The sequence below is a fragment of the Centrocercus urophasianus genome, unplaced genomic scaffold, assembly GCF_019232065.1.
Source record: "Centrocercus urophasianus isolate 14NV4802_14NV808 unplaced genomic scaffold, USGS_Curo_1.0 seq_11, whole genome shotgun sequence".
NCBI lineage: Eukaryota > Metazoa > Chordata > Aves > Galliformes > Phasianidae > Centrocercus > Centrocercus urophasianus.
The window spans coordinates 23455312-23521953 of NW_024884253.1; the positions used below are offsets into that span (position 1 = coordinate 23455312).

The following is a 66642-nucleotide window of genomic DNA, read 5'->3' on the forward strand; positions in this document are numbered from 1 at the left end:
GAACAGTAATGCAAACTTCTCAGGAGAGTGACACTACCAGAAGACTGTTTCACTTTGCTAAAGTGACCAAGGAGCTTCACAATTCTGGCACAAACACGTTTTAAAGATTGTTTGATAGCAACATGATTCAAAGCAAGTCACTGATCCAAATTTTAAATAGCAGGGACCCGCAGTCATTTCCACTCCAATGTTTCCAAACCTGCTCCCACACCACAGCATTTTGTGTTTCAGATGAGCTACATGAAGTGTTTGAATTTTTTTATTTTTTTGTGCAGAATGCTTTGTCATTGCTATTTTTCCTTAATGTAAAACAAAAATAACCTAAAATTGGAAGGGCAGATGTTCATTTGTGTAGATAAACACTGAAAAGGCTCTATTCTTTTTTCTTACAAACAGAAAACAAACAGCAAGCACACTTTGTGCTTGCTATCAAAAGCATTTAAAGTTATAGCGACATCCAGGAAAGATTCAGAGATGTCTGACTGCTTGGACAGAAACAGTGCACTTGTATTAGTAGAAGAAGCCACATAATGAATATTTTCTATGAACCCTTCTTTAGCCAGCTAGGCCTAGTTTGATGTCAGAACAATTAAAAACATAAATCAAATATATCCAGGCATGATAGCTCCTATAACGAACACAAAAGACAAACAGGGTGATACAAGAACAAAGGTATGAACTGGTAATTTATTATACTTTAGGCTTAGAACATACATTTGGCCTGGTCCTGGTGAAATAAATAAAATAGATGCAATAATATGCAACAAACAGTCAATGTTTTTTGTGGAGCAATTGAAAATAACTTTCACATACATTCCATTCGTGTTTGTTACTACACAGAGAAGGCTCTTTCAGAGTCATAGCAGACAACTGTAGAACTGCAAAAGGAAACAGAGCTTCCAGACTAATTATATTTACAAAATACCACTGGCATATTTTATCAACATCTGTTTATTATTATAGAGAAGAGTCAACAGTTTTGTTGAGAAAGAGAAAAAATTCTAAATAAAACCTCATATTCATTAAGGATAAAATGTACTAGATAATGTGCTAGTTAAATATACACATCCATTAGAGACACAGCAGGACACAATCTTTACTTTGCGGGATACTTACTCTTACTTACATTACTTTACCACAGATAATGTGGTACACTACAACCAGAGCAGTTCACGAATCCAAAATGCAATACAACCTTGGTTTATTTGTTCTAATACTGAAACAGTTGCCTCAGGGATTAAATTGATTAATTGCACAGAACATGTCTGGAACATGCCATAGGACATGTCCTTGGTCAGAGCTTCCCACACATACAAACATACTCTTGCAAACAAATCTACAGCAATTTTGAATATTTTGCCTTAGTTAGAGATATGCTTTAAAACTTGTTGCACACCTTTCAAGATGCTTACTTCCATACATTTGTTCTAATCACCAACTTCTACAGTTCTCAAAGCTTTTAAATTCTAGTCCTACCACTTTCACTAGTCTGGATGATGCCTGCTCCTTTCTACAACTTTTTTTTTTGCATCAAACTCCTTCCCAGACTCACCTAATGGTAACCAAAAGCCTTCTGGCTATTCTCCCTCCTAATGATGTCATTCTGAAACCTATCTGAGACGAACCATTGTGGCAAAGCCATTAACAAATTCCTCCGAAGACTGAAAGATGATAAAGAACATCCATTTTCCTGAGACTGTGGTTTAATCAGTAGCCCGGAGTGGCTCATCTCCAGCGCTTGGTACAAGTGCATGCAGCTGCCCATTCATATCAGCCATGGCTGTGAGAATAAGACAATAGCTGCCAGTTGGGCCTTTGCAAGAGACTAAATAGGTTGTACCATCTGTAACTGGAAAATCTGACATTATCTTCATAATTAAATGCTTTTTTTGTTTTGGTTTGGTTTGGTTTTTTTTTGCATTTTTCTTCATCCTTCCCTGTAAGTATATGTAATCTGATTTCTTTTTTCCTAATTTACCAAGTTTTTACAAGTTTTTCTATTAGTAGGTTTTTTCAAGCATTCATGCTTTAGGAAGCTGATTTTCAGCAAACTCCCTAACAGTGAAGCAATTTGAAGAAGGTTCTGCAACATTCCTATTTCTTCTAAAGTAGCAAAACCCGTGATTACTTTGCTACTATCTAATAATGTCTGCTTAGAATTATCATGCAAAAGATCACCTTCATTTTCTCCAAAAATGTACAGAAGGAGAAGTTAACTGCTAGCATGGAGGTTTGGATCTATGAGTTCTTATCCTAAATATCCACAAGACTGATGCCACCAGCAGACCCCGCGTGGTTAATTTCTTCCAAGTGTTCTATTTTCCAGAGATCGTTTAGGCTTCTCATGTTATGATCTTACTGGTTTTTACAATCTGACTTTGTCCATCTTCCAAAGCAGCCCAGTGCTGCATTATGAAATACTATTCAGTGTGCATATGACACTGTCACAGCTAAGTAGTCTACCACTGGCTGAGAGTTTTTGACATTATATCATCAGAATTCTCATATCCTGATATATCCCAGAATAACATACTGGCTCCTTTTGAGATATTCAGCCACATTTCTCTCTGAAAAGAAAAAAAAGGCCATTAAAGACGCTCATGTCATTTTCTTTATGCTATTAATTCTTTGACACACAACTTACTGCGTCTGTATTCTCCAAGCAAGTACTACTTTCTGAGTATTGGGAAACTTCTGAAGAAAACCAGGCTGCAAAAAGATCCCAGGAAGCTGTCAGACCTGCTCTTTTAAGCTCCATGTCTCGTATTTGTCCCTCTTAGTAAGTACTAGGTTTTTTGGAAGGATCTGTCCTATTTGCAACATAGCTTCTTGATTGAGACTCCTCTTTATTTTTCCCCGGCCATGCAGAGACTTGTCTTACAGCTAGATTTCTCAGTTGCTATCTTGTTTAATAATATAAAAGCAAACAACCTGAAGCCTTCCTAATCTCTTCACAACTTTCTTCAGGACTTGGTACATCAGGCTGAGTAGAAATTTTGCTACAGACTCGCAGCAAAACTTGTTTGCTTGTCTCTGAAAATGTTTCATTACGCAGTAGCTTACTGGGCCTTGCAGTTTATACGTTTTTCAGTCATTTGATGTTACAGGGAACAGGTTTGTCATCAATGAGACATCTGCCCTGAGTAAGCTCTGCACTGAGATACTGCATTATTTATCAGGACAGGGTTGATCATTCTCCTATAGTGACATTGGAAGCTTTACAGCTCTATTTTCTACTCCATTTATACTTTAATCTCATATTGCACTGGGTGGAGGCACAGAAATCTTACCAACATATTGCTTTCCATGCTGTGTTACAACCAGCAGGTTGCCTTCTTCAGTTACTCACTGACCTTACTGCTTTTGCCACAGAGGACAAAGCCCTCTTGTTCCAGGTCATGTGTCTCATGTTCCACTGAGATACCAGTCCCATGCTCTGATGCTTCCATCCTGTGGGCCCACAGGATTTTCAGGAATATTGCAGTGTCAAGCTGGTACTACATGTACACAACAAGAAGATTTGGGTTAAAAAAAAATAAAAATGTTGAAAATAACCTTGTGATTAACAAAAAGTGATATTCCACACACTGCTAATGACTTACTGATCACTTGGGGGAACGATCTTTTAATACTTTAAAAATTATTTATTGAGCAAATGCACAATTTTATTGAGTGTTAACGAAATACAGGAACTTCAAGTTAGTTAACATGATTTAAGATGTAGAGAATTGTAGTACAACTAGTACACAGTAACTGCCTGAGTGCATTAACAGAAATGAGCAGAACAGGACATGTAAATCCCCTTGAAGTGTGATTACTGGTTGTAGGATATGGGAGGATATTTTCTATGGCTTGGCATGTTTTATTCCACTCTCACTTGTTGTTTCCTTAGTTTTTAATTGTGTTTCACTTTGACAAAGTCACATCTGAAGGAAACATACCTTATCCTGATGCAATCACAGATCTAAAATAAATCACCACCAAAAAAACCAAGACATTTGAGACAGCCATATTAAAATTCAGAATTTCAAGGAAACATAAAATTTTATTTCTGGGAAAATCATGTAATTAATTATAACTGTCAATGCAGAATACTATTTCCAGAGAAGCTCTACGAGTTTTTGATGGGTTTATAAAATGCTGCTTATCCAATCTACCTCTTTTGTATTAAAAACTGAAGGTCCAGCAAAACATTTTCCATTTCAAATGTAAAAGTGTGCTGGGAAAATACGTATCTGTAGGTGTGGACACAGGAGCGGCTGTTTTTCTCCTCTACTCAAAATCATTTCCACAAGGAGAAGGGCAAAAATTAATAATAATGCCAGTCTAGCTGAAATTGTGAGTTATGTTCTAGATTGCCAGATCTGCTGATGGGCAGAAATGACAGAGGAGGCTGTGACCAAAGGCTGTGTGGTGCCTAAAGCCGAGTACGTCCTTCATGTGTCAGCTTCAAAATCAATGTCATCTGACCCTACTGTCAGATGGCTTAGAGACACTTGAAAAACTTTCTGCTATAGCTAATTTTCTCAAAACATGAGGTTTCTGTTGTATATTTTCTCTAATTTGTTGCAATGAAGGACACAATGTTAATAAAACAAGATGAATTATTCAAGTGGGTGTTATCTGGTAAACCAGTGAGTACTTCATGTACTCTCCTGAACTGAAAACACTGTTTTTTTAAAGGTAGTTTCTGTTTAAAATCCTTTGAGGAAAAAAAAAAAGAAAAAGAAAAAGAAAAAAAAGCTAAAAGCAGCTTCACGTTCTTAATTCTGGTCTAAAGATGCATGACAAGCACTGTTAAGTAAATGTGAAGAGCAGTGCGTTTCATTGGATGTGTTTTGTACTTGCTAAAAAGAGATTTTATATCAAGATTTTCTATCTCCTCAAAACACAGGAAATTAAACTAGCACAGAAGGAAGCACATTTCATTGTGAGGTTGGTCAACACCCAGGGAGGTTGCTCAGAGATGCTGTCAAGTCTCTGCCCTTGGAGACCTTCAAAAATTTGCCTGTGCTGTCAATTTTTTGAGACATCAGCTGGATGTGGTCCCGGGCTACAGGTAACCTTGCTCTGAGCAGGGAATGGGCATGGGGAACTCCCAACATCCTACTGACCTCAAATACTCTGTGATTAGAGGACTGAGAAATATACGACTTCTCCCAACCATGCACACCTGTGAAACATTTACAATAACAAAAATACAGTTTAGCTACCATTAAATATATGAAGCATTCATATGTAGATGGACATTAGCCAAACGGTGCCTACAAAGTTTGTAATATAATTAGATTTCTGTTCTGCTAATACCCACATGTACATTTGCATAGAATTATAGAAAGGCTTGGGTTAGAAGGGACCTTAAAGCCCATCCAGTTCCAATCCACCGCTGCTTTGCAGGGCTGCCACCCACCAGCTCAGGCTGCCCAGGGCCCTATCCAACCTAATCCCAAATGCCTCCAGGGATGGGACATCTGCAGCTTCTTTGGGTAACCTGTGCCAGTGCTTCACTGCCTTCTGCATAAATGATTTCTGCTTAACATCTAACCTAAGTCTCCCCTCTTAGTTTAAAGCCATTTCCCCAGGTCCTATCGCTATCTTCTTATGCAAAAAGTAGGACTCCCTCCTGTTTACAAGTTCCCTTTAAGGCTGCAACGAGGTCTCCCCTCAGCCTTTCCTCCAGGCTGAAGTAGCACAGGTGAAACCTGACTTTACCACAGAAGGAAATACAGGACAGGACACGGGGCTGTAAGATCACTGCGACAGCTGCTGGCATGGCAGCACTGGGTCAATTCAGCAACAGGAAAGCACTTCCTTCTCTAAACACAACTGCTGTGGCTCTTGACTCAAAAACTGAGCACGAAGATGGGAAACTTCTCTCAAGTTTCCCGCAGAACCACAACAGCGGTTCCCGCGATATAACAAAAGGCCTAACGGGTTCAAGCGCCAGGCCCAGGGCATCGGGAACGCACCGCGTTCCGCACCTCAACGTTTCCTCGCGGCGGCCACATGTGTGCCCGCGCCGGCGGAGGAGGTGGCGCGGCCTGCCGGGAGGGCGGGGACATCCTCGGCAGGGGAGGGGCTGCGGGCGGCTGTATGGCCGCGGTGGGGAGCGGGCCTCGTCTTTCTCTGGGGGCTCGCTGGAGGACGATTCTTCCCGTCCCCCGCGGGGCGCTGAACGCGCCCTTCTTCCCCCACCGTTGGGCGAAGGGTTCCGCCCGCTCCCTCGGCGGGCGGCCGTGGCGGCGCATCCCCCTGCGGGGCGGGCAGGAGGAAGCTCGCCCTCCTCCTCGCTCTCCTCCCGCTCCTCCCTCCCGGTGCTGGCGGCGGCTCCTCCTTCCGCGTGTGACCCGCGGCCGCCTGCGAGCGGGGAGGAGGCGCGGCGCGGCCCCAGTGTGGCGACGGCGGGAGGAGGAGGAGCGGGAGCCGCGGAGAGACGTCCCCCAGCAGCCCCGCCGCCGGGCCCCGCCGGCGCCCCGAGCCCGACGGAGCCCCCCATGCCCGTGTGGTGCTGCCGCTGCTCCTTGGCCGGTCCCGTTAGGTGAGGGGCGGCGCGGCGCCGGGGCCGCGGCCTCCGCGGGAGACGTGTGGAGCGAGGGGCGGGATGGAGGGGCGCCCCAGCCGCGCGGTCACCTTGGGCAGCGCCGAGCCGGGCAGCGCCTAGCCGGGCAGCCCCGCCGCCGCGCGGGGCCGTGCGCCGTTCCTCCTCCGTCGGCGCTCACGGTGCCGCTCCGGGCACCGCGCGACCCCGCCGGGAGATAAGAGCAGCCCGCCGGCGGGATGTGCGCTTGGCACCGGGTATCACCCGTGTGTGCGTGACGAGATCTCCGTCAGCCGCGCGCTGCGGTCAGCCTGCTGCTACGCACAGCGTTGCAGGGGCTTTGGGAACTGCTCCGTAAGAAAGGCTCCTCCGTTAGTAACTTGAGGGAAATAACGGCAGCTGTTGCGAACGGTTTGTTCTCTTCCCGGGGAAGATAGCGTTTACGTATGGTATGTGTTTTCCTGCTCTTTTCCCACGCTTTCTTTAGAAATGTAACTAACTGCGAATAACTGAAAATCAAGAGCGAAGCGCCAGCGCCGGGTCTGGCAGCCTCGCGTCGCTGCGGATCCCCGGCTGGGGGCTGAGCGCAGGCCCTGGGCCGGGCTGCTGGTACCGGTCCCCGCCATGCAGAGCTGGATGCGAAACCTGGTGCTTGTTGCTGGGCCGTTGCTCGCGGCTCAGGGGCGGCCACCTCCGCCATCCTAATTCAGGACCTTCCCGAGCTTTGCTGCGCTGTTCCTAAGAAGCAAGGATGCGCGTCTGATGCGGTGCTGCTTCTGCTTCGTGCACGTGATAGCTGAGGAGCTGATTGCGTGTGCAGGCAGATCTGCACAGTTCTGTGCTGCGCAAGAGAGGTTTTCAGCCGGTTTCAGCCTTCCATCCTGCGAGGAGGGTGTGTGGAACCCCCTTGCTCTCTGCCAGTCCACCTGCAAAGCACAGAGCACTGCTGCCGTAGTGAGCTCGGAGTGCAGGCTGGCAGGTAGCGGAGCCTAGCTGTACCTGCCTAAAAAAGCAGTGTGGTGGTTAAATATCCTCTCTATTCACTTCAGCTTGCAGTTTGTGCTTTAATGCACACCTATTGTGACAAGCCAGCGCACAGCTGTAATTCAGTGAAGTCATTGATTTCCAACTTTTTTTTTCCTGTAATACAGGAAATGCACATGTGAAGTTCTCACTTCCAGAAGTAAATACAATTTCAGAATGGCTTCCCCCTTTTTAACCAAGAAGTGACTGTCACGGGGCTGGGTGACAGTGCTGTCACTGCTGTGCAGCTCAGTCTTCAGCTTTCTGTCAGGCTTTGGGAGCATCCAGCAGACCCCTCAGGCCAAGGGAGCTGATAGGTTGGGACGTTTTTAATTGAGGAGTTGAGCATTTTAAAGATTTAATAAAAGCAGATTTTTAATTTGCCATTGCCTTTTAAGCTAAGCTGATGAAATGTTTGCTTCTTCAGTGACCTGGAAAACTTGAGTAGGTGCTCATAAATAATTAAGAGGCAAGCAGTTTAAAACATGTCTTTAGCATAGATGTATATGTAGAGCATGAAGAACTGTGAGAGGAAGCTAGCTTGGTGTTGCAGAGGGAAAGCTGACAAATTAAGGAGATGACAAGTGGTGGGAGCAGTCTGTAATGCAGCAGCTAACCTATTGGTGCACAGTAATTACTTGCATTAAGTTTGTTGTTTGATTCCTTTTGTAAAAGACTTTCTTAATGTGGTTAAAACCACCATAGGATGCACCTAGGGTTACTAGAAATTGCAGTCTCTCAATTTTTCGCACCGCTGCTGACTTTTAGGTTCGCATCTGCCTGATCAAGAAAGTGTTGGTGTAAAGTCTTGTGTGCTGTTTGGCAGGTAGGAAAGTATGTAAGGGGCTGCTGATACATCTTAGCTTCTCACTCATTTTTTGGTTGGTCTCAGTGTTGTTTGTGGGCTAGGTGGGGGGTGTCTCCACTTCTGATGGGGGTAATAAAAAGTGAGCTTTTCTGTGTGGTGGATCAAAATAATGCTCGTTGGTTATACGTTGGCTTTGTATAAACTGAATTGGAAATCTGTGTCTCTGTGGAGCCATCTGTCCCTTTTTATTATCTTGCTATAGACTTCCTAGGAGAAAATGGACTTGGATTTACTGTTAGAAAACTGTTCTGGAGAGTAAAATTCTGTAGACTGGATGAAACATATCTATTTTAGTCTATTTTTTGTTAATTTTGTAGCTCTTCAAATAAAGCATTAGAAGCAACTTTATTTTGACAAGATTGTTTTGACTCCAGTGCAACTGTTATATTTTCAGTTTTCTTCCATCTGTCCTTCTCAATTAGGAATTACAACAGCTCTGAAACTGAAGGACAGCTTCTGAATTCCTTTGGCCAGTATTTTGGTGACAGCCTTGGGAAGAAGATAAAAAGAATGCCTTTATTAGAAGAAACTGTTCTGCCTGGAGACTCTCTTCTTACTCTGCCTGTGGTAATAATAGGTGAGTTTTTTGACTCAAAATTCTCCACTGCTACCATTCCCTTTATAGGCTTGCTGTGTGAAGTCATTTATCGCTAAATGAATAATGCTTAACATCCTTACGGTGAAGGTGCTTATTACAAAAAGAGTTATTATGATTAACAACAGTGCCATCAGATTATATTGAAGTTCTTGCAACCAGAGTACATTTGAATTGAAATGATGATCTGGCAAATGGACCTGCATTACTTGGCAGCAGATAGATGAGTCTTAGCAGCACTGCTTGGATTCAAGCATTGATCTCAAAGGGCTTGATTAACATGGTGCTGTGTCTTCATCAGTTTGCATGGAGGTTGTTGATGCTGTGGCACTAAAAATTTGTGGAGTCATGCAGGATGGTGAAAAGCATAATGTAAAGTGTGTGCTGTGTGTATTGGCTAGATGTTAACCTGGTTTATTAATTGCGTTTCTCCGTTGTATCTGTCACTAATATCTGAATGTTGTCCCATCTTTTACTAAATCAATCCATGCCAGTTCAGCCAGTTGAGAACAATGCGTTGTAGTCTTGATGAAACAGTTAAAGGATTGTAATTGTAAAATCTTGCTGAATGACAAGATGGCAGAGGGAACAGACTCCCAAGGTACACAGCATAAATTGGTTTGTATTGGGCCAAGGCTCTTGAGCAACAGCTATTCACTAGCTGCTTACTGCTGTGAGTTGATGAAGGGTTAAAGAAAAGATCTGAAATAGAAGAGGCTTTCAGAAACCTCCAAAGTCCAAAGCTGTTAGGACTATAGCAAATCAACACCTTTAATTGTACATGTAAACAGGCAGAGAAATTCCAAAGAATGATATTTCAACATACATTCATGTTAAATCTCCACAACTCAGAAAGATCAGTGTTTGTACAGTGCACATTCTCAAAGCTTTCTTCACAATGGCTTAAAATAGTGCTCATGGAATGTATTTTATATGAATGTGACAGACGTGAATCACTTGCTAAATTCTGCATCACAGTTGAAGAGCAACAGCTTCCTGGCATTTCATCAACCTTCGTTTAAGTTTACCATATGGTTAATGACTCAGTTTTCACTGTTTATCTTTGCAAATATGTGTTATGCAAATACCTGTGCTCAATACTTACTTTGTCTACAGTGCCTTCCTCTGTGCTGATAGCAAACACAGCTGCTTTGAATATTTCTACTTGGGAGGGGGAAAAGTTACCCGAAAGTTATTTCACACATGCATCTGAAAAATGTCTCAAGTTTATCTTCCTCAGCTGCATGTTATCTCTAATTTTAAGGTTTGCTGCCTTAAAAGATATCTACGTTGATCCATAATGTTACGGAACACCACTGTTTTTCCCTCATACATGTGTATGCACAAACTGAATCTCTACTGGCTTAATCTTGTGTGCTATTCCTGTGTAAATGGAGTTTGACATCTTTAAGTTTCCTAGTGCTGTCTTTTCATTGCACTGTTCTAACAATGGGGAGGAAAAATATGGCATAGTTCATTAGTGACTTCATAATGGAGTAGCAACTTCTGTTGCCTTCTCTCTTTAGCTTCACCATTCCATTTCTCCCCTGTATGATGCCCAATTTAAGATCAGATTCTTAGGTTTGTGCTGTGCAGTGTACTCTAATACTTCAGGGTGTACAAAACTACTCTGATAATATTAAGTAACTGCTGTGTTGTTCTTGTTTTGTTCGAGAGAGTAGGAAGAAACTGTTAAATTCTATTTGAATGAGGTAAAATTGGTAAATTTTGTGGTAGAGAACATCTAGAGAATGTTCTGTGCTAAGCTTTATCATGTGCACTGGTTTTGATCTTAACATGTAAACACAGTGTGGTCCTATTTTCATCCAAATAACAGGGCTTTGCAGGGATCTTTGAAGTTGGTTATCCACTTCATATTTAGGTACAGAAAGGTGAACTTCATCTAGAAGATGTCTGTGGTGGGAACTCTCCCCCTTTCTCTCATTCTTTCCAGTGCTTTATGGTTTTACAATGCACAGGCATTTTAACACTTTTTTTGATGTCCATATACTCACACAAAAGCTGCATTAAGAGCCCTTGAGGCACTCTGCAGCCTGGGTTATTTACTCAGGTTCTAGACCTGGGAGTGAACAGGAAAGATGAGGTCTGAGCAAACTTGTTGGGAAATATGGGGCCAAAAAATCCAGCAAGTGGGAAGAGGAGACATGCACTGCAGGAGTGAGATTGGAAATACAAGATACAAATAGGTGTGTGAAGATAATGAGGAATAAGAAGCAAAGCATGAACTCTTGAGATCAGGAGTTAATACAAGGATCTAGCATCTTAATGATGAGTGCTACATAGAACCATGAATAAATTGGTAACTTCAGCATCAGATCTAAAGTGTGTAGTAAATGCCACGTGTGCCCCTCTGGATGAAAATAAAGACACAATACAGAGTAATGTCTCAGTGGGAGAACACTGCTCACTACTTTTCGTTCAGTTAATGAGGAAAACCTATCGAAATAACTGCACCTAGTCACCTGTTTACAGTCTGTAGAAAAGCACATACTTTTCTGATATTAACTTTCCCTGGATTTTTATGTTTGACTTCACAACATTAGCACTACTTCTATACTCGTATGCTATTGTGATCTCCTACTTAATTTAATGCTAATCAAACAAATACTTTCCTTACAGTAAGGTCTTGGCCCCATCCATTTTGCACCTTTTATAAAATAAGTTCATCTATTAATTACAATAATTTCTGTAAATTATAGAAAGCCATAAAACAAAAAGATGCTTGAGTTGATATTGTTGCAATAAAGCATAATGCTGAATGTGGTTTGATGCAAGTTTTTTGTACAGTGCTACGTATGTACTATGTGTGTCAGCATCTACTTTGTTGTGCTGTGTGTGTGATATTTCATTGTCTTGGATCATTTCAGCTTTCTGCTCATCTTTTTTCTTTTATAAGACCTAAAGAGCATATACCCCAGCTTGTTTCTATTCTGTGTTTCACAGTACTTAGTACAAGTGTGAATGCAAAAATGCAAGATGGAAATATTCGGGTATTTCTGTGATTGACAAGTAGAGCAGATCTTATCCATCAGATCATTTGCATGAGAACAGTGAACTTGACGTGCTGAAATATGAAATCCCTTTGTGTACACTTTGTTTCATAGTGCTAATTGTCACACATTTTTTCTTACCCGATAAAAACTGTGCTTGGCTTATCTGGAAGAAGTTCTAGGGTAGGTGTTATTTTACTGTGATAATTATAAGCTGCTTTGAATTGGGATGGTAATGCATTATGCCACTTCACTGTAACTTTATTGCTGCTTATTTAATTACTTAGTAGAAGTAACCTAAAGTTTCTAAAGCAGTTTTCTCTTTCTTTAATAGGAAATGGACCTTCAGGAATTTGTCTTTCATATCTACTGTCTGGATACAGGCCGTATTTGTCTCCTGAAGCTGTACATCCAAACCCCATTCTCCACACAAAATTAGAGGAAGCCCGGCATCTTTCCATTGTTGATCAGGTAAGCCTGTTTTGCAGTCTTGTCCAGCTCTTTTCCTACAAACTACATTATGAAACAGTTGTCTTTAGTGAGCCTATTTGAAATGCTTTTGTAACTTACGTAAGTAGTGTGTAGATGAAAAAAGGGCTTAATGTTCTTATCCTGCAAAGAATGAGACCACAGTACAGCTCAAGTAGCTGTGTGGCCTCAGCCAACTAGCTTTACCACTTGACCTATGCTCTTCTTACCTGCAAACTGAAGGGCAGCGCATACCTTCTTCAGTGTCTCATTAGCAAATTATATACTTGGCTCTTCCAGATGAAAAATGGTACGTTCTGAGAACTGCTTATCTTAAATATAAATTAATTATCTTAAATATAAATAAATAAATAGCAGATTGCAGAAAAATATGTAGAAGTAGCCTGCTTAGCTAATCATGTTTCCAGTGCAGTGATAACATGCTTCTGTTGATTTAAATGATCTGAGGCTCATGATCCAAGGCTACTATGTTTGTGAAGGTGGTTTGTTTTGTGGCTCTAGAGATCTTTTTGTTTGTGGTATTTTTGGGTTTTACAATCTGCCTTTTGTAATGATATTATCGCTTGCCAGAAGCGTCAAAAGCACCACTATGTCAGTGAGGAGCTGATGCAGGCCTTCCAGCTCTCATGTCCTAGAATGTTTGGGTGCAGCTGTGTGGTGGTTTAAGGCTGAACGCCACATGCTGATAATGTACTTCAGATACGTGTTGAAGTTACATGACTGGAAACACTAGTGATTCTCTGTTAAAAGCAGTGCAGTATCAGTAAGTATAAATGTTACCAGGTTGCTCTGTTCTCTTTGCCCCAATTTTTAAAACACCACCTAGCCCTGCATTAGTAGTATGTAATTTTCAAATGAGGCACATGTACTATATTCAGAGTTACAGGAGTAAATCATAGCAGTTATTTCTAAACTGTTTTGATTGTGTTTATCTATAAAATACTTAAAATGCAACTTCCACTGACTGTATTTTCTGCGTATCAAATTCAATGTCTGTACATCAAAACAGTATGATAAACAGTAAAAGTTAGGTAAATATATAAAACTTAACTTTCTTGCTTCAGGATCTAGAGTACCTGTCTGAAGGCCTGGAGGGACGCTCTTCAAACCCAGTTGCAGTGCTCTTTGATACACTCCTTCATCCTGAAGCTGACTTTGGGTATGACTACCCATCCGTTTTGCACTGGAAGCTGGAACAGCATAATTATATTCCCCATGTAGTGCTTGGTAAAGGACCACCTGGTGGGGCTTGGCATGTGAGTAAACATTTCATATCATGATAATTTTGTGGGTTGGGGCTTTTCTTCGAATGGCTGTTTTAAATGTCAATGATGGCAATTGCAGTTTCCATTATCAAAGGTCAAGTATGTTAAAGATTGGCAGAGGGATAAGTTATTCTTTAATTTTGGGGATTGTGGCCATAACTGCTGTCTTGTTTTTATTATTATTTTAAATTATAACAAAGGTTATTCTCTAACTTTTCTCATGTTGTTTTCAGGTGCAATTATACAAAATCTTAAATCTTTAAGATTTTGGCTGCATCCTTTGCTTTAATCTTTTTTTCTTGTTTCAAATAACAATATTTTTAAGTAACCTTTATTTTCCCCTTTGCTTGTACTCTCTTTCTACTTTTTTAGATCACGTAGTTGCTCATTAAAACATCTAACTGTAGGGCAAAAATATTTCATCAGATGTATTATGCTCTATTTTTATGTCAGTCTGAAGGAATAGAGTGAGAAGAACTTTGCTGTTTCACATAAAAATATCTATTAGGAATGTATCTGGTCATCTTGGTTTTTTTTTTCCTCCACCCTAGGCCATGGAAGGCTCTATGCTAACAATCAGTTTTGGAGACTGGATGGAACTGCCTGGACTCACTTTCAAGGAGTGGGCAGCTAGCAAGCGCAGGTAAAGATGCTGCCTAAAGTACTGGGAAATAAGTTGTAAGAATGCAGGTAACTGTTTAAAGAACTGGAAAATATTTGAGCTTCATTCTTTACAGGAAAACTTCTTTTGTTTATTAAATTGCCTAATGGCATTGGAAATGATTTATGTACTCTGGTGGAAGAAAATTGACAGCAGTTGGCCAGAACGATGGCTTTCAGTGCATCAAAATATGTATGTGTACTAACAGTGATGTGTTTGAACATTTCTCAAATAAGTGCTGTTGCTGTAAGCTGATTCAGTCATTCAAAACCTACCAAAGTATACCAGAAGTTCCTCTTTCAATGTGGATGTTAACTTGAGTAACTTAAGTTGCTGTGGATACTCACTTGCAATTCAGGAAGTCTGTACCTCTCAATATTTACTTCACAGACAAAGCTGAAATGTTACAGTCTATGAACTGTACTTTTAAGAGAATAATTCATTGCTTCCCAAAGTTACTTTCTTGTACTAAGTTCCTTGGAAGGCAAGTTAAAGAAAAAACACTGTCTTGTACAATCTGTTGGCTTTTACTTTGAAGCTGCGATTAGTTCCCAAAGATCTGTGTCAACAGATGCGCTCTGCTTAAGCCTGTTCTACAACAAATTTTCCTAACTTTGTTCTAGCAAAATGAAAGGAAGTTGTTTTGACACATAGGGCAAAAAAGCAGAAGGATTTCTTGGGCGTATGTCTTTAAGAGCAGTGTTACTCATTTCAGGACAACACTTAAAATGAAGAAACTGTACCTTTGTTCTGTAATAGCTTTCTTAGATAATAAGGAGATAAGATTACTGTCATTAACTGAAATCCCATAAGCTACTTATTATCTGGAGCTAATTTGTTTATATTATAATTTTCAACAATACTATAAAAAGAAATGCTGAACTGTTTCACTACAGTTAAACAGGCATAATTAGAAATATCAGTGATAATTAATGCTTACAGTCATATGAAATAGTGTTGTTATACCAGATGTCACACTGACATTCATCCTATCCATTAAATACCTCATTAGGATTTTCAGAGTAGTAACCTAAACTGAAAGCACGTATACTATCTTTTTAACCATTGAGAATAAGCAACCCAGTCTCATGTAAACATGAGCTTCTCAGCTTAGTTCAGTGGATAACCTGTTATTTGCTGCTGTTTCTTTTGGCTTTTCCTGGAGCTTTTTTCTAAAGAAGCAAACAGATTCATTCAATTTCTCAGACAGCTTAAATTTTTTGTAAATAGGTCAAACATAAGGTAGTATCAGGATTCCAGTGCAAGAATGCTTTTTCTTGGACATCTGGTCATTGTAATCCTGTTCAAATGTGTATTAAGGTTCAGTGTGATACTTTATTCATTCAGGTAGGATTTAATTCTCTGTTACAGAGCTACTTAATTTGAAACTTACTGAGCTTATCTGTACTCACAGGAGAGTGATTCGTTTGAGTTAAGCCCTTTTCTTCATTACACTTTACAATATACCAAACCTACAGTTTCAAATTTGGCTCTTAGCAATTATGATATTTATTTACTTTATTTTAGTGGTCATTGAGTGCTGTTTTAGCTGGTGTTCTACTGTAGATGGTCATGATGTTCAAGTGAGTTGTAAAACACTTCCATATAGACCTAAGTAATACTGCAGTTTTCTTTTTGATTTGTTCATCACCTTAGCACTTATTATAATTAAATATTTACATTGTTTTTAAAAAGAGATAGCTTGTCTCTTATGTCAGGAATCTAGAGAGCAAATAAAGCAAATTGAGTGAGTTTAAATATACTGAACTCCATATCAGTTACACTGGGCAGATTCAGTGCTCTTAAATCTGACTGTTGTGTTGTAGATCATAGTTGGATGTTAAAATATTGATAAGGTGTTTATATAAGGTGTTTTCAAGCTATGGCAGGGGAGATTCAGGCTGGACATGAGGAAGTATTACTTTTCAGAAAGGGTGGTCAGGCACTGGAATGGACTGCCCGGGGAGGTGGTGGAGTCACCGAGCCTGGGGGTGTTCAAGGAAAGGCTGGATGTTGTGTTGAGGGACATGGTTTAGTGGGAGCTATTGGGAATAGGTGAACGGTTGGACTGGGTGATCTTCTAGGTCTTTTCCAACCTTGGTGATTCTATGATTCTATGATTCTGTATTAACTGGAAACATTCAATTTTGTTTCAGAAATATAAAGAGTGACCGAGTAATGCCAGAGGAAATAGCTTGTTACTATAAACACTACGTTAAAGTCATGGGCCTCCAAAAAAACTTCAGGGACAATGTTTACATAACATCAGTATCCAGACTTTACCGAGGAGATGATGAAGATAGAAGTCAGCTGAATGAAAATATTCCGACGCAGCATTTGGAAATGGAAGATGGACAGAAACCACTGATTAAGCGAAACTGGGAAGTCAGAGGTTATCAGCGAGCAACAGATGGTTCTCATGTGCCCTTCTGCCTCTTTGCTGAGAACGTGGCTCTTGCCACGGGAACCTTTGACTCTCCTGGCCGACTGCACATTGAAGGTGAAGATTTTCCTTTTGTCCTTCATTCCATGTCTGACTTCGGAGCTGCTGTAAGCAAAGGAAAGCTACGTGGGAAAGCAGACCCTGTGTTAATTGTGGGTGCTGGACTTACTGCAGCTGATGCAGTACTGTGTGCCTACAATAACAACATCCCAGTAATTCATGTGTTTCGTAGAAGAGTTACTGATTCGAGTCTGATTTTCAAACAATTGCCTAAAAAGCTTTACCCTGAGTACCATAAGGTCTATCATATGATGTGCACTCAGTCACATACTGGGGACTCTCATCTGCATTCTGCTTACACTAGTTTCCCTGAACACAATGTACTTTCCTTTAAGCCTGAAATGAAATGTGTTCTTCAGAGTGCCTCTGGACTGAAGAAAATCTTGAAGTTTTCTGTAGCCTTAGTTCTGATAGGTTCTCACCCAAATCTCTTCTTTTTAAAGGACCAAGGACATAGCATAGGACATCACTTAAATCAGCCCATCACGTGCAAAGGGAATCCTATTGAGATAGATCCATATACATACGAATGCACTAAAGAAGCAAACCTCTTTGCTTTAGGTCCCCTGGTGGGAGACAACTTTGTACGGTTTCTGAAAGGAGGTGCATTGGGCATTGCACGATGCTTGGCAATAAGACAAAAGAAGAAACATGAATTGATGGGAAGTGAGGATGGAGGAGGTGATGGGGTACCATAAATAAGGCATTAGAAACTTTTCACGTATGGAACTAGACTTAGTCTAACAAAGCACTCACTGACAGCAAAAGTTGTTAGCAGTCATATTTCTGTATACAAGTAACCTGTGCTTGTATTGTTTGATAAAGGATGCTGATACCATAATACTTCCTTTTCAAAATGCAAAGATTTGATCTGCTGTTACAACTGATCTCTATCTACTGGAATTAATTCCAGAGAAACAGAAAATGAGACTAACTCTTACTGACCTACCTGTCATCTCTTGCTCAGCTGAAAGAGCAGACTTCCTCTGGGAAAAGCAATGCCTGCCAGTGTGGGTTCATCTTTCAGTGTCAAACTTGACAAAATATTCCTATCCTGAAATTAACTTCAAAAAGCAGAAGGCTGTTAGTAGAAAGTGATGCTTGGTCCCAGAGCAAATTTGGAGCCTTTTGAAGTGGGAATTTTATTTATTTGCCATAGTAATACTTGGAATGAGCACTTACAAAATGGTCTTTACTATACGAAGGATATTCCATAAGCAGAGAGAGTCCCAAGAGAGTCCCAAGTGACCCAATTTGGTAATTGGAATAAAAGAATAGGCATTCGTGTTTAATCTTCAGTGCATGATTTGACAATCCATTAATATTTTTTTCATGCAATGCCTAGATTTTGGTGAGTAGAGACAGACGTGACGTGAGATGTTCCCCTGCGGTGATATGTACGTTCTGAGAGAACTCACCAACATAAACAATAAAGTACTGATGTAAGTGCTCTTATTACAGTGTCAGTATAATGAATATTTAGTGTACCTGTGCAAAAGACTACATGAGAAAGCTTTTCAGCTTTTTGCCTCCTAGCTCAGGAAGGCTGGGATCACTTGAGTGATGAAGGTGGGTGATAGGTGGTAGTATTTCCCATTTGGCCAAATACTGGTTATTTGCAGCCTGCATATTTTTAAAATGTCATGGGAAAGGATTATATCTTACAGCCAGCGTAACAACAGCAACAAAAAACAAACAATGACCATACTTTGTATGAAGGCTTACAGTTTGCTGTAAGATATTTAACGTGTAACTACCTCTGAAGTTTTACATTTATCCTCCGTAACATAAGGTCTAGATTTCATTTGTTGGATTTTTGTTTGAACGTGCTCTAGAATTATTGACTATAGTAAGCAGCAGCTCACTGTTATTCCAGAACTCACAAATTAAGTGCTTCAGTTCATTACCAAACACTTAAAAACAGGTTAATTCGCAGAATAACCTGGCTAGACTCTTAGTTTTTCATTAGCCCTTTTCTGTGTTAAAGAATGTCATGTTCATGTAAGGTATTGTATTTGCGTGATTGAAATCTTCATATCGGAACTTAAGTAGATTTTAAAACTGAAATGAGGTTTAGACTTGGTCTGATCAGTGCTTGCTGGTATCCCAGCTCACTTTCCCAAGTTATAGATACCTATAGTGACAAATGCCTGTTTTCTGTGCCAACTGAATTACTGAGTTCTGTGCCTATCGTCAGCCTTTATGTACCTGAGGAAGGTAATCAGGCTTGGATCACAGAAGTTAAAGTCAAAAAGGCTGAAGTATGTGAGGATTAAAGTGAGTTTTTTTTTTTTCAATGGAAATCCAAAATTATTTATGAAGTGATGCTACTACTGACAAATCTTAGAGATAATTGCTTAAGTATAAGGAGGGCAGACTTCGTATTTGCTTTATTGCCTACATGATTGAATTCAGCTGTATGTTTTCAGTGGTGGAGGTATTTTTAATAGTGACATTTGGACTGGTTTTAATTATTCTAGGTTTATTTTGTTGATAATTGAATTGAGATTCTATAATTAGCCTTCATTAGTGAGAACTGTATATATACATCTATCCTAAATCTGTGCTACCCAATAATTTAACTATGAATTAGCATTGAAGTGCTAGATTTTAGGCTGCAGGTAATAGAACTGGATATTTTAGAACTGCTTAATACTTGCTTACAAAATCTTATTGCAATTAACATATTGAGAATATTTCTACACTGTGATTAAATTCCTTCAGTTTTGTGTAAGTGGCCAAGCAGAGCATATTGCAGCACATCAGAGTACTTGCCTTCATTACGTGAAACAAAATGCTGTCAAAACACAGGAAACAATATACTTGGCCAGAAGGATAAAAGCTCTTGAGTGGCCGAATCTCCATCCTCAGCTGCTGCATCTGCTAATGGGCTGTGTTTGTAGTGAGGGAAATATGGTCAGAGATATTTGTTCTGTTCTTTGTACAGGTGTATTTCACAACAGCATTTACAACATCTTGAGCCTTAGCTGCTTTTCTGTTTTCCTTAGTATTTCTAAGATGAAAATTCATGAGATGCTTTAGTTGGGCAGAGGAGTTTATTTGGTGGTAACTCTTGTTAGCCTGTCAGTATAAAAAGAATAATAATAATAATAATAATAATAATAGCCTTTAACTGAAGGTGTTCCAAAAAGGCACCCTGTTTTTTTTGTTTGTTTGTTTGTTTTCTTTTTCTAGAAATTGCCAGTTCTGAAGTTTCAGCCAGACATTTGGGTTTCTGACTTTGACTGCTTGGTGAGGTTTCTGTTTCTCTCCTAGGTACGCTGTGAGAAAAAGATATGCAGAAGTTAATGCAGTTAGGATAGCTTTTCCGTAGGACAGCTTTCCCTAAAGAATTGGATCACGCTGCATTTGTTGTGGATTAGATGGGAGCACTGAATAGGTACCTTTGGGGGAAACATGTTGTCTCTCAGTTCTCAAATATATACACATTCAATATATGTATTTAAATTTCCTTTCTTCATAATAGTTCCCAAAGGGAAACTTTGCTTCCTTCAGCATTTCTTTCAGTGAGGAAGGCAAGTTTTCAAATACTGTACATTAAAAAAAGGTTGCTTATTACTGAAGCTTTATTACTAATATGCAGAAAGATCATAACTGTTAGCTGAAGAAATTTTATTTAGATTTATAGAACTTCTAAAGGTGCAATAACCATGCTAAGTGTTTTCTAATAGGCTGGTGGGAAAATGTCTTTTGTAGTTGTTCTTGGTTCTTTAATGCTGAACACATCTCCAAAACTATTGCTAAGATTAATTAGTTTCCAACTGTGTTGAACTGGGACTAAGATGTGTCATAGTAGGTTTCCTAGTATGTGATTATTTAATGATAGGCAGTTCTGAATGAAGGTACCTAGATGGATGGTAACAAATGGCATGGTTTCTGTTGGCTTCCAGTGGCTGATGGATGAACTTCTGCTTAATTTGCCAGGATTGGCTTCATTTTACCCTGGCAAGTGCAGAAATCCACAGTAACGTCGGGCTGCTCTATCTCAAGAGGAAGCACTGCCTGGAGCTAGCAGCCTTGGTTTTCTGCTGAACATATGGACAGAGTGTTGGGCCCAGATGCATAGGTTGCAAACAGGGCTTATATGCTGAGTAAAGGACACCAGAGAGCATCCCATAGCTATGGGTCCCTGGTCCCCAATGCTGCGGGGGTTGTTGGGAGGTGTCATGTTGTCCTTGTGGCCTCTTGTGTAGGCACTCTTCAATTAATTTCTTTGTGATGGTTGCCTAATGAAAAATAACAGTCTGGTAGAAGGAGATGGCTGTAGCTTTTCTCTTGCAACATTTAAACTGGGAAAAAGATGATAGACAGAAAAATGGAGCACTTGGTTTAATTTCCTACAGCATTGAACAGACCTAGACTTTGAGGCAGGCCTGTTTTGCACAGGCAGTTGGAGAGAGAAGGAATTTACCTTGTTTTTAGGTAACTTGCTCTTGAGAGACAAAGAAAGGGTGTGAAATCTTTCAGCTCCCAATGATTTCATGCTAATTAACAAGTAATGACCAGTAAGTAACAATAGAAGAAAGCAGTAAAGAATCTGAGCAACGTAAACTTAAAAGCCTATAGGTGCAAAAAGAGCCCACATGGTGTTAGAGCGTAGTGGGCTCCCATCCTCTGTAAGGTTTATGCTGTTACATTTTCACTTGGCTAATATTTTAGAACCATTTGGCTCTGATTTTCTGTTACCAAGTGTGGATTATTTGGTGAGGGTTAGAGCCAGATGGGAGCATGGTAGCCACACTGGCGGAAGAACTTTCTGGATATTCATTTTCCTTGCACAACCTGGAAGAGAATGCATGAATGCATGCTTTGTTTGAGGTTACCACAATGCCTGGTCTGTTGAGCAGAAACAAAGGAATCTGAAATGCCATTGACAAAGGAAGGCTTTGGTGACACCGGGTGACAAAGTTAGACACTGCTTTACAAACGGCTCTTTCTGCAAGACAGTACTGTCTTTGGGGGGGAATATGGTACACTTCTAAGATGTCTGAGCTAATCCTCAAAGCCTGAATTGCACTAGGAAATGTGAAATCACACATTCGGTGTAAGGAACAAGGATTGGGTTGAAGTAGTGATTGCAGTAAGGCTAAGCACTCTTCCAGGGATGGTTTTGTCAATGCAGATTGAAATGTTTCAGGCTTAGTGCCCTGATATCCTGTTGCACCTGTCTGCATGCTAGTGACTTTATAGCAATGATAATTTCTTACTTAAAGGGCATATTAAGCCCAACTCTTACTGGAAATTCATTAAATTTACATTTTCCTCCCCCATCTCTTCATGATGAGATCAGTGGCAATGTGCATGTATACAACCATACTGCCTGTGGTGGATGCTTCAACCAACTAAAATTTAGCATAGTTCCTGGATGCCCCTGTGGACTTGCATCTATTTAAAAAAACAGTACAGAATCCTGGCATTTTTTTTTTTTTTAAACTTGATATATAAATTAGAATGTTGTCCACAATTCCAGAGGAAAGGAAGTGAAAGGTTTGTAGACTTTCAAGGGGGTGACCTGAGCAAAAGGAAGAGTTTCATGTTCAATGGTAGGACCAGCTGTATGAATGCTGAGGTGCTCCTTTTCAAAATCCTGTGGCCTCACATCTGTTTGGCAAAATTTTGGAAAGTCATTGCTCTGGTATTGCCCATTTCTGTTAGATCTGATGCTCTGGTTGCGGATTTCCTGTTCTAAATGAGCTGAAGATTTATATTCACTCACCCACGCTTCCTGCTCTCATGCAAGGCAGCTGGAGCTTGAGGTACCAAGTAAACATTACAGTGCGTCAGGCTTCACTATTTCTGCTTTTGCTGAAGTACGTTTAGGTCATATCCTTTTTTAGAAGTTCAGTGTAAACATAACACATAGATGGTATCTGCTGTCAGCTGAAGTAGATTCTCCTTTGAGTTGTGAGTAAAACCTCAGTTTTGATGAGATGATTAACTTTCCCAAGGCTTGCATACAAACCTTGTTTCATCTTCAGGTGTGAAAACTGATGGCAGATGAGGGTTCTCCACTTCCTTTGGCCTTTCAAGTCAAATTATATGTGGTGAGGCAAAATTGTACGGTGTTCAGGAGGAGGAAATTGTACTGATCTGGTGCTGCAACTAATGCTTGAGAAAGAGAGATTCTGAGGGTCAGAGATGAGGTGGAATGGTGCAAACAGTGTTAAAGCAAATGGTGGGGCATGCTGCTGGCTGGGGAGATATAGAAATGGTAGGGATATTGGAATGTAGTCATGGTGGTCATCAAAACTTGTTAAGAGGAGGTGTGAGGGGTATAACAGTAAGGAAGATGATACATGTGTGTTGCTGTTTGGTTTAGGAATGAAGATACTAGTATGAGCAGAGTGCAGTCAGAGGAGGCCAATTTGTGATTCAAATACTGGGTATGGCCAAATGTGACTGGGGATTCCACACATTGAATGAAGCAAGAGAAGGGCAAGGTGTATGGGGGGGAAGTAAGGGGGAGAAGATGAATTTTCTGTACAAAAGAACTGATGTTAGGAGAGCTGGTTGCGGTGGAGGTAGGCCTCAGAGCTGCCTTTGACTGGTATGCCAGCTATGAGCTGAAGCTTGGTGTGAAATGTGATTTGATTCCTCTGACTGAGGAATGGTGGTCAGCAGACGAATGTGAAATTGATGGGAAACACATTTTCAGACCACAGGAATTAGTGCAGTGCCGCAGGAGAAGCCTGCCCTGCCCTCACCCCCTGCTGCATCAGCCCTGAGAGATGGAAAGTAAGGGCAGGAGTGAGATGTGGGTTGTCACTGGTGGAAAGAAATGGAACACGAATCTCAACAGTCTGAGGGGAAAAAGTCCCGGTAGCTTTGCCCAGGGCAGTGGCTTCCCAAACAGACATGGGAAAGGCAGGAAGTCAGTGGAAACGGAGAGTGAGGATGATGTTCCTGCACAGATGCAGCACCTGGGCTCTGCTCCAGGGGTGTGTGAGTTAATTCAGCCTGTGTGGAACCATGCTCAGTGAAGCTGCTGGATGCAAGACTGTACTCTAAAAGCCTTGCTAATAAAAAGTATATTTAGTCTGTACACTGTGTGCATCTCCTTCCTGTGAGCAATGTGAACAAAGATGGTTCTAAAAAAAGCAGACCCACAGCCCCTCAGTGTTCGTTACTCAGAAAAATGAAAGTGCTGTAGATAAAGCTGCTGCTTTTTTATCAAAAAAATACAGCTATAAGCAGAGTTTGGTCAAGTGTGCTATGCTTTTAGGTTGTGATTTGGATTAGAGAAAGCTCAAAGGTCCAAGTTAGGTTAGTAAATGTTTTTTTTAGTTGCAGATGCTAAGTTAACCCCATACAAGTTCACTAAGAGGAAAAAAAAAAAAAAGTTCATCTGAATCTTGAAACCAAAGGGCAGAAACCATCTGTAAAACCAAAGCATACAGCAGCAGTTGTTCTGAACTACACAATGCTCAGTAAAAGGCTACTGTTCACGAAGTCACTCTGTACAGAGATGTGATACAGGGAAATTAAATGTGTGAGTACAAATCTCCCCATGGAGAGAGTTGCAGCCCCAATGCAGGAGCAGTAATTTCTAATACAGTGGGAGAAAATAGGAAACCACCTTCCCTAGTAAAGTAGTTTCACAGCTGCCTGTGAGAGAATGCAGAGAAATGCTGGCACAGAGAAACATCACTAGATTTATGAAGAACCCTCCCCGGGCTTCTATTGAGGTGCTCACCTAATTGCATGATGGGTGTCTATCAGTTCTATGATGCTAAACCGAAAAAAAGAATCAAGGCTGCTAAATCAACTATGTGGGGAACTGGATGTGAGAAGCCCTAACTGCTACAACTTGAACACAAGAGTGGTCTCAGCTGTGCCTCTGGGGCTGCTCAAGTTGCAGTCTGAGTAGCAGAAGACTTGGCATTTATGTTCTTTTACAAGGCCCATGGTATGTTCTGTTACGAGTTTTTCAAGAAAGAAGAGGTTTTTTTCTATCAATTATATACAAAGGTAAACAGAAGCTTTCTGAAGGATCTTGTCCACTGATATTCTGCTTAGTAACTACCATCAAAAAGGTCATCCTCAGCAGTCTGCAAGGACTCAGATCTATTAGAACAGAGAGCTTTAAACATAAAAACATGGAAAATTTTGAGATGAGAAAAATTCACGTTGAGAGTACAACAAGTAATACTAAATACATCTCTTCCAGCAAATGCTACCACTAAAGGTGGTGGGTGGATGAGATCTGCCCCTGCTGTGATGTAAGTTACAGTACCAACGTACCTTATGGCCATCTGCTGCATTCAGAGTTATCGATCTTCCAATCTGTGTATCTTTTTGGTCATCCCTGAGCAGTCAAGGATCCACAAATCAAAAAATGAGGAACAACTTTTTTTTTGAACACAAAATATTTTTTTGTCTGAGACCATGTAACCAGTTTGACTTCAGGATAATTGCTACTGACACACATAGATCTTGGGGCACTGTTCTTCGGAGTTGAAACATGACACAGTGGTTTGAAATAGCCTAGTTCACCTTGACTGCTGTGTTAAAGATTCAGTCACATCACATAAGAAAAGCGATCCTACCATCTTATAAACAGTGATAGAACTTCTGTCCATCTTCATCACAGTTTTATGTATGTGAACAACTTCAGGGCTTTTTGAGCTGAACTTAAGTATGATGAAGAAAAGCTGTTTTATTTCCATCTCCAAAATCTTTTAGAACAGTAGCACTAGTACTTGCTCTACTTAATGAGCCACTGAGAAGGCTACCATCATTAGGCATTAGCTATGCTTATATCTCTTAATAGATTCCTAACTCTTAAGACAATATCCCTGAAAAAGAGCTCAAGAATTCAATTAATGTCCTTTTCTCCCTCGTGAGACCAGTTCCTTCGATTTCTCTTGGCCTGAATCTTCAAGACTGGAAAATGACCTTATTTCAAAAAGGAGCAGCGTTTATTTGGCTTCCCTGCCCCAACTTGATCTTGAATTTTCAACTTTTTTCTTCTTTCATTTGATGGAAAAGCTCCTACAATGCTAAAAATCAGGGACAAGTCTCTACAAGCAGTACTGGGACAGCTGTTATCTACTGACATAAAAGGAGGATGGAGTAAAGCCAAATCCTCTATTCTATTGAAAATAATGAGTAGTAACTGTCAGCTCAAAGAGGGGAGTGGTTCACGCTTCTCAACCTGAAGCATACTTCTTTTCTGTTAAATGAATTTTATTTAAAAAAAATTCTGAGTAGCTCAGAAAGTAGAACTGATCATGTCCCTTGAAAGGAACAGCACTCTGTATTTATCAGCTAGCACAAGACTTACATTCAATTCCCTTAACTACAATGTTCTATTGAATTAAGAAAAAAAAATGAACACAAGTTTCCTCATTGTACTTGTGAAAATCATCAAATCTCGTCTTCCTCCCCATCTGTCTTAAGTTCTACTGCAAATGAAAACAATTTACAAATTTACACTCTGGAGAAATTAATAAGGCTGATTTGGCCACTCTGTACATAGCAGGGGGGTTGAAACTCGATCACTCTGGTCTTTTTCAACCCATGCCATTCTGTGATGATTCTATGATGATTTTCACGTGATACTATAGGAAAGTATATAAACTCTTGTACAATGATTGTCATCGTGTAACTTTTTAAGAACAATTTGTATGAGGAAGAAACAGCAGCCATTTTCAAACACACTTCTTTCCTATTTGCAAAGGAAAGAGAATAGGTGGAGAAAAAAACAATCTTTGCCTCTCTTCCCTCTCAAAGAAAAGAAAACACATAACTGAACTGCTTGTTGCTGTTGCAAAATTTTCCTGAGTTTACAGGGCTGTTTCTAACCCAGCTGTAAGATGTTCAAACAAATACTGACTATCTGAATACTGAGAATGAGGCAAGAGCTCTCATTTTTTAATACAAAGATTTGTTTAAATATTTGTCATCACAAAAAATTGGTGTTTATGTATAAATAATCTGTTGTTACCAACTTCAAGAACAGGAAGAAGCTGGAGTTGATTAGTATTCAATTTGTTCCTGAGTAAATAAGAAATATTTAAGGTTTGGTGTAACTTCTTTGTCTTGATTACGCCCTCTTCAAAAACTTTCACAAGGCAAATGTGATAATAGACAAAAAGCTAATTAACTAACAAGGCCTGATCCTAGCTTCCTTTCTTCTCCCTCTTGTCCCCCCCCTCCAATAGTATTGACAAGTGAACATTAGAAAGAAGCTTCCTGAAATTAAATCCTAAATACACGCAGTATTTTCCTAAGCTATTTTCCTATTACTCTGAAACAAAAACATTAAGGTCTTGAATGTACAATCCTTGAAAGAAAATTCTCTTTTTCTGTATTAAAAGCAAGATTTAAAAACAAGTCATACAGTAGCAGATAGCTCAGATAGTCATACATGTGTATATATTACATGCTGTAACCAGCAAACACATCAGTGGAGCAGAAAGCATGTTTTGATACAGAACTGCTGTAAATTCAGGTCACAATTTATCTTCTCCTTTTCACGTTAGGATCATACCTGCAACAAAAAAAGAAGTTGTCACAAATAAGCATGGCTCCATGATATTTAAATGTAAGAATGTAACACAAATGATTTTATTATACAATTATAACAAGGGATTAGGCAACGTTCAGTCCTTTCCCAGACTGCACCTGTGATTAATTATTGTTGCTACAATTTGACTGAAGAATGGAGAAGTTAAACCTGTGCATGAACTGAAGGTAACACTCTTCCCTGGCTCCTTTCCTAGCTACTCAAAATCTTTCTGTCTATCCCACACATAAGCAAGATTCTCCAAGCCTGTAAGTATCCATACATAACTGAGACACCCTGCAAAAAAAAGTCCAGAGGCCAGGGGTAGAAGAGTACTGTACATTCACAGCAATGTACATTTGGCCAAAACTCATTCAGCAAAAATCCTCCTATTGCCTCCTACACCCATACAGCAATTCCCTGTTTTATCTTCTTTATACAGCTTCTGATTGACTTCTAGTTACTAGTATCTACTTTCTGGAAAAAAAATTAGATTTCTGAGTTACAGCAATATATTTACGATTTTCCTGTGCTACGCCCCTTGGCCTTCTTTTTCTTCATTTGTGCTTCACTTCCCCAAATCCCATGTCCCTTCTTTGAAATTCTGATATGCTTTGTACTCACGCGCGGAAAACTTATGGACACAACAAATGGTCAGGCAGTTTTACTTCCACTCATTCTGAGCTCATTCATCAGGACTTTTTTTTGCTTAGGCAGGAAAATGTCACAACTTCTGAGCCAAATTACATCACCATATAATTACAAAGCTATTATAGAATTTACTGCTCTAACACATGAAACGTGTATCCTTTGAAAGCAACGCTCTATTATTAACTATTAATGAACAACACAAGCTGTTAATACAGTAAGCTTTTCTGAATGGCTTGTACACATGTTGATACTCAGTATGATGTCATTTTGACAGTCAGTTGGACAAACACCACTTTCTTCACAATCTACACTTTTCTACCAAAATGTACAGTTTTTAGAATTTGTCAAATGCATGTCAGGTCAGAAGACACACAGTGGTTTTTTGCTTCTTCACATAAAAATGAGAGAATAATTAAAGCTTTGCTGACCAAAATGAGACCCTTATACTCAATCTCATTTGACTTCATTGCTAGAACATTGTTACAAATGAATTGTAACATTTAAGGATGTCCTGGACACCAAAACACATTCAGAGATCTCGAAGAACTGATAAAATCAGAGGAGACATTTCATGGTGTCCCGATGGCAGGGTTCCAGCTTCAACTCCATCTGAGACTGTCTATGGAGAAGATGACACTGACCATCACGAACACCTTTCTATTTAATCCTCCATCTCACCTTCAGTCATTTTTCATGCTAAACGAATCCTGGATGATGTTTTCCAAACAGAATGAAATCAAACAGTATCTGAGAAAGGAAACTCTACGGTGACTGTGGCTTGGACCAGAAAGAAAGCTACAGAGATTCCATCGCTGGCATAAATGTACAAAGAAACAAAAGGCTTTGCTGGGAAAAGGGAATGAAGGGCACAAAGGGGTGTTACTAAGCATAACCAATTTATTTGTAGTCTTAGCAGAAAGATATTTCCTTCCCTTCTGTCTCGTTTCTCTCTCTGAATCAAAAGTAGATGAAGGTATGGATTTTCTTTCCAACTCATCTTTACCTTGGAGCATGAGTGTTGCTAATTTCATTTTCAAATGCAATTTTCAGGGGAAATTGCAGCTGTTAAAATTAGCATCACACCAACCAGTTTTGCTCAGGATTAAGGACAAAATTAGAAGTAGGTTACGATCTGCTGAACATTAAATTACGTGTTCGAGTATTTTTGGAAACTTCGGGACATGCCACTATCCCAAATAAATTGGCACTAAGGTCAAAACTGTTCTAAGCATGAATGCACGTGAATTATCTAAGCTTCCACTGCTTTTGAAAGGTTCAAATTAATCAAGATACTTTAGATCAGTTAATTTTCTAGCACAGCAATCAAGCTGCACCATGTATTTGTATAAATGTATTCGTAATTGTCATGCATTTAAATGTACTGCAAACATAACACCTGGATAAGATAGCAAACTTGGCATAGAACATCTGGAAAGCAGTTACAGAGCACTGAAATTTAAGACTGGAGTTGAAAGTGGCCAGACAAGAAATCAATTGAATAAGATGATTTTCCATACTCTTTCAAAAGAGAGATGAGGAAAAGTAGTAAGCAACTGAAACAAGGGAAAATGGAAGAAAACCACTACTACAATGAATTATGCCAAAAAGCATAGGAAATATAACATTTAGGTGTATTTATACATTGTTAAGTTTTTGGAAGTCATTACCTCAAAGGTTAAAAAAGATCATTCTGATGATCCCTTCTTTCACAGAAATATCATTCCTTGCTTTAGGCCCCTCAGCACAAGACAGACAAGTACCACGGCTAGCACTGAAGTCACAAACTCCAGAACTGTTCCTTAGGAATTCAGATGACCGGCTTAAATCTAACACCAAACTGTTTCATCAGGCAAACGCTAATGGCACAGAGCTTGACTCTGGAAATCTCTTCCAGTCTTTGTGAATAATCAGCCAGAGAATCACGCAGTGTCCTGAGGAGCTGAAAGGGACCCGAAAGGAACACCAGAAGTTCAACTTCTGGCTCCACACAGAACTACGACAAGAGACAGGAAATGGCAACATTCTCGTTTGAGAATGTTCTTTTAAAATCATTAGGGTAATTCTGAAGTGGAAGTTTAAAGCAAAAACAAACAAACAAACAAACTGAGAGTTGTAATTGAAAGTTACCTTGAGTATAATTCCATACATGGAAATACAAGAGACTTTGAAAAGAATAGGCAAAGAAACAGCCTTTGCAGAACTGGCATTTGTCCAAAAAAAAAAAAAAAAAAAAAAAAGAGACATGATGAAAGATGCATCTTTTATAAACATAAGCATAAACCTCTTACCTAAAGAGATCATCAGCAAGCGATTCTTCTCTGGCACGTCGATTCTGTTCCTGAAAAAACAGGATTTTTCAACACGGTATATTAAGAATTAACATACTTTCTCCATGCAAGTTCATGATGGATAATGTATTTCATTAGTCAAGGCTGGCTACTGATGCCAACTGGCAGATCAGTTTGTGAATTGGTCAGAAATTAGCTTTCTGTTTTTCAAGGCAGTGTAGAAACAGGGGAAATTTTGTCTGATTATAGGGAAATCTTAATTAGCATTATCTACATCCAGGAACTAAAAAAAAAAAAGAGATAACAATGGGATTTGATCAGGCGATGGAAACAAAGTATGGATCATCAGCAAGTACTTTTGAAGAAAGTACTGGAAAACGAAACTGCTGGTGAGTGCTGTCATAAAGTCCTATGTAAAAAGAGAAAAAAAGCATAAAACTTCCCAGTGCATTTCTTAGTATATTGCAACAGAATTTTACTCAGGTATTTTCTGTTCTGTTCAAGAGAACACAGAGTATCAACTGCACATTGTAACAATTTAAACAAAGATTAATACACAAAAGTTCTTCCTGCCTCTCTGTCACATTTGTAGGAACCACAATTTATCATCCTGCTTATTTCAGTTACTAAAAAAAAAAAAAACAAAAACCCAAACTCATTTCATGTTACTGATTTCGATTTAAATCATTATTACTGACTATATGAATTCTTAATGTAAAATGAATTCAAATTATCAGCAAAAAAGAAAAACCAAAACTCAAGCCTTATATCTGTCTTCTGGCGTTCAGTAATGTTTCTAATGCACGTGTAACAGCTAATTTGCTGAGCTTTATTTCAAAAGTAAAATTTCCAAGTATTTCAGAAATGACCACAGCTCAGGATGACCATTTTCAAGAGCGAAGTTTTGGTTTTGCTCATCTTTGAGAAAAAATTCCTTACCTCCAATTCTTCTCTTAACCATTCTTCCAGTTCTGAATTCTTTCTGGTTTGGTGAGCAACCAAATCTGATCCTCCAATAATGTATGGAAGTTGCCCAGCCCCTGGATAAGGGACCTGGAGACAATAAATTCTTAAAGTTACAATGCAAGGCAAGCATAATGCAGGAAAAAGTTCAGCAATGAAAGTCAGTCTTTCTCTGAATGACATTTATCAGACATTACACTTAAAAGAGACTGAAGGGAAAAAAGTATTTACTGCAAGCTACTGATTCCCTCCTTTTGCCAAAGGAAACAAAAAATAGCTAATAAATATGATATACACTAAATGAAATCTGAAAACATTATAAACTGATTTTTACAGATAGAATCTATTTTACATCAAAATACATAAACCTCTATTACAGAAGGATGGCAACTAAAATACTATCAGAAATTTTAAATATTTTCTGAAATGACGACTTACAGATAGCTGGAAGCTTCATTATTTGATGAACATTATTATATTTTAGTGAAATGCAATTGCAGTGATCTTAAGCCATATATCCTCACTAGAAATATTTATGGCATATATACAAATATATTTGTACTTATTTTTAATATAAATAGGTACTTTCACACTAAACACTAAGAATTTTCTTAAAGTTATCCTCAGGAGCCAAGCAAGCAATAGTCTTACAAAAGTAAGATATTAATTTCAGTTCCATTTAATTATTCAGATGTTATTTTCTAAAATGCAAGATTCAGAATCAGCATATTCTCTTTGGAGAAGTTTAATTGCAAACTTCTGGAGGTACAACCTCAAGTTATGCTTTTACTAAGGTTATGCTGGGCATCACTTAGCAATTTAGAATAAGTAGCAGCTTGGAAGAAATTATGAGGATGTAAAGAATCTTTATCAACCCAGTACTTTCTGGTGAGTTAGAAAAATACTTGTTAATAATATGTATGACACTGAAACTGTTTAGTTTTCTGTGGTTATTATCAATTTAAAAATATTCAGAATATTTTTTCTACTGTACTAAGGAACATTTCTGCAGCATTAAGGAAGTACTTCCTAACATTTTAAACAGTTCCATCTTGTGACCATTTCAAATACACACCTTTCTGAACGTTTTGAAATTGTTCTGTCCCCTGCATTTGGTATTTCTAATAGTCGGGCTGTTTGGTCTTGGACAGCTGACAACCAGTGATCGAAACTCAGTCAACAGAAGTTTGCTAGGAAGATGGCTGGAGTCATCTTCAAGTTTGTTGTGGTTCTTATATGGGAAGAAAAAGAACGGAGCACTTTAAGTGTATGAAATGACATAAAATGTATCTCTCACTGCCTTCTCGTATACTACCATCAGAGATTGATGCTACGCGAATTTATTTCTCCCATATTTACATCTGCTGAAAGCACAGGATTATTAAAAACTGCAGTCATAATCATGAGGTTAGTGCACCTCATTTTACTAGGATATCACAGAATGGCCAGGATTGGAAGGGACCTCAAGGATCATGAATCTCCAACCCACTGCCACAGGCAGGGCCACCAACCTCCACATTTAATACCAGACCAGGCTGCCCAGGGCCTCATCCAATTTGGCCTTGCACACCTCCAGGGATGGGGCATCCACAACCTCTGGGCAGCCTGTTCCAGCACCTCATCACTCTCCCTGTAAAGAACTTAATATACATATATTATATAGTATAATATACATACTTTTCTTTCAAGCTATTATCTAAGAATTACTTCTCTCCTCCACTCTGCCTCTAACCTGGACTAATTTAATTGTTTAATCTAACAGAATAAACATTGTTTATTCTAACAGAAGCTCCAAGGAAGAATACATTGAATGTCTTCGGCTCAATTCTAGCCTACAGATTTAATTTTAGACCAACTTTGTCATGATAAACTGAATCTGATAAATGAAACAACTTTATCTTGTACATGCAAACACTCATCTGTCAGCTAGTCTGCATGACTACTTTGCACCTTGGGATCTGATCTATGTAGATTAAGAATGAAGTCTGGGTGGAAGACAAGTAACAGACAATATCTTCAGGGACAGGTCTAGACCAGGTACAGCACTGCTATTTCATTGTAATATAATCTAAGATGACCCTGCACTTTGGTATACTTGCACTTCCCTTTTCTTGAATTGTACTGCATACCCGTGCTAAATGAAGAATAAAATAAAATCCTGCTGCTTGTGGACTAGCTGCACTCTTCTCTCTACAGAATCTTTCCATTTCTGATGCACTGCCATTCCCACCTATTCTCTTTCATTAATTCATTCTCCCACAGTAATCTCACCTATAACAGTATGCTATTTACTATTAACCACCATACGTTACATTAGTTTTCCCAATGGCCCATCTGTTTCATTTCCCAATGAACCTCCTTAGAGCAGCCAAGGAGATCTCATTCTTGTCTGTCTTTAAGTAGTTACCTAATATAAACATCTGTACCAGTATTAACGACACTGAAAAGTGAGTACAATTACACTAGGTTCCTGTAATCTCACATATCCATAAAAAACAACTCTATGTAAACATAAACAACAGTTCTGCCTTTACAGAGTAAGTAATTGGCCCACACTATTCAAATTTAAGTGTGATTACTTTCAGGAGTTCTATCTCCAGAGTTCCTTACTCTGAATTATGATTTCCCAGTATTACGTTCTTAACAGCAAAATTTTTGTGTATTTTCTTAACAATTCTCAAAGTTACAAAACTTACAATAAATTTGTTTCTTACTGAGACCGATGATTCTTCCTCGATCTCACTTTTCTCTTCCAGAGTCAGAACTGATCCAACTTCATCTTTTCTCTATTGATTAAATGTTGAAATTAAACATAAATTACAGAGCTATAAATTAGGTAAAATCACTTTCTGCCTTTTATTGTGGAATAAGCATGTTTAGATCAATATAAATACATAGAAAATAAACTGTAATGAGGCATGCTTGTACTTAGAAAACCATATGGTTTTATGTACACTGCAGTAAATCTGGTTTGGGATAGAAATGAGGATTTTTTGCTGGCATGTTTTTTTCTTACACAAGTAGCAAATGTTTTGTGCACGTTTTCAAAGTCCTGCCACGTTCTACAAAATACTTTGAAAGCTTATGAATATAATAAACAGTACAATTTTCAATTTCATTAAAGTGTGCGTGCGTAGAAAGTAAATTTCACTGCCAGGATAGGAAAGCATTTTGATGGCTGCTTTCATCTCGAAGGTTAAATCTGTTTTGCTTCTTCTAAATGGCTTTCAGTGGTTGAAGACAATCAGGTCAGCTTTATGTACCCCATAGATTTTAAGCCAGTTACCCACATCATCTGTCTTGTCAGACAAGCAAAGTGTTTCTATGCTTAAAGAAAACAGGTAATGTGCCTGTAGGGCTTTATCATGAACCCTTCCTATTTCACAAAAAAAGTAATTTATCTGAAGAAAACAGATCTTTGTTAATTAATCACAGAATCATAGAATGGTTTGGGTTGGAAGGCACCTTAAGATCACCTAATTCCAACCCCCTGCTATAGGCAGGGACACCTCCCTCTAGACCAGGCTGCTCACAGCCCTATTAAGCTGGCCTTGAATGCTTCCAAGGAGGGGGCATCCTCATCTACCAGAAGACTTTTTCTCAGCAAAAATTTAGTATGCATAGTTAAAATAATAAAAGAACAATTTAGTTACACTTAAGAATTTTCCTTCCCTTACGACTCTACACGATCAGATGAGCAAAACTTCTCAGATCATAAAAAAAGCCTAAGACTATACCAAGCAACCATTTCAGAGTCTCAGTACAGTCAGACCCAACAGAAAGTACTTCCTCTCTGATATTACAAACCAAACAAACAAAATAACAAAGAAACAACTCTACAATTAGATTATTTCCTTGTCTTTAAAAACCTGCCAGCTATAAACATTAAAAAAAAGTTTATAAAATTATACCAAAGTTCTAAATTCACAGAAGCAATTTCAAGTATCAGGAGAAGAGCACCAAGTTGGTATCAACTATGGGAGCATGATTGAGAATGCTGTCTTACAAACTCCAGCTACTCAATTGTGCATTTATTTCTTACAGTATTTAAATACTGCTTAGACCATGTAAGAATTGGCTGGAAGTGAGCTCTAGAATTTTTCAACTAGAAATCTTTCCTTTTTTCTTGTTACTGCTTTGGTTTAGTTCCCCCCTCCCACTAAAGTGGCTGCTTTTCTACATTTCTCTTAGAAAAAAAATATCTTATCCTGAAAAAGAAAATTGAAAAAAAGGAATTATAAGCTACTAGATGATGAATACACTGTATCCTCTTCTCTAGCCTAATTCACATTTCTGCTTCTCACAGGGTAATAACCATTTTCCATTAAACAGAAATGTTTAGATTAAGAAAAAAAAGAAACTGAACTGCAATATACTTTTAAAAGTATGTACTTTTTAGATTAAATTTTAAGTTTGCAAGGCTCATCAATTTGCAAACCAGGGAATGAATATGGAATGAGAGTATTTACACTACGATGAAGCTACATAAATCTGAAGGCTGACATTTTGGAACTTCTGAAGTTTGGCATCTGGTTACCAGATACAAACATGAGTCACACCTCACCCCCGAACTCTTCTTTCAAGTGATATGTTTTCAAAACTTCTGAACTACTTTCTAAAACGTGACACTGAGACTGTCAATATTTTACCAGACATTCTGCATGTACTGCTTAGTGGCACTATTTATTTTAAATGGGCATGAAGGGTTTGAATTGCCTCATGCTGGAATTCTAATGATCTCTTACATGTCACATCTAGAGATTCCCAGTTGAAAGGTGTTGGATGCTATTGTGGTGTTCAACAGAAGAGGTCACCATAAAGTTTCTTCAGGAAATTCTTTATATAATTGCATATTATTTCTTATATTAACATTACAATTAATACAACAATGCATGCCATGAGAAGTTATTGAACCACTGACATATTCTGCCATTCTGCTTGCACTGCTTTGAGCAAAGAGAGGAAAAACTTCAGGATATGAGCAGTTTTCAATTCACAAGGAAACAGTGTTAAAATTAAAAATAAAAATAAAAAAAAGAGTAGATGGGTGTAAAGCTGTAATGTATGAACAACCTTCCTTATCCTTAAAGAAGCCGTTTGCTTCCTTCAAACACAGTCATAAACTTCAAGATCAGGCATGTAAAAAGAATGTAACTTACCAACATTTCATTCTCCTCTCTCTGCTTTGTATTTCCTTCTTCTGTTCTGCTGCCTTTGGTTTCCAGACATCTCCTCTTTCGTTTATTGCTTTGAGCTTCCTGGTCACCATTTGCTGTTTGCTCTTCCCAGTCTAAGTCTCTGCTTTCAAACACCATCTCTAGTGTCTCTAAATCTTCAGATACATCACCTAACTCCTTTCTTTTCTTTGGTGCAGGATTTTCACTAAAAGTAATTTTAGTGTCAGTTTTATCACTTGCTATTTCACTAGTTTCCCTTCCAAGCTGGATGTTATTTCCCTTTCGATGCTGTTCTTTTTCACTGTCCCACGTTGATGAAGCTGAGGATTCAGTGCACTTGGAAACAAGCAACGGCCTTTTCTCCAGTTTTGCTAGTTTGGGTACAGATGTGTCTTCTCCTTCTTCAGCTCTTTCCCTTAGCCATAAAGTAATCACAAAATAAAAAATAAATTACAAAAATGTCTTTGAATATGATTAGCTGGATCTGCCAACATAACAGCTTCCTGAGGTTTTAATGATGGCACTGTGAAGTTTGAGTGTAAATACTCTTGAGAAATAGCTTTCCCTTTTCAGAAGCTTTTCATTAACTCTGTTTTGAATAAAACTTACACCACTTGAGCTATGCAACAACAGCAATAACATAACAATAAGTAATATCAAAAACCTACCTTTTCCTAGCAACATGGAAGTAATTTGTAATTGAATTAGACTGCTGACGTGGAGTGCACTCTCTAGGTTTATCTCCTTCCAAAATTTTAGATGGAGATGCTGGATGATTTTTTTGACTAAACCCAGATGTTCTGTTCACTTTAGATATCAATGTTCCTGTATTTGCAGTGCCACTTGTGCTAGGGTTCTCCTTTACAGAAGTTTGCTGGAAAGCCCCTTTTTCCCTCCTCTTTGTCTGGGAAGTCTTATTTTCTATCTCCATACTATAGCAGAGAGAAAAAACATGTGCATTAGGTGAACACAAAAAGTTACCACTGCTATATATGTTGCATAATACTGCTCTTTAAAAAAACTCACTTGTTCTTTGAATATAAACAATGTATTTATGCTAACAACTGATACTGTAAAATCTGCTAAAATATTTACCTTACATTGGTAATGAAATTGGTTCATGGCTTAAAAACTCTGAATACAATTAAGATAGTCAGATAGGCAACACCTACATTCCTATTTATTAATCCGTATTGTCACTTATCACTTGAAAGCAGAAATCAGCTCACTGCAGACAACTGACAGCAATTTACTAAGTGCCATTTTGAACACTGTGTGCCTTTGTCCACGGCGCTGATGAAGTCCCTCTACCACAAGAGTGCATTATTTGCAAGTTTTAGCTCAGAAACCATTTTCATGCATACTTTACCATGTCTGCTCTTCAATTTCTGTATCAGCTACATATAATGCACTGTTATCTGCAGCAGCTGTTGGCATTATTGTTTCATCCACAGCCAAGCTCTGAGAAATGGCTGGCCCCGCTCCTGATGCAGCATTTGCAGTTACAGCTGCAAGATCAACACAAGAGAAGAATCAAAAGATTAATATCCAATGTTTTTCTTTGCATGTAACATCACACAACCACCTTAACTAATGAGGTAAGACTTTTGGAAAATGGTATTCACAGAATCATAGAATTGCTCAGGTTGAAAAAGACTTTCAAGATCAAGTCCAACCACAGCCTAACCTTGCTATCCTAACAACTCACTGCTAAATCATGTCTCTGAGCACCACAACCAAATGGTTTTTAAACACATTCAGGTATGGTGACTCAACCACCTTCCTGGGGAGCCTATGCACGCAGTTCTGATTTTAAAAAATCATGTAGATTTTAAAAAATCATGCAGATCAAACAAGTAAACAAACAAAAACCCAACTAGAAGAAACCACATTCTAAATGACTAAATTCTAGGGTTTGGTTTTGGTTAAATATTCTGCTGAATTAAGAAACAGAATTTTGCTTAAATGAGAATGAAGTGCTATGGAAAACTACTTCATTTTATGGTCATGATATATAAATCTGCCAAACTGTCAGAGCACGAAGTCCAACATCTGTTTACATTTACTTTTGTATAACCATCTGTTAACAACAATCATCATCCTAGGGATTATCCCTAAAAATACTAAACTCCTGTTTGTTATCAAAATATCTCACAATAAATGTCTTCTTTGGCCAACTGGCCATAACTAGGTCATCAAAGGAGTGCCATAAAAACCTGCTTGCTGCTCTGTTTACTTACTTGCATTACTGTTCTACAGGACCAAAAGAAATGTATATATACCATCTTTTATATTGTTTGCCCTTTCACTTCTCTTTGTCTTCTCTAAGACAAAGGATACTAAGGTCAACTATTTTAATATGTATGTCACATCATTGTCCTTCCAAAGATTATTTATTTATTTATTTATTTATTTTTACAACATACCACTCAGTCCCTTACAATTTTGCTGCATCTCATTCTGTTAAGTCTGTGCCAGCATTATCCCTTCTTTCAGATGACACGTTTTATACATGTATTTTCTCCTGCCACTGTAACCCACAGAGGAATAACCTACAGAAACATCTCTGCCTCTTTCTTGAGCTTCCACATCTTAAATGCTTTTACATGATTACTATAAAGTTAGATGAGCAAGGTACCAGTATCTTGACATTCATTGTTGAGCCACAAAACTGGTGAGGGCTCAGGAGCACAGGTCTTATGAGGAGCAGCTGAGAGAGCTGGGATTGTTTAGTCTGGAGAAGAGGAGGCTCAGAGGAGACCTTACTGCACTCTAGAACTTCCTGAAGAGAGGTTGTGATGAGGAGGGGCAATTTATTTAATTTATTTAATTGTCTGATGTGTTAATAGCATTAAATTTAATGTGAGAATCCATTTATTTTCTGTTGTTTTCTAAACTTCACTGGACAGACAACAGACTACATGTAAACCATTCATACAAGAACTCTAGTCAATCAAAACATTTATCAGGCCTCTGCCAGTACTGCTGCAATATTTTCTCTCTTCAAAATACATTTCAGAATAAGAAATGCTCTTATATGTAAAGTTAAAAAAGTAAAAGTTGAGTTGAACAACAACAACAACAAACCAAAATCCTACACTTAAGTTGTAGGATTTACTACCTGATCTATCACTTTGTAGAAAAGAACAGAACCTAAAATTATTCTATGAAATTGTCAGAATTACGTGTAACAAACTGCCCTCTAGCAATTTCGGAAGCAGCATGAAAAGAAAATTAGACCAAAAAAATATATAACCTGACTCTCAAAGACTTTCACTGCTGCTCTATTGGCAAATATAACTTACGTTTCAAGACAAAAAATGAAATGTACATTCTCCATACTGTTACTTCAGCAAATGTGGCAATGCTGCCTCACTGTCTTGACTTGTTACTTTAAGATTAGGTTTGATTTTGATCTGGAAGTGGGGGTGGAGGGGATTTACCTAAAGAAAATTCTTCTGAGTGCAAAAGAAAGCAAGCCTTTACAAATTAATTTAGTTCTTATTCTCTAGGTTTTGAACTATGAGTTATAACTATGAGTTATAACTCATTACTCCAGTCTCTTCATTAAAGAATTGAATAGCTTGGAATTCACAACTACTATACACATTGATTTAGCAGCTACTAAAACTACCAACTTCAGAATGTTGTCTTGAAGTATTTTTCCTTGAAACGTCAAATAACTGCATCTGTTTTTCACTTTAACTTTAGAAGTTAGGTCTTTTTAATATTAAATCTACACCTGTAGGTCACATCATTTTCAATGTAGCTTATAGCAAGCTGTTGAGAAAACATTTATCTTTTCAGATTAGCATACATTTTTCATGCAGTGTCATTCTATTTTGGTGGTACTGCAAAATAAAGGAACCTTGGCATCATCACCTGATGCTCTGTACAAAAAGAAATGCTACTTCTTTACTGCTGCTAACTTAGCACTAGCCTTCCTCCAGTTACCTTTGTTATCAGGCTGCCTCTGAGGGTTGCAGTATCTTTCTGTAGACATGAAGATAACTGCCAATCCAATTTCTGCTTCAGGAATAGCCCTGAGATTGTTGCTGTTAACATACAGAAAGTCAACACGTAAAAATAAGTTTCTCAGTTCAGGTTCAAAGCTGAAGAGGCAAACAAGCACATATATGTCAAGATACAAAATGCTCATCACGCATTGCTACTGTACTACAGCCACGAGAGGAGCTTGAATATAAATGTTTTCTCTGTTTAGCAGGGCAATTCACGGTGACGAGACTTAACTATTAGGTTAAGATTTGGGATTATGTTTTCTTTGATTGTTTATTACAGTACTACAAAAATACTAACATCTACAGAACAGGTAACCTGCTCTCTGAAAAAAAAAAAAAATATATATATATATATAATTTATATATACCTATACAGAACACAAGTGGCCTTTCACAGTCAATATATGTGAGTAGATAGACAGCAAGGAGCCACAGGGCCTCAAAGTGCCCCAGATTTCACGGAAAACATGAAATATGTATGACTATTGAAAAAAAGAATAAAAAAATGATATATTCCCATATTTTTAGAATACATTCATTTTTAACTTTCTCTAAACAACAGAAAGGGAGCTTGACTTCTCTAACTTCAAACCAACTCAATGAGCAGAAAAGCCTCCAAAAAACCACCCGAATTTATAACTGCCAAATCCTTTCTTTCCTGCTTCAAGAAATTTTAGTTACTGTGCTACGCATTAAAACAATGCCCATCTAAGTATACTAGTGTATTCATACATATGCAAATACAGTGACTAAAATAATTGCAGAAATTCTAAACAATCCCCTTCCTGCGCAAGAGAACAACTATTCACCTTTCCAAGACCGTCAGAATGGAATCAGTCCAGTTTCTCATGGACTCAGATCCTAGGATCTGAGAGTTTGTCATCCCAACATCAACAACACAAACTTCGGGAGAAACCAGTAAGGAAGTTTCTTTTCTTCCCTCCGTCATCAGTTTTGCTTCTCCTCCTCCAAGAACAACTGCTGGACCCAGTTTCTTGTGCTAACAAAAGAACACAATTAAAACAATCTTAAAATACAGTCCATTGAGAAGTATGCTAACCTACCAGCACAAATCTCATTGCTCATGTATTAATGCAGAAGTGATGTGTTCTGTTTCTCCTCCTGCATTTGATCTTAATTAGGCTGTTGTCTTGTAAAAAGATAAAATACACAGAAATCTTTCCTGATGGCCCCAGAATGAGCCTGGATCCAGAGAAAACAGAATATATGCTTAGCTGTCCCCCAACATCTTTGCAGTGTAAAGCCCAGTTACCTGCTTGGCAGTCAGAAATACAAAAGTTTTTCCACTGAATATTTTTTTCCTTTCAGGACGTCCAGTTAAATCCATGTTATCAATACCAATGGAAGGCTCATCAACTGAAGGATAAAAGCTGTAAAAACCAAACATTAAAGTTACAAAATTGAGATTTTTGTATCAGTACTGATTGATAGTCCCTTCTGTTTTAGCTTTAAGCTGGGAAGTCAGAATACTTCACTGCTTTGTTTCTGTTAAAGCTATTTATAGAAATATTTCTTCAAGGGATTAAGAGAAAACAGAACCTCTCATTTCTCAATATCTGAACTTAGACCAACACTTCCACTTACTTCAGTAAAAGAACAATTTTTGGAAAGTACTCAACCTTCCAATCTCAAAATATCAACTACATCTACATTCTCCACTAACAACACTGACAAACTAGACTGCCATCTCATCCTGTGCTTGCCCAAACATATTGCTTCCACTGTCCTTCACTTGCGACAGCCACTCCTGTTTCTCTTGTATCGGACAGAGAACATCGTGTTCTACCATGCTGTGTGACAGCCTATTAAGCACACTTTTTTTCCTGGGGGCATAGAGAACTGAACTGATCAACTCTGCAGCTTCTTAGTGTTTGTCCAGTACAAGGAAAATGATACTGTGCTTGGGGCTCAGATTAGGTGGAAGAGAAACTCTAATCTGACATTTTAACTTTTGTGATCTGTGATCTCAGCTCCAGTTAATGACAGCATGCACTCATCATAAAAAAAAAACACCTCTAGAATAAAGACAAGCATTTTACTGATAATGCAACAGTACTTACAGGCTCCCAGAGCCACACGTTCTCTGCTACAGCAGACTCAACACACCACGGTGAAGATTAATTTTAAATGACCCTCTTATGTTCTTCCAAATAACTCCTCAAGCTTCATGTACACAATTAACAAACACATACCTTTTCAAGGTACAAATAATAGCAATACAGACTCAGATGAAAGTCTCTCGTACAATAAAGGGATTATTTTATGCTTTTCTACATGGACCACAGAATGACCAAATGGCTATTATGATCTTTTGTACCTTTGGAATAAATAGAGTGACCAAAATAACAATGATTTATTCCGTAGTAAAAATACACTTATCAAATTATTTTAACAGTATTTGATTCTCACATTAGTCTCACTTTCTCAAAAGAAAAGAAAAGAAAAAATCTATTATTTTGGTCAAGTTAACCTGCTTTGATCAAAATTTACAAGCTCTTTTCTCATGTGACAAGTGACAGAATGCAAAAAAACGATCTCAAGATGTGCCAAGGGAAGTTTATGTTGGACATTAGAAGTAATTTTTTTCACTGAGAGAGTGGTCAAGCATTGCCACAGGTAGCCCAGCAAAGAGGTGGAACCCCCAACCCTGGGGGTGTTCCACAGACAGGTAGATGCAGCGCTGAGGAACACGTTTTAGTGAAGGAAGTGTGGAAGGTCAGGTAAGATTGATGGTTAGACTTCATAATCTTGAAGGTCTTTTCCAATCTAAATAATTTTACAATTCTATGACTAAAGTCATAATCTAACTGTTTACTGGACGAAATATTTTTTTTTATAATGAAACAGGGTCAATATGGTGTCTTTCACACAAATCTAATTTTCTTCATTTTAATCTATCAACTCCCAAAAGAGTTTCTGTGGTGCTTCAAACACATCACCATAGAGATTGCTATAGCAACCTTTCTGAAAACAAGCTCCTGTCTAGAGCTAGTAACATCTCTAAGCATATAATCAAACCCAAGAGCTCACCTTGTGAGTCTAGATATGAGAAGAAAATTGCCTAAAGATTAAAACGGTAGGCATTCTTCCACAAACAAAGCTACTGTAATTCACATATTCTGCCAAATATCAGCAGGTAAGTGTGCAATTACTTGATAATCTAACTCACATAAAATTAATTCTGTAACATTGAAAGCAATACTTACTTTTCAGGAGTTGGCAGTTGTTGCCTGGACTGAACAGCTTTCATTAATTCATTAAAAAACTCTGGTTTTACAATTGGTCGTCCACAAATCAAAGCACATATTGTCTGAGAAGAGAGAAGACACGTATTTAACATACAGAAAAAGCCTAACTAGAATATGGTTCAAATGACTGTAGCTTTATAATATCTTAGATCACACAGACATCTGTACACATCAAATCACATCTGTGTGATACGAACAGCTTTGCACAGATATAACTGTACTTGATTTTGCTATGGTAAAAAAGTGTCAATTTTACCTCTAACAGCACACCTTTTAGCTGCTGTCACTGAAATTATATATGGCAACTAATGAACAATCAGCAAGTCTTCAAGAGAACTAAAGCTCCAGTACACGAAGCAGTCATAGTATATTGTTGCTGTTGTTGTTTGGTTGGTTTATTGTCTTTTTGATTCTTTTTGTCTACAAAGTGACTAAATAAACATTAATACTCAATTTGTACAGTTATACTGGATATAATCAGTGAAATTGTAAAGGCTAAGCATTCTCCTCAAATACAGTGCGCTTCTATGAAACTACCTGAAAGTTAACATAAAAAAACTAAAAGAAAGACGATGATAAGCAAGATGAATACTAAAAACTCTGTCCTTCATTTAAAAGTACAAAACATCAGTAACAATGAAAAAAACCCACAAAATCAACAGCATATACCAAACCCCAACCCTCTACCTTAGGCAAATACTTAAAAATGATTAAAATCTAAGCAAATACTGTCTGATTAGACAGATTTATCTTACACAACTAGAATAATGTAAACTTTAATGTTTCTATTAACTTAGAAAGAAAAAAAATGCAAAGGTTGTTGTTCTTTTTTAACCATCCCAATACCCCCAGTAGGCTGATGTTAGCTTTTCCTCCAAGTGAGCTCTCTGATCCTAATTACTGTACGGCTGTATGAAAGGCACAGTCAGGAGAGGGAGCTACAGTACAGTGGGAGGAGACTCAATATACTCATGAACTGTGGAACTGGATCGGTGAGAAATTTAACAAAGTGGTGAAAGAAAGACCAGAAAAAAACAAACAAATGAAGAGAACATCTGCATACACAAAAGAACCAACCAATCAACAAGGTCACCTTTTTTTAATGACAGATAGGATTTCCCACAAATGCTACAGCAACACTGAGAGGGAGGAAAAAAGATTTTTCTTCATTTCTCTAAATTTCTTAATTTTCAAATACAACTTTTTCCCCTGTTCCATTTTTATTTCATTTTAAAATGGCATTTAGGCCAGAGAGACACCTTTCTGTCCCCATCCTCTTCTCACTCCCTTAGTTAACCTTTTTTTAGTTTTTTTTCCATTTTCTTTCCCTCCAACACGCATCTCTTCATGAAGTTGGAAGAATTGACTTCACAGAGGAAAATGCTGTCTAACTAAAATAAAACAACGCTTTGCCACAATCTTGAGCAGGTCTAGATTTCACATTAACAACAAAACTCAACATACCTTAACAGTAACTTTTACTGATGCCATTATAAGGTGAGTGCATTCTTTTGTCCATTCATTCACAACAAGACCTCCGAGCTGCTGGATGGCTTCATTTAAAGCAGTTTTCTGAGCAACATCTAAACATGAGGAGCAGACAACTAAAGATTCATATTCCACTCTGCAAAGAACAAGTAAAAGAAATGCTTTAGTAATTGTAGTAGCACTGTGATAAACAAAGCTGTCTTACGAATCACTTCTGTCTCACATAGAATTCCAATAAATAAATAGAGACCCCTGTGATTCTTACACTGTGCTTTAAATTGTCCTGATGAAAGCAAATAACTGATTTTTATAGAGAAAAATAAGCAGAATTTTGATTTGATGTTTCAAATGTTTATTCTTGAGACTTTTGATCTCAAGAAAGAGCACACACTCTTATCAGAATCAGTGCTTGAAGAACACTGCAAGGTTTGAGAACCAGAAACACTGGATGAAATCCAGCACATATTCCCAAAAGCAAGAAGTATGCTCAACAGAACAGTTCATTAACAGATTAGCATGTGAAAGACATGAGTTTTGTAGAATGCAAGTTCAAGAAACTTTTTTCTGAGACTGCTCTTACACTTGAACATACACCTGTTGTTATTTGTAGATCATCCATTTAGAATTACAGAATATCCAACTCTGTGATTTGATTTGGTGTAGGCTACAAAGGAGAAAATATTTTTATAATCATATCAATCATGGAAGTCATGATGTGACACATCTTTTAAAACACCAACGACAAATAAACTACATAATAAATAAACTACTTAATAAATCAAAATAATTTCAAAATGAATTATTATAAAAATAAGTACTAAAAGAGGGTTTCAGAAACAGGATGCAGAACACAGGAAAGTATTATTTGTTCCCTCTGCTTTCTAAAAACTCAAGAGGTAAATTCCCTTAGTGTTCTATCACTCATCAAGCTGTACGATGTGCTAAAACACTCTTTTTGAAAGCTGTTATTTTCCACTTAGTAGTTTATTGTCAGTCTGAGTACCTCTTACCTAAATTTGCTCTCAAAGACTCCAAAATTTACTCTGTCACCAGACTGCAAAGTCCTTGAAGTGCCACTCAATTTTGACCCATTAACAGAAGTACCATACTTGGAGGTGTCTTTGATTGTTAACACAGGGACTGAAACAGACTGACTCTGAAAATAAACATAAATAAGCTTTGGTAGTTCATCAGAAACAGGTTACATAAAAGAGATTCTGATTGATTGGCTTCAAAATATCCAGAGAAATTGCAAGATGTAATCAATACTGAAGTGCTGCCTGCCGATTCTCTTTGGAACATTTTTCTTTTCCACATTCCCCTAAACAAATACAGAAATAATGATGTGGAGTGAAACATGCATAACAGAATCAAGTCCACGATAATAAAATGGAAGCACTTTCCAGAACCAAGTTCTAAAGTTCTTCGACAAACTGAAATGTAACTGCATGATGTTCCCGCTGTGGTTACTTTACTACAAATTTCTAATCAATTTTCACTCTGAGAAAAATGCCCAAATAGGACCTTGGATCATTAGAACTATGTCAACAGATTTATCAGTATGGATTTATCAGCACAGACAAGCAACCCAGGGGAAAAAAAAATAAAATCAAGACTAAGAAAAGGCAGATGTTCAGTGGTTCTACTCCAGCTGTACTGTCATGGTATTCTGAGTTAACAATGCTGTGTATTTTTAATGCAGTAAAATGCTGGTTACTTACATGGGTTGTTTCAGGACGACTTACTGTCAGAACTGCATGACTTCGACTGATTGATTGATCATCCTGAATTAAAATAGCACAATTTTTGCGTCCAACAACATATTCGGTACCAACTAAAAGTCGAAATGGCTCTCCTAAAAATAAACAAGAGATAGAAAAATATCAATTTACAAGAATCTCCAAAACACTCAAATTTCTTAGGATCAATTCAGAAGTTTGTAAAGTATCCAATCCTTGTCTATACCTTGTCACGTATCATTTATTAGCCTGATCACAATCATGCATTTAATTTTTAGACTAAACGTGTTTCTTCCTCTGTCTGATATGAAAGGATAGGATTTCATAATTAAAACAAACAAAAAAAGAAGCAGTAACAAAACCAATGGTATTACATATTACCTTACATAATACCTTATTTCTTTTATCTCACATTATTTCTTCACAGAAGTACAAAAACACAATTTTTACAGGTACATAACTTACTAGCAGTATATAACTTAGGGACTAATTTAAGTGTTTCAGACAAAAATGCCTCCCTAAAGGGTGCTGAAAGACCTGCATTGTAAATCAGATAGATACTTAGGAAGTTTGGTCTCTGACCTATGATGTAGCTTTTGTCATCTAGATCATTTAAGAGTGCATGGCTCGAAGACATCCAAAAGGCATGGGTCACATACAAGCAGTGATTCAGAAGCTTTTATTGATAAAAATGAATGAATTAGAGACGATATTGTAATACAGATAACTGTCCAAATAAGAACAATGCAGAACTCATCATTCGGACTACAATGACTATACCAATGTGGTTTCCACACAGTAAGAGATCAAATTCTGTTCATTTCAGTACAAATAGATACTGCTCTCACTAAGATGCACCCCAAGCATCCTTAAGTCACTCCCAATGAAGCAAGCAAGAAAAAAAGAGATACAGCGGTGTTGTGACTGCCTTTTATAAGAAAGAGAAAGCATTCAAGTGAAAAAGCTGCTTTTGCATTATGAAACAATAGTCTTCAAAGTTGGTCAATAAATCAAAACTATGGACAAAGCTATGGATAAAGAAACTGAGGAACAACGGTGCAGTGATGACTGTCTGAAAACTGCATTCAAAAAACAACACAAAGTTTCAAGTTCAACACTGAGCCCCTGAAACATCAAGTGAAAAATAAAAGTCTGTACGAAGTCAGCCATCGTCCCTGGAAGAAGAGACTGAGAGACCTCTGCCCCTGGGCTCAGCGAGGAAGCACCTCGCTGACCCCGCTGGCTGCAGCAACGCTGGGACGCATCGCCAGCAAAGGTAACGGCACGTCTGCACTATCGCCAGCAACGGTAACAGGACATGGCCTCCGCGATCAGGGTTTCAGTGAGAAAGGGAGCCCTACCGGTTTCTAGAATGGAAAGCGAAAGTCGAGCCTCTAGGCGAGCAGCTTCCCAAGCAGGAGGTGGGAAGGGCCGGCCCGAGCCCAGGCGCGGGAGAGGCGCGGAAGGGCCCCAGACCCGCAGTGACCTCACCTGGTCCTGCGGCGGGCACCAGCTTCCACATCCTGAGACCGGCGGGAGCTCCGCGGTGAGGAGCTGCGGTTCCCCGCGGAGCTGCGGTTCCCGGTGCTCTCAGCCCTGCCGGCGGCCGGGCCGGTAACCGAGAGCCAGTGTTTCTTTGCCGTCCACCCGGCTATCGTGCCCGGCCGTGCAGCGAGAGCAGGGAGCGCCGCATGGCGGCGGGCGGGCGGCACAGCCGATGCTGCCACTACAGCCGGCACCAGCAGGCATGCGCGGCGACACGAGGAGGGCTGGGCCCGTCGCAGCGAGGGGTGCGCTGCTCGGCCTGGGGCTGAGCCCTCCTATCGGAGATGTGAATCAGGAATGTTATTTTGGTGGAATCTTAATTTGTGTGATAGAATCATAGAATGGTCTGGGTCGGAAGGGACCTTTGAGATCACGTAGTTCCAACCCCCTGCTATAGGCAGGGACACCTCCCTCTACACCAGGTTGCTCGCTGCTCCATCCAGCCGGGCCTTGAATGCTTCCAGGAAAGGGGCACATCCACAGCCTCACTGCACAACCTGTTCCAGTGTCTCACCACCCTCACAGTAAAGAATTTCTTCCTAACATGTAGCCTATATCTACTCTTTTCCAGTTTAAAGCCACTTCCCCTTGTCCTGGTGCTGCCTGCCCGTATAAAATATCCTCGAGCCTTTTGGCAGATCCCCTTCAGGTACTGGAAGGCTGCTATAAGGTCCCCCAGAGCCCCAGCTCTCTCAGCCTGTCCTCACAGGGGAGGTGCTTCAGTCCTCTGATCATCTTTGCGGCCCTAACCTCCATATATGATGACTTTAAGCATTCTTTGTCCTTAAATGTTCCCTTTTAATATTTTCTCTCCTGCATTTCCTCTGAAATAAATGACCCCAATTCCTTAATACTTTTTGGAACACGTTTTCTTCATTGCCCTTACTCATTTTTTCAATCCCTCATAATTTTTCAACTTCCATTTTGCGCTAGGGCAACCAAAAATCTATGGTGTATCATAGATGAGGCAATATTTCAGCTTTGTATAATGGTACTTCAATATTCTCTGTACAGTTCATTATCATTTTTCTGGCTTATTTATCCTTTTGGTTTGGCTTTTGTGATAACAATCTCATATGACAAATGATCATCATAAGAAACTGTATGAATCCTGTAAACCATATTATAATATTTGTACCCCCAATTTCCCTGCATTTATCCAATTTTATCTTCCGCTATCATTTTCCTACTGATTCCCATATACTTTCTAGACTTCTTGACTTTCTCACTGCTCTCCAATCCTGATTGATCAAAGGAATGCTTGTTCTTTAAATTTTTGGTTCTCCACATATTCCTTTATTTTCCTCAGGGTTCAAAACTTAATTTCCTCAGTGACGACCAGCACAGAAAGAGGCCTTTCAGATACCCATATAGGCAACCAGCTTAACTCAATATATTAATTTGTGAATTAGCACCAAAGTCCATCAAACCCAGTGAAACAGTATCTAAATAGAACTTTGAGGTGATCCACCATTCATCTTTTACCCTGAACAGAAACACAGACCTTCACCATCACCATGTCTTCACTGCACTTGCTTTCTCCTTGATACTCACACTCGGCTGGGGATTTTTTTTCTTAGTACCCTTTTGTGTCAACAGCTTCTTGGACTATTCTTTATCATGAGGGGTTGTTTCTTTCACTGGGGTACTTTGAACAGCAGAAACTATAGGAATCCAAGTTTACAACCACTGTCACACCTGGCCAGGACCTTGAAAACCTGAATCATTGCCAACACTTCCTGATTTTCTCATGGCATTTCTGCAACACATTATTGAGGCAATTATCCCTGCAGAAGACTAGTGCTGGTTAGATGCTTTCAGACAATGCTTTAACTGTTACTGCTTTTAATGACTTGTTTTTCATCTACAAATGTTACATTTACATTCTTACAATTGCTCAGGTTACCCCACAAAATTAAAAACAAAAAAATGGGTATTTTCTGCCCTGTAAACCTCCCAACTTGTTGTCAACCAGAGACTGGGTGCTTGAATGTAAGTATTAAATCCTTCCTATACTCCGAAGTAGCACTCAAACCGAAGATTATTCATAAAGCGTCAGTATCTTTCTAACAGCACGTATTTCGAGGTGACGGCAGAAGCCCAGGCCGGAGGGGCGCTGCAGACCCGGACTCGCCGCCCCGCCCGCTCCAGCTGCAGAGGCAGAAGCGCCCCTCCCGCGGCCGGGCAGGGCTGCGAGGAGCCGGGAGACGGCCACTCCGCACCGCCCCACCGCACACCCCCACCTCCGGAGCACAAGATGGCGGCGACAATGATCGGCCGGACCGCTCTCCGCGGCAATTACTCGATCAGCTTCTCCGGCACGAGACGGGTAAGGCGCCGCCCGCTCTCATAGAGCTGAGGGTGGGCCGAGACATTCTCAGGGCTGTGGTACCCCCATACCCTCTCAGCGCCCCGTGCTCCCTGGGACGCGCCTCCTGCCTGTTTCTCCCCGCTCCCCTTCGGGCACGCCGGTATGTGCTGCAGGAGCGCACCATGCCATCTGGGTGAAAGGTCGGAGCGCTGCCACCGCCGCTTCGTGGGGGCGTGCCTTCTTACGAAAGACTTCCTCCGGGGGAGCCTTTTGTGGTAACTTAGTGATTTACTTCCACCACCTGGGTACGGGGGAGTTTGTTTTTTCTCCTGTTCACGTTGCCTGGTTTCTTTATGCCTCTCTTTATGCCTGTAGTTTAATTTAGAATCTTGGCGTTAAGTGCTGGAATGATTACTTGGAACAAATCTTCTCAAGGAAGCCCTTTGTGCAAAGTAGTGACGAGTCCCCCAGCAGACTGCTTTAACACGTGGGCTCGATGCTTTCAGAGTCGTTTATTAACTTTGGTGCAATACCCCGTGCTCTCTGGCCTGCTTTCTATCTGCCTCCTTCAGCAGGAGCTGCTTGCGAAATCTCTGTGGTGGTGAGCAAAGGAGGGGGCTGTGTCCATCGCTACCAAACCCCTTTGGAGAGTTTATCCACTGACCTGATGGAAAGAGAGTCCCAGTGGCACCTCGACCCCAGCTAATAGACTATTCGGCTGTTGCTCAGAGCATCACCTGTTAATTTCAGTGTTGCAAAGGGGAATTGTACATGCTACAAGCTATTTATTGTTCTATTTGTACTGTTTTAAAGTAGCCTTTTCTCCTTCAACACATTTCCTGTTGGCATAACAATGTTATGTTTTTATGAGCAGTGACGTATAAAAGTAAACATGAAGTTTTCCTAAAATTATACTACAAGCTTGTGTAGTCAAAAGGACGCATTAAAGATTCAATTACAAATTAGTATTGGAAAAGATAAATATAGCTTAAGTTCTTCTAATTTTTCTCACTTAAACAAATAACCAAACTTTGTTGTATTTAGAAATGTTTTCAGTTCCAGATTGAGATAACTTTCATATTCCAAGTAATTTGTGAATTTCTTAACTGTTTACGTAATGCTGCTGTGCCAAGTCATGTCATTCAGTTTGAGGATGTACTCCAGTATTTGAGGATTACAGAAATGCCCTCTTGACTATTTTTCTTGGTGACACTACAGATTACTTACTGCTTACACTAGAGTTGTGTAACTTATTGCATATACTAGTATTGTGGGATTGTATTGCATACTGTTTTCTTAGAAAATGCATTGCTGAATGTAATAATGAATTTTCTTCTCTGGTGTTGTTTTTGTGGGTTTTTTTGTTGGATTTTTTTTGTTGTTGTTGCTTTTAGTAAGTACAAACCACACATTTGCTTGCAAAAAAATTAGCAAATCTAGGGCTAACTTGCTGTAAGTGGTATTCAGTACATGTATGAATGTGAATCTCAAATCCTACTGTAAATCTAGTAATTAGCCAGTAAGGTATTTCCACATACATGAACAAAACAGACAGCCATAAGGATAGCTAACATTTGAAATAACCAACACTGTGATTAAAATGTGTTCTTGGTATTTTTGTAGTTGGAATGGAATGCCTAAAAGTGGCCTAGTTACTTTACCAGTTTAGGATTTGTTTTATGCTATGGTGCGCTTTTAGTAACTTCAACATAAATGCAAGCTAATCGTTTTTGTATTCAGTTTGTGTAACAGGAAGATAGCTATAAAGTTGTTACTTTCACGAGCAAATCTAATCTTTATTAGTGGTCCTGTAAATGGAAATGGATTTTTTTTTCCTTCTTTTTTCTTTCTTTCAGTTCTTCAGCCATGGACCAAATGTGCTGCTGCAAGAGAGCAAAGCTCCGCAAGCTGCATTCTTTTCACCTCTTCAAAAAGTGATGTTGCCACCAAATTCCTTTGAAGGGAAGGTGGCATTTATAACTGGTGGAGGTACTGGGATTGGCAAAGGCATGACAACAGCTTTATCCAGTTTGGGTGCCACATGTGTCATAGCAAGCCGGTAAATATTAATGAACACATTTTTAGAGCTTTTAGTGTTGAGTGCTGAATGGATCTGGTTTCTTTTCTTCGCAAGCTGGATAAACTCTGTTAATTTATTTACTCTGGTTAATTTATTTACACTGTTCACTTTTAAATTAGAGTGTAGCATGGGAAATACTGAAGACCTGATGAGAAGACTTTGAAAAATCTTGTGTGTTGGGGCAGAAAAATAAACAAGCCAGAATATTAGACATAAATCTGAAGCATAAAAGAGAGCACAAAATTGAAATGGATGTTATTGATCACTTCTGTATTAATATGGGTGTTCGTAATACAGATGTTAATAGCAATAAAGAATTAAAATAATTCCTCTTAACAAAGATAATATTTATACAGTTCTGTTAGTGATATAATAAAAACAAAAAAAGCAGTTTCATTTTGGAAACAAAATTAGTGTTCTGACATTCTTCCAAGTAGCAATTTAGATACTTGAAACCTGGCCCTTGTAAAGTATTAACGGAGCAGTAGATAAAGCTGGGTTTATTATCATGATGTACTGAATAGGAAAGTACTTAAACTAATCAAATGTAGTAAGTTAGCTAAGATTGTTCTTCTTCCTTTGTCGTTTCTTAGTTACTTTTAAGTAGTAATGAACAGAAGGTACTTAGATTTTTGATTAACTTTCAGAAAATTAGTAACTAAATATTTTCATTTTGAAGCTGTTTTCATGAAAACTTTCACTATGCACAAACACGCATCACTTTTTAAAACTTAGCTGATGTCTGCTAAGAAAGGATTCATCAGCTTTTTATTTTTCTGAATTGTAATTGCATTTAATTGAAATTCACTGATATATGATTATTTCTAGAAAGCTTGATGTTTTGAAAGGAACGGCGGAAGAAATTTCTTCTAAAACAGGGAATAAGGTAAATTTTATAGAACTGGGAATTTTAATTACACATTAAATGGGTATAGTTTTTTTTTTTTTTTTTTTTTTAATGCATTTATGTGGTTCTGGGGGATTGTTTAATTTGTGGGATAAGCATTTGAAGTCTTAAGGCTGCCCTTCTATTGTTATACAGGTCCATGCCATCCAGTGTGATGTGAGAGATCCAGCTTCTGTTAAGAATGCTGTTGCTGAATTAATTCAAGTGGCAGGACATCCTAGTGTAAGTGTTGTAGAGAAAGTGAACAACTTCTGTCTTTGAAAATGCTCTGAGTAAGTACGAAGGAAATGACTATAATGGAAAATGTATCTAATCTAGAGAGACCTTCTCTAAGGAAGGGTTATTTTTAATTAACTCCTTGTGTTTCAGGTTGTGATAAACAACGCAGCAGGGAACTTTATTTCCCCTTCTGAACGACTTTCTGCTAATGCATGGAAAACTATAACTGATATTGTTCTTAACGGTACCGCCTTTGTAACTTTGGAAATTGGAAAGGAACTCATTAAAGCACAAAAAGGTATCTTCAATTTACATGAAGTAGTACCTAAGCCTTGTAGCATACTGTTACTTGCTTTCCTTCCCTTACAGTGCTTATGTGTAACAGCCAGTTTTGTGAGTATGAAAGAAGCAACGCTTAAAAATCAAACAGCAGGACTGGTTAGCAATTATTTTACCGCTGAGTCTGCTCTTAAGGTTGGACCCAGAATATAGAGGCTGTGTTTGAAAATCTGTTTGCAGAATTTACAGGAATTGTAAAACATTTGTAAGACTGAAGAAACTTTGTTTAAAGCATATGTTATTTCTCCCAGGTCTTCTATATCTGTGTTGGTTTCGTTAAGAAGCTCAGCACGTGACATTTATTTATTTAAATGAACAACAAGAAAGAATATCACTTAACGTTTTCCTCCTAGACTTGTACATATATAAATAATTAAAGTTCACAACTGTAGTATTGGGCTAATGGTGCTAGAGAATACTATAGGCTTTTTTTTAATTGGTGTCATATTATCATAGAATGGCTTGGGTTGAAAGGGACCTTAAAGATCATCTAATATGGTACCATCAAATAGTATTTCAAGTGGAAAGGCAGGTTGTGATTTTTCATATGGCCCTACAAATGATGTTCTCTAGGTACATCCACTGTGCTGAATTAAACCTTTAGTATTTGCACTGTATTCTTCTAACTTCAGAGTAAACTCTCAAAATGTACTCAGTGCTTTGTACTTCCTATAAAGTTTGTACTGTATTAATAGTAACAATATAAACTTAATGTTGTATGTGTATTTCTGCAAGTCTGTAGTAGTTTTGGTCATTTGATGAGGTATTTCATTCTTACTTAATGTTCCATCCCCAGCTCTGCTTCATTGCATCATTCTAGCAAATGCGTTCGTAGTTTGTTCTGTGGCCTAATGGATGCTTGCAGCATATTCTTATAGTAATGTAAAATATAGCTTTAAAAATGTGTCTCTTTTGCTCTAGAATTAAAACTACTTTTGCTACTTCTGCCTTCAAATTCTGCAAGCTATAGAAGTTCGTTCGCTTTCATGCTGTCTCTCTTTACTTCTCTACTAAGCTTACAAAACACAGAAATTTCTCTTGCTGTTTCTTGCATGCCTTCTTTCTAGGGGATTTTGTATGTAAGCATTTTTTATACAAAGATTTTTGTTTGTTTGTTTTTAGATACACACTTGATTTACTTGCAAAAATGTATCTGTTTGTCCTTTCATTATCTGCTTTCATTTTCTTGTTTCTTGTTTGCTTTTTTATTTTTTTTAATTTGAGCAGAGACCTTAATTTCTGAAGTGATAGAAATTCTACCCAATGCAAATATTTTAAGACTCTCTATCAGAATGCTATACATCTGGTAGTTACAAAGCACATACTGTAGGACTGCAGGGTGACCTGTATTAAATGTTCTTTAATAAATAATAGAAGAGCTCTGTTTTTGGACTGTAAGTTTGCAGTGACATGTAGAAGAGGTTTGTAATCTGCTAGTGTATTATTTACGCATTCTCACTCACAAAGTGAGAAGAGTAAATTGCTTAGATTTTTTCCTTTTTATGAGTGTAAACTTTGGAAATAAAATATATGTGTGAATTGAAGTATACTTCAAACTTATGGGCTGTAATTTTATTATCCTTGCTTCTGCGTTAGGTTCATTCAATACAACTCTGTTTAGCCTGAGCCCATTATCAGTAGAAGTCTGAAGTTAGGCTTTAGTAGCCTAAAATAGGCCTGTTTTCATGTCTGTGGAACAACTAACATTCAGAGTAGGGGAAACTGAAGGGGGAATAAGACCAGTTCTTCTGAAAGTCTTTTTTCAACTCAGCAGATGGCATCCCTTACACTGAAACTGCAAACTTCTATACCACTGAGCTTGCTTTTTAACTTAGATAATAAGTTTGATCTTTGTGTGTGTTGTTTTTTGTTTATTAATATTGTTGCAACTTCCAGGAGCCGCATTCCTTTCTATTACAACCATTTATGCAGAGAGTGGTTCAGGATTTGTGTTGCCAAGTGCCTCTGCCAAAGCTGGTGTAGAAGCACTGAGCAAGTGAGTAATAGACAAAAAGTTGCTTTACACATCCATGCGATAGGATAATATAAAAACAGAGCTAGTTGGTACAATTAATGTAGTCCTCCCATGCAGTGTGATAAGAGAACCTTCCAGCCTCTATTATCTTTGCAACAAAATGATATACTGGCAGCTTCTTTCAGAATGAAGTGGTAACTGCTATTATTGTGATAATTTTTATCATGACAAAAAAGTGAGTGCATGTATTTTGTAGAAGCAAATGTTGTCATTAGGAGTTTTCATGGTGAGTGTTTTTTTTTTCTTTTTTCCCCTCTATTACTTTTGAATGGAACAAAATCAGCCAAAAGCCATTTTCTGTGGTTAGAAAAAGAGAATAACAATGGAGTCAGTGTTTCTTTGGTTGAAATAGTTCTATTTGCAATGGCTCTGGAAAGCATCTGATGCATTTGGGAATAAGTTATAGTTTTATAACATCTTAAGTCAATTGCTACTATAGGAGCAGCATTCCCACTGGGGTGCATTTTTTTTCCTCATCACCTGCATATATTTCCCACTTCTTTGCCCACTCCTCTCCACTGGTTGCTCAATTTGTCTCTCTTAGAGTTGGCTGTTATGTAACTTTTTTGTGTTTGGCAGAGCTGTACTTTATGACTGCCTGCTTTTGCCCCTTAACTTGCATGGACTGTGGTACTTAGCCAGTATAGTGAGCCTGTTAAGCGTGTAAATTTGCTTTAAAACAACACTATGACTAAAGATGTATTTTTTTCCTGCGAGTTTGTGAGTTGGAAAAACTCTCATAGAACCCAGAAGTGTTAGAGGCAATACAAGAAAGTTAAACTGCATCTCCTAAATCAGCGTTCTTGTGTTTCTGATTGTGGTTTTGTTTTGTTACTTCTGAAATGTTGTTGTTCTTAAGAAAAACATCAGAATCCCTTAAGTGGAAATGCCTGTTTGAGGACTCAAATTTTAGTATTCGCACATAAGATTTGGTTGTTTATTTATTAATAGCATTATTAAAATAATGTGTTTAAAATATTGATGCATTTTTTTTATGCATTTTTAGGTCTCTTGCAGCCGAGTGGGGTAAATATGGCATGAGATTCAATGTGATTCAACCAGGTCCAATAAAAACAAAGGTACATAGCATGAAGTGAAACACAGCCTTCAATATGCTTTGTAGTACAGGCTTGCACTTAAGATAGTCTAATCTTTTCTATAACCACCAAATTGGAGTATAAGTTCTTTGGAAGTCCAAGGTTGTGCTGGAATAATGGTAAATAACTTGTTCAATAATTAGTTTATAAAATAGAATGTTACTATACTAATATAACACACCTTTTTTTTTTTTTTGAATGCTTCAAAGAAGTACATGCCAAAATATTTTATTTTCTTCTGTATGCATTTGAGACTGTACATTATTTCTCAAGTGAAGCGAGTTCTTGATGGAGTACAAGTGCCTATTTCTATTTGAACGCCTGATTCTTTAAACAAAGTATCTCAATTCCAAAATTTCAGAGTCTTTTTTAGGTCTTTGAGAACAGAAACTCACTAGTTTTGTTGAAAACCACATAACCAGAAAGAGGAAAAGCATAAAGCATCAAGGACATGTGAAGCTTTGATATGAGTGAAAAGGAGGACTGGAGGGTTTAAAGGAATTAATCTAGACCATCTGGAGCAGGAAGAAGAAGGGATGAGTGCTGCAAGAAGAGAGAGTTGAATCCCTTTCAGAGTCCAAATATTACAGCTATGAGCAGTAACAGCTAATAATCATATTTCAACTATCTGTATAGTGCTTCTTGATTTTTTTTTTTATTTTTTTTTTTTACTGTTGTTTTGGGGGCGCATGTGCAAAAATGTGCATTGCTACATTTCTGTTTTGTCAGTTTTCCATGCTATTCCAGATAGCTCATCTTTAGTTTTCTTGACTGCAAGGATAGATAAGTGACAGTATCAGCAATGTTGTTAAAATGACATTACAGGATCAGACTGGAAGCTCTCCAGGCCTTGTACCCGGGAGACTTGTGGCCAAAGGTATAAGAAAAATATGTAATGATAATTATTCTTTTGTTTCCAGCCTCTGGTAGTCTGTGGCACGAAGAGTTTGATATATACAACTCTTTATAACATAGTTACCTTGATGGATTTTTTTTTTTTTTTTAATCCTATTCCTCTGTCCTATTCCTTTTTGAATCTGTATAAACTTTCAGCATCTGCTATATCATATAGCAAGATGAGTTTGTTTTATAGATTCTCAGAATTTTTGGCAAGTTAAATACTTGAAACGTCCAGATTGCTACTTCCCGTTAATGTTTCTGATTTAATAGCATATTTCCCCTCGATAAGCTCTGTTTTCTCTATAAAGCATTGCATTTGTCATACTAGTTCCAAGTTAAAATTTCTCTGGAAGCTAAAACTATGAACTGGCTTTACTTAAAAATCATATTGCAAAATCAAGACTTTCTGCTTTATGGGTTACTTCTGTGTCTTTAGAAAACGCTGCTGGAAATCAGAGGGAAAGGGAAGAAGCATACGAGAGCAATACTACTAAGTTTATAAACTGCCATTTAAAAACATGGCCATTGAGGGCTTAAATGGCATGAGTGGAGCTGTAATTAGTTGAATTAGAGTACACTTGAACGACTGCAGTAACCTAAGATAAATGTTCCTGATGCTGCTTGAGGAATTGTTTCTTTGTCCAGGAGCTGGGAAGAGTCAGAAAACTTCCATTTCCCACGCTGTTCTAAGCTATTCAGATATTAGAAGCATAGAGCAACTTAGTTTAATTCGTTAGCCAATGCAACAATTTGGGTGTTTTTTCCTTTTTGCTCTTCAGTTTTCCTTTATGTTGCATGTTATTTTTTTTTTTTCTGTAACTTTGCTACTCTTTCTCTCCCTTTTACGAATAGCATAGTATTATACTAAAGGTGTTTTGGGGAAGTAACCACTTTTGTTTGTGTGCCTCTCCCAAACAGGTGTTAAATTCCAGCTGGCCACCCAGTGTAGATGCATACTGGTGCAATAGAAGTAAATTGTTTTTTCTTTTGTACTTTTTAAAAAATCCTGCTGATAAAGATGATGTAGGCTGTTTGCTCACAAACATTAACTTCCATGTTAAGCTTAAATCTCTCTATGGTTTTGATGTCTGATGTAGTTAAAACTCTTCATCTGTTTCTCTTAATTCTCAGGGTGCTTTTAGCCGCCTTGACCCAACTGGCATGTTTGAGAAGAAAATGATTGAGAGGATTCCCTGTGGCCGCCTGGGAACTGTTGAAGAAATTGCAAATCTTGCTGCCTATTTCTGCAGTGACTATGCAAGCTGGGTTAATGGAGCAGTAAGTTACAGTTGATTCCATTTATACAGCCAACCTGATGATGGTCTGAGTTTTTCTGAATTTTTTTCAAGTGTCTGTTACATTACAGTATTTCAGAAATGAAACAAGTAAATTACTTTGAAATTTGAAATCATGATTAATCTTCTAATTATTAACCTTTCTAAGCACCTTCAAAAACTTGGAAAAAAAAAAAAAGGATTGAATTGCACCATTTTGAGTGTGTTTGGAATTTGCTTGATCTAAATCATTACAAATGTTTAGAACATGGGAATGCAACAGAAAAAATGCTGTTGCTAAATACACCTCTTATGCTTTCTCCAGGTTATTAGAATGGATGGCGGAGAATATGTTTCTATGGCAGGAGAATTCAATGATTTGAAAAAGGTACTAAACTTCTTGCCTGCTATTTTCTGCTCAAGTATTTGGATGTGTAATTATTATATGAAATCCCAATAAAATGCTGTTTTCTTTTTTTAGGTTACCAAGGAGCAGTGGGATGTGATGGAAGCAATGATCAGGAAAACAAAAGGCTCTTAAAGTGCCTAACTGTGTGATGTTGACTTCTGGAAATAAACCACTACTAATTCATAAATACTTAGAAATAACCAAATGAGAAAGTGTACTGCAAAATCTTTGTATGTTGATTGCAGTAAAATATTTCCAAGTCTTCATATTTGGAATATAACTTGTCTTTTTCCATCTGCAGTCTAACCTTATAAATAGCAAACAACAGTTTTCTAAAATTTTATTTTACTTCAATTAAAAAAAACACAAAAAACAACAAAACAAACAAACAAAAAAATGTTCAACACTGCAGCCTGGGAGAAGGGCCTCACTTTTAGAGTCTTTTGCAAAAAACTTCAGAGGAGACTTGGTTGACTTCATGAGTTTTGGAGTGAGGATGTAGAGGATCCAAAGGGTGCTACAGTGCAACTGAAAAAGAGGTATTTGCAGCATACATGGGGGTTGGGGCTGCTTCAGATATGATTGGTACTGAAGCACAACTTATTTTAGAGCCTTGACTACTGGTGCTGAATTGGATGTTTAAAGGGAAGGTCCTCTCCTCGCACTGTGGTACTTGGAGTATGTGGATTGCATTGATTACATAGTGGGCTTGGATGGGGAACACTAATCATTCAGGAATCTTGGAAGTGGTCATGGGCTGGCCTGAAAGTAAGAACTTTGAAATACCATCAGAGGAAGAGGTGAGGTGTGGAAGAGGCCCCCACCATACAACGAGTTACCAGAGATTGAAAAAGAGGTATGACTTATTCTCTGATGAGTTTTGCCATATAGTGGGAAAGTATTGAAGGTGGAAAGCTGCTATGTGGAGTCCTTTAAGATGAGGAGACCGTCATCACTATCTGAGCTATAAAAATGGATGAGATTCAAGATGTGAAAGACTGCACAACGTCCAAATGAGAACATTGTCACCTGGACGCTCTGGTGTTGGGACGCTGGGACCAGTAATGTGGATTTAGATTGCAAAGAAGCCCTCTGGCTAGTAGGTATTATTAGGGATCCAGCCAATATCAGAGGAATTAGTAGAAAACAGAATTGAGATTACACCCTCTGAAACTGAATTTTAACAGCCCTAAGGGAGAGAGATCCCTTCAAGGAAGACTTGATGTTTCATCAAAGTAAATGGACATCTATGGAAAGATATATCCACTATCTAAGGGAATTACCCTTCTACCTAAATATAATTGTTAGTCTGAAGAAAACCTAAATCATTAAGTCCTAATGTTAGCACTTTGGTAATAAGACCTAAATTTGTGAGTAACAAAACTTCAAGTTATTAGCAATGCTACATATGTTTACATGAAATGCAACTCCTATGGTTACATACATTTTGAAATACATGACTATCTTGGTCTCAGCTTTTTGATTACATTTTCAGTCTGTTATGCTGAACTTCAGAAATTACATTTAAGGAATAGTAATGCCTTCTCAAGTAGCTCTTTCTTTAGCATGATTAACTTAATGTTCTTGAAAAACTAAAAATCAATTGCTACTAACGTGTGCGAGACAAGGGGAGTCCCTGCACTCAGTTTGAATTGACAGCTGCCAGAGAATCTGTAAGACTGCGTTAGTTCTGACTCTAGTCAGTTCATTGCAACCAAAAAGATTCAAACTAGTTATAAGCACGTGATTAAAGTACACTTCCTAGATTTAGAGGGTTGCCTAGTGTGATCACTCTCCTGCTCTGCTTTAAATAATGAATTGAATTCTTCAAAGAAATTAACAGTCTCTAACCTTTCCAGCCTGAAAGCCAAGCCTTTTAAAAATTCTCTTTAATTTCACCATCCACACATAAAAATATGGACATAGAGCTGTACGTGTTTTGAAACTGATAGAGTGACTTAAGAATGTAAAAGAAATTAAAAAATGCGTCCTTTCAAGTGCTGACAACTGTTTTTTGCTTTACCCATGCTTCAGGCTGCATTAGCATGTCAACATCTGACTCTGAGATTGTTTGGTTGCCTTAAAATGAAGATGAAGCAAGTTATGTGTTCTGCTGCAATGGTGGACTATGTGAGGTGGAATTTGTGTAATAATAAAGACAATTTCCACATGCCATCTTTATCCTGAGAATGGTGAACCTGTGCTGCAGAAGATAAGAAAATCCTTCTTTCCTTCATTGCCATGCTCGTCAGTTTCAGGCCATTGCTTCTAGGGCTCGCTTTAATTTATAACAATATATAACAATGATTCATAACAAACCTTTCAACCACTCTTTCCTGAACATTCGAAGTTACAGCTACATGTCTTTTAAGGATGTTTTGCTTTCTTTTGTTATACCTCGTGAAGTCAGAACACTGAAGGGAAGCCTATTAAAACCTGTCTTGTAAGTAACTATTAGGTATCTGATAATATTTGAGAACTTTCATTACTTGCAGGCACAGGCATTGCTTCCAAAGTATGTTACTGTACCTGTTTACTGTCTGTAGCTAAATAATTAATTGTGGCAAACATTTTTAAAGCATATGTTATTTAGTAACAAGCAGAAAACATTTTTTTAAATTTTAATGAGAATCTATAATAAGAATGTAGTTTCTTATCTATACCAACTATATTCATTTCAATTTATGCAATTTTGCTGCTTTTAGATTCTGAAAGTTGTGTTGGCAAAATGAATGCAAGGTGCTGATGCAGGTTTTGAGTGCAACATAACATGTTTTAGAATTGCATGTTATTCCTAATATATGGATTTAGTGAAGTGGGGGAAAAAAAAGTAACTCTGATCTCTAACCTATTTCTGCAAGAGTGCAGAGTAGTCAGTTGTCTTAAATGTGTGTCCTTCCTTAACAGAGTTGTTACACTTTTTATGGACTGTGAAGAGTTTATGTTCAAATGTATGTTTTACCTAAGTACACTTTGTTTGTTACTAAGGTAGCAAGATGTGATATATGAGCCTCAAGAGAATGACTTGCAGCAGCCACCAAGCCCAGACAGTGTCTAGCTGGGTTTGAACATCTCTTAAGAACCTCTTCCTAAATACCAGCGAGAATTAGACTGTCCTGAAAGAGGCATAAGATAAGTCCCATGAGGTGCCTTACTCACAAACATAGTCCATGGTTGCATATTGCACATTTCTCACAGTTTGACATAAAGAGCTCAGTAATAATAATAGGAGATGGATAGTATCTGCATTCCACGTGCAGTGTTCTTTGCTAGGGTCTGGGCAAGCACAAATACAGACTGCACAGTGAATGGCTTGAAAGCAGCCCTGAGAAGGATTTGGGGATGTCACTGGATGAAAGACCCAACATGAGCTGGTGATGTGTGCTTGCAGCCTAGGCAGCCAACTGTATCCTCAGTTGTGTGAAGAGAAGCATAACCAGCAGCTTGAGAGAGGTGATTCTGCTCTTGTGGGACACCACCTGGATTACAGCATCCAGTTCTGAAGTCCCCAGCACAAGAAGAACATAGAGTTGTTGAAGCTGGTCCAAAGGAGGGCCATGAGGATGATCAGAGGGCAGGAGCACCTGCCCTAGGAGGGTGGGCTGAGCGAGCTGGGACGGTCTAGAGAAGAGAAGGCTCAAAGGAGACCTTATAGCAGCCTTCCAGTACCATTGGTTCCTATCTGTCCATACTGACTTCGAAGTTCACTGGGACGTGAGCTTCTTATTTATCTTTACATGTTTTAGGTCCAGATCTGCTATCAGAGAGGATCTAAGGGAAAGATATGAAGAGGGCAACATGGATGGGGAGTGCTGAGGTCCCTGAGTTTCTGCAGCCCAGAGCAGAGGAGCTGAGGGGAGGCCTGACGGCGGCTGCAGCTTCTCATGGGGAGCGGAGGGGCAGCGCTGAGCTCTGCTCTGTGTGACAGCGACAGGGCCCGAGGGAACGGCATGGAGCTGCGTCAGGGGAGGGAGGGTGGCGGTCAGGGTCAGGGTCTGCAGCGGAGGGCGGTGGGCATGGAACGGGCTGCACGGGGCAGTGGGCACGGCCCCAGTGCCGGAGTTCAGGGAGCGTTTGGGCAGCGCTCTCAGACACCGGGTCTGAATTTTGGGTGGTCCTGCAGGGAGCCAAGAATGGGACTCCATAATTCTCGTGGGTCCCTTCTGACTTAGAATATTATATGATTTATTTATTTATTTATTTATTTATTTATTTTGCATGCTGATAACATTCACATAATAAGGTCAGTAAAGCACAAATTTTTAACTTAATCCATGGAGCAATTTTGTGTTGTAGCGAGTAAATTTGGAATGTCACTCCAGCCCAAGTAAAAATCCCAGTCTTTCTTGTGATAATTTAATGTGCATTAAAATAAAATGATCTTTGGGATTTCAGTGCTTTGCCTGCTTTTAATTGGTGCAGAAGAGCTTCAGTTAATTTCAGAGGGGTTTGGGAATGCTCCACAATACAGAAATTCAGGCCACATATATTTAGGTGCCCATGTATGGATTCTGAACCTTCTTGTTGACATTGCAAGTATGTGTGGATTTTGCTACACCTCAGCTACCAGTGACTACATCTAGCGATTGCAGTGTGGGCTTAATATGAATGTACAAGATAACAAATGGAAATTAATCACAAAATGCTAATGTTGCTTAATGGAATAAACAATCCTAGTGAATGCAGAGTTCTAGCAGCAGTGTATTGGTATTCTGTGAGATGAGGGTCATTTTGTGTAGAAGCGCTGCTGGCTCTGATCTCTATTTGACATGTCCACAGTGTGGAATATGCTGCTGAGAACCTTCTGAAGCTTGCTAGGGTATTCTTTGCAAAGATATGTGGTTTCCTAATTTGCGATCTATGGCAATTAGACCACAGCAGTGATGCTACGAACGTGATTTTTTTCAGGATAGAAATGTGCAGCAGAGAAGAAAAGCTAAATCGCTTGCTTCAAAGCCTGTGTTTGTTCTTGACAAAATCATCAGTGAAACTTCTCTTGCTCTTCTCTATAACGGGCAGTGAGTTATATCAAAGCCTCAGTGGTCGATGACTTGCAATCAGGTGAGACACTCTGAGGTGTGCTAATGGGACATCTGGATACTGTTAAAGTTTGCATTAGCAGATGCGGCATTTATAATGTCCAAGGTTTTCTAAAAGGCCAAATGGTTACTGGATTTTTGTTTTCTTTGAGAATTAGGAAACTTTTACTGCCTTCTACTGTAAAATGATTAGAAAATCTGTTTTACTGAATGCTTGCCAGAAGAAAGAAGCTTGCAGTCTTTCTCAGTGTCGCCTCTCTTATTGACCTAATCCTTGGTCAGCCTCAACCCTGGCAGTTCTGAGAGCTCTGTCCCGGAACACTGAAGAGATTTGAAAGCATGGAGACCTTACAGCAGACTTAGCTGTATTTGCTATAAATTTAGCTGTTCGTTGGTAGAATAGACATCTTTTTTAGAATGGTGTTGTTAAATCACTGTCTTTTATTCACGAGAACATACTGGAAGAAACATTCGCTCTGCAGGTAGCTTTGTTGTATGGAGGGAGAAAATTGCAAACAGTGGTAGGAGCAGCATGGCTTCAGAACAAGCAACTTTGCTCATGCTCAGGAACACATATCTCAGTTTCTGTGATGACTTTTTGTCAAAACGCTTTACCTTATCTTTCACTGTAGTGCTTTCAGCAAACAGTCATATTACATCATATTTTGCATACAATTTTTTTTTTTTTTAACATTTACACTGTTAAAATGTTAAAATAAGGCAAAATTCAGGATTTCAACTGCACAAGATGAACAATATCAATCATTTATTGTACTGATAGGCAGATAATCTTTTCACTATTCCTTCACTTTACATATACAATTGTATTTCACATTGCATAGAGTGAACAAGCAGGTGAGAAGTTAAATCACTGTGTGGAGTGGGAGTAAAGCCATGGGAATGAGCTAAATTAATCTCACTTCAGCTTTTGTGCCTTTCTTCAGCAAGGCCCCATCCTGCACTCCATAACATGTCAAGGCTGAGGGAGTCTGGGGCCCTAAGGCTGTTTCCGAAATGGCATTTAGTTGCCTGACTTCACCTGAGGTCACGGATTAATTTCAGTTGGATTTGAGTGCCAAAATAATCTTGGAGGATCTGCGCCTCATTGCTTGAGATACATTTCAAATAAAATGCATTTCCTACTGCTTGTTAAGTAAGAGATGCATTTGAGAAGTTATATAAAGCTAATCAGCTAATCTTCTAACCTGCTTCTGAAACAGCTTTCTGTGTATGGAAACAACACAGATTTAATAACTTTAAGACACAGCCCAATTTCCTTCCTACACCAGTATATACTGGCCTGGATGTTCATAGAGGTGCTGGTACAACGGTGGTGTAAAGTAAAACAGCCAGGCCAAAAAAGAAAAAAAAAGAAAAAAAAAAAAAAAAGAAAAAAAAAAAAAAAAAAGGAA

At 38.5% G+C, this 66642-nt stretch overlaps 3 protein-coding genes across 7 annotated transcripts; 2 read left to right on the plus strand and 1 right to left on the minus strand.

Annotated features, from left to right (window-relative positions):
- Positions 1-6469: 6469 nt before the first annotated feature.
- Positions 6470-26993, plus strand: OSGIN2 (oxidative stress induced growth inhibitor family member 2). 3 transcript variants are annotated; one of them, XR_006167114.1, is made up of 7 exons: positions 6470-6538; positions 8852-9006; positions 12370-12506; positions 13589-13780; positions 14341-14432; positions 16607-18395; positions 20149-26993. XR_006167114.1 is itself a non-coding variant. In XM_042808769.1 (6 exons), the coding sequence occupies exons 1-6, from the start codon at positions 6495-6497 to the stop codon at positions 17649-17651; spliced, it is 1665 nt and encodes a 554-aa protein (XP_042664703.1). In that variant the 5' UTR covers positions 6470-6494; the 3' UTR covers positions 17652-18408. The 3 variants fall into 3 exon arrangements, 1 of the variants encoding a protein (XP_042664703.1); XR_006167115.1 differs by lacking the exon at positions 6470-6538 and adding an exon at positions 6806-6987; XM_042808769.1 differs by lacking the exon at positions 20149-26993 and having other exon boundaries at positions 16607-18408.
- NBN (nibrin) lies at positions 26143-48731 on the minus strand. Of its 3 annotated transcripts, none has more exons than XM_042808767.1 (16): positions 48567-48731; positions 47058-47191; positions 46347-46492; positions 45313-45472; positions 43807-43910; positions 41853-41970; positions 41389-41579; positions 40515-40615; positions 37930-38068; positions 37229-37492; positions 36543-36975; positions 34098-34169; positions 32459-32614; positions 31360-31473; positions 30421-30470; positions 26143-27466 (listed from the first exon to the last, which is right to left on the minus strand). In XM_042808767.1, the coding sequence occupies exons 1-16, from the start codon at positions 48595-48597 to the stop codon at positions 27436-27438; spliced, it is 2244 nt and encodes a 747-aa protein (XP_042664701.1). In that variant the 5' UTR covers positions 48598-48731; the 3' UTR covers positions 26143-27435. The 3 variants fall into 3 exon arrangements, with proteins under 3 accessions (XP_042664701.1, XP_042664700.1, XP_042664702.1); XM_042808766.1 differs by having other exon boundaries at positions 34080-34169; XM_042808768.1 differs by lacking the exon at positions 37229-37492 and having other exon boundaries at positions 34080-34169.
- A 1803-nt stretch (positions 48732-50534) lies between these two features.
- On the plus strand, positions 50535-60457 carry DECR1 (2,4-dienoyl-CoA reductase 1). The gene is made up of 11 exons (XM_042808771.1): positions 50535-50612; positions 50680-50949; positions 52788-52990; positions 53840-53897; positions 54054-54140; positions 54288-54435; positions 56373-56472; positions 57518-57590; positions 59640-59786; positions 60108-60170; positions 60264-60457. Exons 1-11 carry the CDS (start codon positions 50550-50552, stop codon positions 60321-60323), a joined length of 1272 nt encoding a protein of 423 aa, XP_042664705.1. The 5' UTR covers positions 50535-50549; the 3' UTR covers positions 60324-60457.
- Positions 60458-66642: the final 6185 nt, after the last annotated feature.

Coding starts and splice junctions, on each gene's coding strand:
- OSGIN2 (XM_042808769.1), top strand. CDS start 6,495: ATGCCCGTGTGGTGCTGCCGCTGCTCCTTGGCCGGTCCCGTTAG. Junction 13,781..14,340: donor CACCTGGTGGGGCTTGGCAT/GTGAGTAAACAT, acceptor CCTCCACCCTAG/GCCATGGAAGGCTCTATGCT. Junction 14,433..16,606: donor TGGGCAGCTAGCAAGCGCAG/GTAAAGATGCTG, acceptor ATTTTGTTTCAG/AAATATAAAGAGTGACCGAG.
- NBN (XM_042808766.1), bottom strand. CDS start 48,597: ATGTGGAAGCTGGTGCCCGCCGCAGGACCAG. Junction 47,192..48,566: donor GGTGCCCGCCGCAGGACCAG/GTGAGGTCACTG, acceptor GTTTATTTTTAG/GAGAGCCATTTCGACTTTTA. Junction 41,971..43,806: donor CAACTGCCAACTCCTGAAAA/GTAAGTATTGCT, acceptor TGGTTTTTACAG/CTTTTATCCTTCAGTTGATG.
- DECR1 (XM_042808771.1), top strand. CDS start 50,550: ATGGGTATTTTCTGCCCTGTAAACCTCCCAACTTGTTGTCAACCAGAG. Junction 54,436..56,372: donor ACTCATTAAAGCACAAAAAG/GTATCTTCAATT, acceptor TGCAACTTCCAG/GAGCCGCATTCCTTTCTATT. Junction 57,591..59,639: donor CAGGTCCAATAAAAACAAAG/GTACATAGCATG, acceptor CTTAATTCTCAG/GGTGCTTTTAGCCGCCTTGA.